We start from the raw sequence: 53,764 nt of genomic DNA on the forward strand, positions 1-53,764 counted from the left end.
TGCCTCTTGAGTGCTGGGATTAAAGGCATATGCCACCACACCCAGACATACTTCTTTAAAAAAAATATTTTGAGTATTTATTATTTACTTGCAAGCAGAGAGAGGAAAAGAAAGAGAGGGGGAGAGAGAATGAGAATGGGTACTCCAGGGCCTCTTGCTACTGTAAATGAACTCTAGATGCATGTGCCATGTTGTGCATCTGGCATTATGTGGGACTCAAACCAAGACTGTCAAGCTTTGCAAGCAAGTACCTTTAAATGCTGAGCCATTTCTCCAGCCCTCCATACTTCTTTTTTAAAAAGTGCATGTGTGTATGCATATTCACTGTGAGTGGAGGTGCACATGTGTTCATGTAGAGGCCAGAGGCGGTATTTGTTTTTTCCTGTCCTTGTCTTTGGGGTATTTCATATATTCAGTTTTTTAAAAAAATCATTAGTGTTTATTTATTTGAGAGAGAGAGAGAGGTAGATAGATGGACAGAGAGAGAGAGAGAGAGAGAGAGAGAGAGAGAGAATGGGTGCGCCAAGGTCTCTATTCACCACCTTGTACATTTTTGTCCTACATGGGTACTGGGGAATTGAACCTGGGCCCTTAGGCTCCACAGGCAAGTATCTTAACTGCTAAGTTATCTCTCCAGCCCCATATATTCACTATTTTTGAGGTAGGGTCTCACTCTAGCCCAGGCTGACCTAGAATTCACTATGTAGTCTCAGGCTGCCCTTGAACTCACAGCAATCCTCCTACCTTGACCTCCCAAGTGCTGAAATTAAATGTGTGTGTCACCACATCAGGTGTATATTCACTTTTTAAAAACATTTTTTATTTAGTTAAGAGAGAGAAAGAAGCATATAGAGAAAGAACGAGTGAGTATGAGCAGGCCAGGGTCTCCTGCCCCTGCAAATGAACTACAGATGCACGGAACACATTACGCATCTGGCTTTGTGTGGGGACTGGAGAACTGAACCTGGGCCATGAGGTTTTGTAAGTGTCTTTACCCACTGAGCCATCTCTCCATCCTTTGAATATTCACTTTTAATAAACTGATTCAGTTAGAGCTATACTGCCATTTTGCTATTTGTGCTTTTAGTTTATCGCTTCTTTTTAAATGCATTTATTTATTCATTGTGTGTGTGTGTGTGTAGTGTTAGCACACTTGGGGAGGTCAGAGGACAGCTTTCGGGTCGGTCTTCACCTTCCACCTCATTGGAGGCAGGATTTCTGGTTGTTTACTGTCCTGTTCATGAGCTTCCAGGAAATTCCCCCTTCTCTGCTCCCTTCTTGTCATAGGCACACTGAGATTACAGACACTTGCCACAGTCTGGCTTTTAGGTGCGGTCTGGGAATCTGAACTCAGGTACTGTGAGCTGTACAGCAAGTGTTTTATCCACTGAGCCATCTCTCCAGCCTGCCATTTGCTTTTTATTCATCTCATGTCTCCTTTCTTCTTTGTTATTGCTTTAGATTATGTTAAATATGTTTTCATGAGCCACTTTGATTTAACTGTTGATTTTTTTTTTTTTTACCATCTTTTGAGTTTTTTCATTAGTGATTGCTCTAGGGATTACCAAGCACATCTTAATTAGCTCAACCAGCTTCCGAATAATGCTGTTAGACTCAGTAAAACACACAAGTGTTCCCTCCATCTATGTCACTTCCTTCCTCGCTCTGTCACTGGCATAAATGCAGGGCTACGGTTACTGCAGTATCTGACGGTATGTCATATCATTGTGATCTATACACTGTGTTGTATGTCTGTGAAAAGGCGAGAGGGCAGAGTCTTCTTACAGACACTTGTACTTGCTGTTTCTTTAGTCCCTTGATTTCTTCCTGTGAACTCAAGCCAGGGTGACTTCCAGTAGAATCTCCTCCAGGATTTCTTGTAGGCAGTTCTTTAGCAACAAGCATGTTCTTTTCATCTTTGCTTTCCTGAGATTGTATTTATTTCTCCTTCACATTTCATACTTGCTGGCTATCATCTTTGGTTGGCAGTGTTGTCTGTTTTTCCCAGCACCTTACATAAGTCACTCTGCTGCTTCTGTCTTCCAGGGTTTCGAATGAGATGTTGTCGCTAATCACAAATTCCCTTACGCTGTCTGGAGCAGGAACTCCCAGGACAGAAATGTCAGAGCCACGCTATTCTCAAACTTCAGTAAGTTTGGTGAAGCCATGCCTCTGGGTGTGTGGGAGCCAGTGTTGTCTCTACCGGTCTGGGATGACTAGCTTCCAAGCTGCTTTGGGGATCAGAAGTCATTGACCCCACTGCTTATTGTCATCAGGCCAGCGGTGAGGGAATGGCTTGACTCTTCCAGGTGCAATAGGAAGCCACTAAGAAGGGGGCTGTGATCTCATTTGTGATTTTTATACTTATTTATTTACATATTTATTCATTTATTTATTTTTTAAATTTTTATTTATTTATTTATTTGAGAGCCACAGACACAGAGAGAAAGACAGATAGAGGGAGAGAGAGAGAATGGGCGCTCCAGGGCTTCCAGCCTCTGCAAACGAACTCCAGACGCGTGCACCCCCTTGTGCATCTGGCTAACGTGGGACCTGGGGAACCGAGCCTCGAACCGGGGTCCTTAGACTTCACAGGCAAGCGCTTAACCGCTAAGCCATCTCTCCAGCCCAACATATTTATTTTTTAATATTTTATTTATTTATCTGAGAGAGAGACAGAGAGGAAGAGGCAGATAGAGAATGGGCTTGCCAGGCCCTAGCCACTGCAAATGAACTCCAGATACATGTGCCACCTTGTGCATCTGGCTTACGTGGGTACTGGGGAATCAAACCTGGGTCCTTAGTCTTCACAGGCAAGTGCCTTAACCTCTAAGCCATCTCTCTAGCCCTGTTGGTATTTTTTTTTTTAATTTTATTTGAGAGAGAAAGAGAGAATGGACCCACCAGGGCCTCTTTCCACTGCCAAACACCAGGCACATGCATTACTTTGTGCATCTGGCTGTATGTAGATACTGGAGAATCAAACCTTGGCTGCCAGGCTTTGCAAGCAAATACCTTCAACCACTAAGCCATCTCCCCAGCCCAGGCCACAGGCGTTGCAAGCAAGTATCTTTAAATGCTGAGCCATCTTCCCAAACCTACTTATGTCTTTTTTAAGCTTATTTATTTTTTTATTAATTAGCTTTGTACTCAGTGAATCCAGTCACGTTGGTACCATTGTTAGGCTTGCTCATGTCCGACCCCTTCCCTACTTATGTCTTTTCTAAGACAGAGTTTTGTTATATGTAGCCCAGTCTTGCCTCAAACTCACGGTGATCCTCCTGCCTCAGCCTCCTAAATGCTGGGATATCAGGTACTCCCCACTGTACTCGGCCTTCATCTATGGGGATTTAAAATGTATTTTTAGGGCTGGAGAGATGGCTTAGCGGTTAAGCGCTTGCCTGTGAAGCCTAAGGACCCCGGTTCCAGGCTCGGTTCCCCAGGTCCCACGTTAGCCAGATGCACAAGGGGGCGCACGCGTCTGGAGTTTGTTTGCAGTGGCTGGAAGCCCTGGCATGCCCATTCTCCACCCCTCTCTCTGTCACTCTAAAATAAATAAATTTTAGAGGGAATTATCATGGGATTTTTTTTATAATCATGGAAAATGCTAATAAAAATTTTTAAAAAATAAAAATATATTCATTACATAAAAAAATAAATAAATTTTAGCCGGGCGTGGTGGCGCACGCCTTTAATCCCAGCACTCGGGAGGCAGAGGTAGGTGGATCGCCATGAGTTCGAGGCCACCCTGAGACTACATAGTGAATTCCAGGTCAGCCTGAGCCAGAGTGAGACCCTACCTCGAAAAACCAAAAAAAAAAAAAACAATAAAATAAATAAATAAATAAATTTTAAAAAATTTAAAAAATGCATTTTTAGGGGGTGGAGGAATGGCTTGGCAGTTAAGGCATTTGTCTGCAAAGCCAAAGGACCCAGGTTCTATTCCCCAGGACCCATGTAAGCCAGATGTACAAAAGGGGTGCATGTACCTGGAGTCCGTTTACAGTGGCTGGAGCCCTGGCTCACCCATTCCCCCCCTTAACTCCTCTTTCTCTCTGTCAAATAAATAAATAAAATACTGAAACTGTATTACTATTGATTTATTTCTAGTGTGTATTGTATTCACATGTGTGTGCAGATGCACATGCCCTATCTGCATGTGTGCAGAAGGCAGAAGAGAGTGTTGTGTTCTCCCCGGTCGTTCACTTACTGTATTTCCCAAGACAGAGTCTCTCACTGAATGTGGAGTTTGCCATTTATCAGCTACCCTGGCTGGCCCGGAAGTCCCAGGGGTTCTCCTGTCTCTGCCCTTCTGGTGCTGAGGTTACAGGCATGTGTGACCATTCCCAGCTGTTTACCCGGGTGTGGGGGATCAAAGTCAGGTCTCATGCTGTGTAGCAAGCACTCTGACCCACTGAGCATCTCCCCAGCCTCTGGCTGGTGTTTTAAACAAACACTTTGGCTATACATATGAATTAGTAATTGATAGCAAGAAATTATCCCAAATCTATCTGCTTAAAGCAACACACATTCTATTATGAGTCGGAAGTTTGGAAACAGCCCAGCTGGATGGTTCTGGTGATAGTCTCCCATGAAGTTACCAGCAAGATGTTGGCTGAGACAAGACTGGGCTGGAGAGCGGCCTCAGACCTGGTCCCTTACCTGCCGCAGGAGGCCTTGCTTTCTCAGTGGAAACTTCTCCATAGTGCTGCTCAGGAGATCATATCTGGCTTCCCCCAAGTGAGTGGGGACCCCAAGATGGAGGCCACATGTCTCTTTTTTTTTAAATTTTTTATTTATTTATTTGAGAACGACAGACACAGAGAGAAAGACAGATAGAGGGAGAGAGAGAATGGGCGCGCCGAGGCTTCCAGCCTCTGCAAACGAACCCCAGACGCGTGCGCCCCCTTGTGCATCTGGCTAACGTGGGACCTGGGGACTTTATGACCTAGTCCTCAAGCCTTCCAAAGTCTCTGCCTTATTCCACTCAGGAGAAGTAAATCGCCCAGTTCAGCCACACCAAGGATGTCTCTCCTTTTATAATAAAGCACTAGGGCCGGGTGTGGTGGCTCATGCCTTTAATCCCAGCACTTGGGAGGCAGAGGTAGGAGGGTCACCATGAGTTCGAGGCCACCCTGAGACTACATAGTGAATTCAAGGTCAGCCGGAATTACAGTGAGACCCGACCTCAAAAAAAATTAAAATAAAAATAAAATAAAGCACTAGGGCTTGTCATCCACCTCCTGCCATTACTTCATTTCTTTCCCATTCATCTCCCTCAGTGGAATGCAGCGTCTACCAGGGCAAGGACCGTGTCTGGTTTGCGCACCACTGAACCAGGGTGGTGAGGGCAGCAGAGTGCCAGGCACTTAGGAGACACTCAGTAAACACTTGTTGAGGTTGAAAGAAGGAATGCATGAGAACATGGTGCCTGATAGCCCCGGGTGAGCAGGGGCTGCTATCCACACCATGGAGCTCTTTTCTGTAGGCTCTTTCCATGCGGACCTGGCCATTACCAGCCCCACCAGCCTAAGCCAATGACATGAACCTCCCTGTACAAAGCTTCCCTTGAATATCATCCAACCATTGTTTTGTGGGTCCCCTGCTACCTGCCAGGAATGTTCAGTTTTCCACAACAGTGACATCACGTGGGTCCTCTTTCCTAGGGCCCACTCATAGCTTTTGGGAGCTCTAGGCCCTCCTTCACTAAAATACATTTCATAAAGCCAAATGTCACATGCTCTGTCTCTATGTGAGTAGGAAGAAAACTCAGTAGCCAGTAAGCTAGAAAGGAGATATAAAGGGAATAGAAAGCGAGTGAAGGCGGACTTAATAGGATGGTATTGTATATATATATATATATATAAGTAGAAAAACAGATTAATGGGGGTAAAAAGACCTAAGTAAGGTTAAGGGAAGAGATTGAGTAAAGAAAGGTGGTGGGAGGGCTAATCAAAATCTAAGAGGATATAAATAAGCCATATGGGAATCTACTTTTTTGGACAATGGAACACCCAGAAGCCATAGATTGTTAGTAGAAAATTTTCAGTGCCAGGGATGGGACACCTTCCAGTGAGTTTTGGCCAGGGAGGTCTCTGATTCCCCCCAAACATTACAGGCCATTGCCAAGGCCCTTTGCTTCCCACCAGGAATAGATGGCAAGACCCTATTGCTGAAGACTCCACATACTTGGGCTGCAAGGTCACTGAGAAATCCTGTTGAAGCTGAGCTGATAACCTCCTCCAAATAGACCAGCTGACAGAAAGCTGGAAAAAGCTATGCTGCATGTAGTTCAATGGGAGAGAGAGAAATCACCAGTGGAGATACTCAACAGTGGACACTGCAAGCCTTAAATTTGGCCAGCCAGGCCAAATGAGCCAATGGGTGCAATAGTGGCATATCTGTTACGGGGGAAACCAACTGTCCTCTAATTGGACTGGAGACCTGCTCCATGGGAGGAAATACATCTCTGATACTGAAAGCATATGACAGGGGCAGTCATGAGCCTTAGGGGTGGAACATCTGCCATTGTCTGGCTAAATGTATATACTATGCTCACCAAACTGCCCAGTAAACACTTCTCTTAATGCTATTCACACTCTCACTTTGGGTTAAAGAACCTTTTCTTTCTAGAGGGCAGTGACCTTGGAATGACTCAGAAGGTACCATGGTGCTGAGAAGTGACAGAGGAGTGCTCAGGACTGAAACATCTCTATCACACCTTCCAAGGCTTAGGGTCCATTATGGAAGAGGTGGCGAAAGAACATAAAAGCCAAAGGAAGGGTAGGACTCCTTACAACGTGCTCCTCCAGACACAAAATGGCCTGGATATCCATGACTTCACAGTGCCTGACACTACCTACACAAGACCATCATAATAGGAGGAAAAGAACATGACATCAAAATAAAAGAGAATGATTGAGAGGGGGAAGGGGTATGATGGAGAGTTGAGTTTCAAAGGGGAAAGTGGCAGAAGGGAGGGAATTACCATGGGTTATTGTCTACAATTATGGAACTTGTAAGTAAAAAATAAATTAAGCCAGGCATGGTGGCACACGCCTTTAATCCCAGCACTCGGGAGGCAGAGGTAGGAGGATCGCCGCCAGTTCGAGGCCACCCTGAGACTCCATATTGAATTCCAGGTCAGCCTGGACCAGAGTGAAACCCTACCTCGGAAAACCTAAAAAAAAAATAATAAATAAATATAAATAAATAAATTTTAAAAAAGAAATTACCATGGTATTTTTTTTATAATCATGGAAAATGCTAATAAAAATTTAAAAAAAAGATTGTGAGCTGGGCATGGTGGTGCATGCCTTTAATCCCAGCCCTCTGGAGACAGAGGTAGGAAGACCAACGTGAGTTCAAGGCCACCCTGAGACTACATAGTGAATTCCACGTTAGCCTGAGCTAGAGTGAGACCCTACTTTGAAAAAAAAAAACAACAACAAAAAATGATTGTGTTTACAATGCATTTAATACCTTTTATTTTCAAGGTAGGGTTTCACTGTAGGTTACGGTGACCTGAAACTCATTCTGTAGTCTCATGCTGGTCTTGAACTCACAGTGATCCTCCTACCTCTGCCTCCCCAAGTGGTGGGATTAAAGGTGTGCGCCACCATGCCTGGCTACAATGCATTTAGTACTTTTTATAAAGGATAAAAGGAGATGGGGGGGGGGGGAGAAGGCTGAAATGGGAGGACTGGTGTGAGTTTTATGCCAGCCTGGGGCTACACAATGTGCTCCAGCTCAGCCTGCCGTGGGAAAAACAACAACAAAGAGAAACAGAAATTAGGGCCTGGTGAGATGGCTTAGCAGTTAAGGCATTTGCCTGCAAAGCCAAAGGACACAGGTTCGATTCCCCAGAACCCATGTAAGCCAGCTGCACAAGGGGGGCGCAAGTTTCTGGAGTTCTTTTGTAGTGGTTGGAAGCCCTGGCACGCACCCCATTCTCTATCTGCCTGCCTCTCTCTCTCTCTCCTTCTTTCACTCTCTCTCAACTAAATAAACAAAAATAAAATAATAAGCCGGGTGTGGTGGCGTACACCTTTAATCCCAGCACTTGGGAGGCAGAGGTAGGAGGATCACCGTGAGTTCGAGGCCACCCTGAGAATACATAGTGAGTTCCAGGTCAGCCTGAGCTAGAGTGAGACCCTACCTCAAAAAAAAAAATAAAATAAAATAAATAAATAAAATAATAAAATAAACCCCAGGAATTAAAAACACCTTAGTGGGCTCTAGACACTGTGATGGATGGGTGGCAAGTTGTCAGTTGAGGGACCAACTACTGGAATCTCTCTAGACTGAGCAGAAGCTCCCTGGACTCCTCCAGGCGGGTCTCCTGGATCTTTTGGCGCCCTGGCACCGTGCACACCTCAGGCCCCGCCCCCCGTCAGGCCCCGCCCCCATCTGGCCCCGCCCCTCTCCAGGACCTAGTCCGCGCGCGGGGCGGGGGGGGGGTGTCTCTGAGCCGCGCGTGCGCGCTTCCGCCTGGCGCGCCCCGCGCACGCGCAGTGGCTTCCGGCAGAGAGTATGGCCGGGCCCGCGGCGCCGGGCTCCATCATGGCGGAGGACTACTTCGGGAACGCGGCGGAGTGGGGCGAGGAGGCGGACGGCGGCCAGGTGAGACGGGCACCGGGCATTTGGTCGCCGCCGCCGGCAGGTCGGCCTGGTCGCCACCGCGCCCGGGCGGGCGAGGCCGGGGCACCGGGGGGGCCGGGTCCGCCGTGCTCCCGTCCGTCCGTCCGTCCGTCGGTCTCCGCTCCCGCCCCGGACCCCGGGCTCCTGCCGCCGAGGCTGCCTCAGTTTCCCCATGCTCTCTGCCCCCTCGTGACTCCCGCCGTGCAAGCCCGAGCGAGACGGAGGAGATGGTCCCGAAAGACGGACGGTTGTGAACACAGTCACGCCCCCACGGACTATCCCGGGGAAAGAGCTCCGCGGGCTTGCAAAGACAAGCTTTTTGGTTTGGCTTGTTTTTTCGAGGTAGGCTCTCACTCTAGCCCAGGCTGATGGAGCTCACTATGTAGTCTCAGACCGGTCTCGAACTCACAGCGCTCCTCCTACCTCTGCCTCCCCCAGTGCTGGGATTAAAGGTGTGCGCCACCACGCCCAAAAAGACAAACTTTTTTTTGTTGTTGTTGCAAAGTTAGGGTCTCGCTCTAGCCCAGGCTGATCTGGAGTTCACTATGTAGTCTCAGGGTGGCCTCGAACTCATGGCAATTCTCCTACCTCTGCCTCTTCCCCCTCCCCCACCCCCCGGGCTAGGATTAAAGGTATGCACCACCACGCTGGGCAAAATAAACTTTCTTCCTGTAGCAATTTTGGGCTGATTTCATCCATCTGTAGACTACATGACAGAAACGATCTTGGGCCCTTTCTCTCCAGCGTTCGGGGTGGCACTTGGGTGGCATCATTCTGTTCTGCCATGAACACCAGGGTTGGGCGGTCAGAGGAGCCCACTTGGAGCTGCGCGATTGACGTGAACTGCTCTGGTCTAGACAGTGTTCAGATAAATGCCTGGGAATCTGCCCTTTTTACAGGAATTAAGATTAGTTGTGAGGGAATGCGGGGCACAGTGGGGCAAGCTGGCAGAGCCAGATCAGTGGTGCCCTGAGCAACCAGGGTTACCAAGAGGTTTCAGGAGCCCAGGAAGTGCTCTGTGGTTGGCTGCTGTGCATGCTTGGCTGCTCATTGGAGCAGCCTCCCAGGGTGTTGGAGAGCTGCTGAGCACTGGGGCTCCTTCAAGAGTGTAACCAAGCCAGGCATGGTGGTGGACACCTTTAATCCCAGCACACAAGAAGCAGAGGTAGCATTGCTGTGAGTTTGAGGCCACCCTGAGACTACATAATGAGTTCCAGGTCAGCCTAGAGAGACATTACCTTGAAAAGCCAATAATAAAAGGCTGTGGCCAGAGCATGCCATGCAGTGACATGCATGTCAGGTCATTTTCAGTGTGGAGGAGGTAAGGACTCAGGTTTAGCCAGCTAAGTGCTTGGGTACATTTTCTCATTCCATAGCTCAAGATTGTGAGTTGAGTATTATTTTTTTTTTAATTTTTATTTATTTATTTATTTGAGAGCGACAGACATAGAGAGAAAAACAGATAGAGGGAGAGAGAAAGAATGGGTGCGCCAGGGCTTCCAGCCTCTGCAAACGAACTCCAGACGCGTGTGCCCCCTTGTGCATCTGGCTAACTTGGGACCTGGGGAAGCGAGCCTTGAACCGGGGTCCTTAGGCTTCACAGGCAAGCACTTAACCGCTAAGCCATCTCTCCTTCCCCGAGTTGAGTATTATTCATTAAAAAAGGAGATGAGCCGGGCGTGGTGGCACACGCCTTTAATCCCAGCACTCAGGAGGCAGAGGTAGGAGGATTGCTGTGAGTTCGAGACCACCCTGAGACTACATAGTGAATTCCAGGTCAGCCTGGGCTAGAGTGAAACCCTACCTTAAAAACCAAAAAAAAAAAAAAAAAAAAAAAGGAGATGAGATATAAAAACCTTATGGGGAGCCTGGTGTGGTGGTGTATGCCTTAAATCCCAGCACTCAGGAGGCAGAGATAGAGTGAGTTTGAGGCCATTCTGAGACTACATAGCGAATTCCAGGTCAGCCTTGGCTAGAGGGAGACCCTACCTCCAAAAACTAAAAAAAAAAAAAAAAAATTATAGGAAAAAACACCTTTTTTTTCTTTGCAACTTCCATAATTGTAATCAATATCCCATGGTAGTTCCCTCCCCTCACTTCCCCCTTTAAAATTCCACTCTCCATCATGTCCCCTGCCCCTCTCATTCAGTTTCTCTTTTATTTTGATGTCATGATCTTTTCCTCCTATTATGATGGTCTTGTGTAGGTAGTGTCAGGCACTGTGAGGTCATGGATATCCAGGCCATATTGTGTCTGGAGGGGCACATTGTAAGGAATCCTACCCTTCCTTTGGCTCTTATGTTCTTTCTGCCACTTCTTCTGCAATGGACTGTAGCCTTGGAAGGTGTGATAGAGATGTTTCAGTGCTGAGCACTCCTCTGTCAATTCTCAGCACCATGGTGCCTTCTGAGTCATCCCAAGGTTGCTGCCCTCTGAAATGAAAAAGTTCCCTAACCCTAAGTGTGTGTAGCATTAATATATGGGTATGAACATTACAAGAAGTACTTACTGGGCAGTGTGGTGAGCATAGTATATACATTTAGCTAGATACCAGCAGACATTCCACCTCTAGGGCTCATGACTACCCCTGTTGTGGGTTTTCAGTATCAGGGATGTATTCCCTCCCATGGAGCAGTCCTCCAGTCAAATTAGAGGGTGGTTGTTTGCCCCCATAACTGACATGCCACTATTGCACCCATTGGCTCATTTGGCCTGGCTGGCCAAATATAAAGCTTGCAGTGTTGACTGTTGAGTATCTTCACTGGTGATTTCTTTCTCTCCCATTAAACTGCATGCAGCGTGGATTTTTCCATCTTTCTGTCAGCTGGTCTACATGGAGGAGGTTTTCAGTTCAGGTCCAGCAGAATTTCTCAATGACCTTGCAGCCCAAGTATGTGGATTCATCAGCAATAGGGTCTTACTATCTATAGCTGGTGGGAAACGAAGGGCCTCGGCAATGGCCTATAATGTTATGAGGGCATCAGGACCTCCTTGGCCAACAACTCACTGGAAGGTATCCCATCCTTGACACTGCAAATTTTCTAGTAATAATCTATAGCTTCTGAGTGTTCCATTGTCCAGGAAGATAGGTTTCCCTATGACTTATTTATATCCTCTTAGATTTTGATTAGCCCTCCCGCCACCTTTTCCTTTACGCAAACCCTTCCTCTGACCTCACTTAGGCTATTTCACCCCCATTAATCTGTTTTTCTACTTATATATATACAATACTATCCTATTACGTCCCCTCTCCCTCCATATCTATTCCCTTTATGTCTCCTTTCTAGCTTACTGGCCTCTGATACTGAGTTTTCTTCCTACTCACATAGAAGTCCAATTACTTATAGCTAGGATCCATATATGAGACAGAACATGTGATGTTTGGCTTTCTGGACCTGGATTACCTCACATAGTATAATCCTTTCCAGATCCATCCATGTTCCTGCAGAATTCATAACTTCATTTCTCTTTACTGCTGAGTAGAACTCCATTGTGTAAATGTGCCACATCTTTTTTATCCACTCATCAGTTGAGGTACATGTAGGCTGTTTCCATTTTTTAGCTATTGTGAATTGAGCAGAAATAAAATTGGTTGAGCAAATATCTCTGAGGTAGTGAGGCAAATCCATAGGATATATGCCTAGGAGTGGTATAGCTGGGTCATATGGTAGATCTATTTTTAGGTGTCTCAGGAACCTCCACACTGATTCCCACAATGGCTAGACCAGATTGCATTCCTACCACCAGTGTAGAAGGGTTCCTCTTTTTTTGCATCCTCTCCAGCATTTATGGTCATTTGTTTTCATGATGATAGCCAGTCCAACAGGAGTGAGATGGAATCTCAATGTAGTTTTAATCTGCATTTCCCTGATGACTAGGGATGTAGACCTTTTTTAAAAATGCTTATATGCCATCTGTATTTCTTTTGAGACCTCTCTATTTGGTTCCATAGCCCATTTTTAATTGGATTGTTTAATTTCTTATTATTTAATTTTTGAGTTCTTTGTATATACTAGCTATTAAACCTCTATCATATGTTTACCTGGAAAAGATTGTCTCCCATTCTGTAGGTTGCCTCTTTGCTCTATTCACAGTGTCCTTTGCTGTACAAAAGCTTTGTAATTTTATGAGGTCCCAGTGGTTGATGTGTGGTTTTATTGCCTGAGCAATTGGGATTATATTCAGAAAATCTAATACCAATATGTTGAAGGGTTTCCCCTACTTTTTCCTCTAGCAGCTTCAGAGTCGCAGATCTGATGTTAAGGTCTTTGATCCATTGTGCATGGAGAGAGATAAGGATCTATTTTCATCCTTCTACAGATACATATCCAGTTTTCCCAGCACCATTAACTGAAGAGACTGTCTTTTCTCCAATGAGTATTTTTGGCATTTTTGTTGAACATCAGGTGGCTGTAGCTACCCAGACTTACATCTGGGTCCTCTGTTCTGTTCCATTGGTCTATATGTCTGTTTTTGTGCCAGTACCATGCTGTTTTTGTTGCTGTGGCTCTGTAATATAGGTTAAAATCAAGTATGGTGACAGCACCAGCCTTACTTTGTTGCTCAAAATTGTTTTAGATATTTGAGGTTTTTTTGTGCTTCCAAATGAATTTTTTGATTATTTTTTCTATTTCCATGAAGAATGCCATTGGAATTTTGATGGGGATTGCATTAAATGTGTAGAATGCTTTTGGTAAGATTACCATTTTCACAATATTGATTCTTTCAATCCAACAACATGGGATGTCTTTCCATTTCCTAGTGTCTTCTGCAATATATCCCTTGAGTGTTTTCAAGTTTTATGTACAGATCTTTCACTTCCTTGGTTAGGTTTATTCCAAGGTATTTTATTGTTATTTTTTTTTTTTGATGCAGTTGTATTGGGAAAGATTCTCTGATTTCATCTTCTGTGTATTTTTTGTTAGCATATAGGAAGGCTACTGATTTTGTGTGTTTATTTTATATCCTGCTTCATGGCTATAGGTGTTTTACCAGCTCTACCAGTTTGCTGGTAGTCTTTAGGGTCCTTTACATATAGAATCATGTCATCTGCAAATAATGTTAATTTGATCTCTTCCTTTCCAATTCATGTCCATTTATGTGTGGCTCTTGCCTTATTGCTATGGCTAAAAAGAACTATATTAAATAAAAGTTGGGACAGTGGACACCCTTGTCTTGTTCCTGATTTTAGTGGAAAAGCTTCAAGTTTGTCTCCACTTAGTATTTTCTTGCCATAGGCTTGTCATAAATAGCCTTTATAGGCTGGGCGTGGTGGTGCACGCCTTTAATCCCAGCACTTGGGAGGCAGAGGTAGGAGGATCGCTGTGAGTTCAAGGTCACCCTGAGACTACAGAGTTAATTCCAGGTCAGCCTGGACCAGAGTGAGACCCTACCTCGAAAAACCAAAAAAATAAAAATAAAAAAATAAATAGCCTTTATTATGTTGAGATATGTTCCTTCAATTCCCAGTATTACATTTATTGATTTGCTTTTGTTGAACCATCCCTACATATATGTGATAAAGCCTATTTGGTCTGGGTAAGTGATCTTTCTGATATATTCTTGTATTTTGTTTGCCAATATTTTGTTGAGATTTTTTCATCTATGTTCATGAGGGAAATTGGTCTGTAATTTTTTTTTTTGTTCTATCTTGTCTGGTTTTGGTGTCAGGGTGATGCTGGCTTCATAGAAGGAGTTTGGTAGGATTCCTTTTTCTTTTTTTTTGGAAAAGTTTAAGAAGCATTGGCGTTAGTTCTTCCATGAAGGTCTGGTAAAAATTCACCAGTGAATCCATCTGGGCCTGGACTTTATTTAGTTGGGAAATTTTAGGTAACTGCTTAGATCTCTGTACTTGTTTTAGGTCTATTTAATTGGTTAATCTCATCTTGATTTAATTTAGGTAGGTTTTATAAATCAAGGAAATCTTCCATTTCTTTCAGATTTTCAGACTTAGTGGAGCATATGTTCTTATACTATGTCCCTTTGATTTTTTAAAAATTTCTCTGGTACCTGTTATGACAGTGCCTTTTTCATCTCTAATTTTATTAATTTGTGTCTCTTCTTTCTCTCTTTTGGTCATATTTGCTAAGGGTTTATCAATCTTATTTATCCTTTCAAAGAACCAACTCTTTGTTTCATTAATTCCTTGGATTTTTTTTTTTTGTATTCTATTTCATTAATTTCTGCCCTAATCTTTACTATTTCTTCCCATCTACTGATTTTTGATTTGCCTTATTCTTTTTCCAAGGCTTTAAGGTGAAGCATTAAGTTGTTTACTTGTGACCTTTCTAATTTCTTAATATAGGCATTTAAAGCTAGAATTTTCCCTCTTAGGAGTGCCTTCATTATGTCCCTTAAGGTTTTGCGATGTTGAGTTTTCATTATCATTTGGCTCTATGAATTTTTTTGATTTCCTTCTTGATTTCTTCTGTTGACCCATTCATGTAGTAGTATATTGTTTAGTTTCCTGTATTTTGTGTATGCTTTTCTTGCTATTGATTTATAGTTTGATCCCATTGTGATCAGATACAGTACAAGGAATGGTTTTAAGTTTTCCTGTATTTAAGATTTGCTTTGTGTCCTAATATGTGGTCTAGTTTAGAGAATGTTCCATGTGCTGCTGAGAAAAATGTGTATTCTGCAGCATTTGGATGAAATGTCCTGTATTAATCTGTTAGGTCCATTTGCTCTATGACCTCATTTAATCTAGATGCATGTCTGTTCATTTTTTGCTGGGATGACTTCTTAAATGATGAGAGTGGGGTGTTGAAGTCACCCATCACAACTGTGTGTGGAATTATCTGTGTCCTTAGTTGTGATAGCATTTGTTCATGAAGTTGGGAGCCCCCATGTTAGGTGCACATATGTTTATCATAGTAATGTCTCCTGTTGGAGTGTGCCTTTTTTTTTTTTTTTTTACATAGCAAAATGTCTGCTATAATTAACAACAAACAAGTTGACTTTGTTACATAAATTAACCCATTTATTGCAGGCCAGGTACGTCTCAAATGACAGGGCTTCTACTGGTCCTTCAGTTCCTCCAGTCTTCTGAGGGCAGACGTGACTGTGACAGCAGAAGTCGGGTTGTAGGTCCAGCCCCGCCGGCCACCGTTTGCATGCAGGAGCCGCAATGCCAGATGCCCACAGCCCGTCGTTTCATCTTGGTTTTGCCACAGAAGGAGCAAGTGTACTTGGCATGCTGGCTGATTTCAGTTTTCTTCACCATTTTCCGGAGGGAGGGTCCTGTACTACCGCCGATGCCGACCTTCTTGGTGCGCTTGGCCATGTCACCGCGAGCTGGGCCGACCACAGAGAGGAGTGGAGTGTGTCTTTAATCAATATAAAATGGCCTTCCTATCTTTCCTAACTAATGTTGGACTGACGTCTACTTTGTCAGAACGGATAGCAAACCCTGCTTGTTTTCTAGGCCCATTTGCTTGAAACACTGTTTTCCAACCTTTTACCCTAAGATAGTGTCCACCATCCTTTGTAGAAAGGTGAGTTTCTTGAAGGCAACAAATTGAAGGATCCTGCATATTTTAAAAATTAATTTATTTTATTTAGCTATTTGAGAATGGCAGACAAAGAGAGAGGGAGGGAGAGAGAGAGAGAGAATGATTGGGTGCACCAGGGCCTCCAGCCACTGAAAACAAACTCCAAATGCATGCACCATCTTGTGCATCTGGCTTCCATGGGTACTGGGGAATCAAGCCTTGAACCGGGGTCCTTAGGCTTCATAGGCAAGTGCTTGACTACTAATCCATCTCTCCAGCTCTGTAGAATTCTGCTTTTTAACCCAGTCTGCAAACTATGTCTTTTGGTTGGGGCATTAAGGTTATTGATGATATTGAGAGTTATTATTGAAAGGTGTGAATTTATTTTTGCCATTTTTCTTCTTTTGAAGTTATTCCAGTTTTAGCTTTGCTCTCTTGTCTTAACTAATATTTGAATTTGGTTTGTTTTTTCCAGGTTCCTTATATGTGTGATTTTCTTTGTCTTCAGCATGGAAGATCCTTCAAGTATTTTCTGTAGAGCTGGCTTTGTCTTCATATATTCCTTTAGCCTGCTTTTGCTGTGGAATGTCCTTATTTCCCCATCTATTTGAATGGATAGCTTCGCAGGGTAAAGTAACCTTGGTTGGCAGTTGTTATCTTCCAGAACTTGGAGTACATCATTCCAAGCCCTTGAAAGTTTGTATTGAGTAATCTGCTGTGATCCTGATAGACTTGCCTTTGTATGTGACTTATTTTTCTCTCTAACTGCTTTCAATATGTTTCCTTTGGTTTGTATATTTGGTAGTTTATTTATAATATGGTGAGGAGAGGTTCTTTCCCGTATTGTCTGTTTGGTGTTCTAAAGGCTTCCTGTATCTGCATTGGCATCTCTTTCCAATTTGGGGGATGTTTTCTTCTCTGATCTTGTTGAAATCTCCTACTATGCCTTTAGAGTGAAATTCTTCTTCTTCTATACCCTGCATTCTTATGTTTGATCTTGTTCATCGTGTCCCGAATATCTTGAAAGTCCCATTTATACATTCCTATTAGTTTGTCTTTCTCTTTGTTGGACTGTATTAGATCTGCCACCTGGTCTTCTAGTTTAGATATTCTGTCCTCTCCATCCATTCTACAGGTGAGATTTTCTACAGAGTTTTTTATTTCACTTGACTGTTCTCTTAATTGTAATAGTAATTCTGACTGGGTATTCTGTATTATTTATATTTCCTTATTTATGTCTTGTATTGACCCCCTTATTTCATTAAATTAGTTTCCTGTGTCTTTGATTCCTTTAATTTCCTTTTCCATTCCTTTGATTTCCTTGAACATATTTATAATCATTCTTTTGAAATCTTTCTCAGGCATTTCCTGTAAATCGGTCTTACTGGAGGTTATTTCTGATGCATTAGTACTTTTTTGGTGAGTTTATATTGATTTTTGGTGTTTCTTGTGTGATGTATATATTTTTGCATCTTGGATTAATTTAATGCTTGCATTTTCTGTTTTTGAAAATATTTTACTTTTATTTATTTACCTATTTGACAGAGAAGGGGGGGAGAGAGAGAATGGGTGTGCCACAGCCTCCAGCCACTGCAAATGAACTCCAGATGTGTGCGCCCCCTTGTGCATCTGGCTTATGTAGGCCCTGGGGAATTAAACCTGGGTCCTTTGGCTTTGCAGGCAAATGCCTTAACTGCCAAGCCATTACTCCAGCAAAATGTTTGCATTTTCTAGTTAGCTGCAGTATTATCAGATGTATCAGTCAATCTGATGTTATATATCTTCCGAGTAGGAGCTTAAGGTGCTAGGTGTGGCTCTCAAGACTCATAGTATCTACAAAAGTGACCCTAGGTGTTGGGTTTGCCTGCTATGAGAGTACTCAGGTAGGCTGAGTGGAACAAAATACAGCTAGATTCTAAAATACAGCTAGTATTTATGCAAGAGTAGGTATTATGACAACCAGATCCTCTAACAAAGTCACAGTCCCTAAGGATGTGTGTTGCCCCTCACCCTTAATCCTGTCAACTAGAGACTAAGATTTCTGGTCTGTATTGGGTTCCAAGTCAGCTTGTGACCAAGCCGTGAGACCCTTCCCCAGTGAAAGACAGAAGAGGAAACAAAAGCACCATTATAAGTCAGGAAGCAACAAATGACAAGCCCAGAACAGCTTATTTAAGAATGGCAAATCTGACCATCCCTCAGATTTAACATTAATTTATCCTGACATGGAAGGTGCAATTAGCACTTCTGATGCAAGCCTATACACCAGGCATATTTGGCGGTACTGACTTGTTGTAATCCCAGTTACCTTTTGGGATGGTTTTGGTCTCAGTTATGCTGCGCTCCTACTTGGGTTCCTCTTTGCTGCGCTGTGGGTTCAGGTAAGCATGGCTAAGTCACTGGATCGCTGCTCTGATTGCTCCTCCCGGGAGCTGTGTAGGTGAGCTCCCTTCTCCAGGTCTCTGGTGCTTACTGGCGCTTGCACTGGTGGTGAGGGAGGGGAGGCTGTGGATGGTGGCTGTAGTTCTCCCGCTGGTCCGTGTGATCCTCTACCTCACAAGCATCTCCTCCCTTGGTCCCTGGCACCCTCCCTTCATGTCTCTTGAGTTTGCAAGCAGGCCAGTGTGAGTAGAGAATCCCCTCACCTGTCTTTTCCTCGGCTCAGGCCGACCCAGTCTTGTGGCTGTGGCCTTGCGGACCTGCTTCTGCAGCCGCTGGAGCCACCTCTGCCTGCTCTTCTGGGCTCTAGATGCTCTGGATCTCTCCTGCTTCTCTGCTGCAGTTGATAATTTCTTATACACCTCGCTTTTTAGTAAAAGTGTATTTTGCTGGGTTTTTTTTTTTTTTTGGCTTTTTCTCCACTAGGCTGCTTTGGCATGGTTCCTCTGTTGCCATCTTAACCAGCAGTCGACGCACACCTTTAACCCAGGCAGAAGTGGGAGGACTGACTGTGACTTCGAGGACAGCCTTGAGACTACGCAGTGAATTCCAGTCGGCTTGGGCTAGAGCGTGATTCTACCCCCAAAATCAAACAACAAAACACAGCAACCTGCCCTGGACCACTCAACAAATGAATTGGGGCTCCAGAATGGTGTTTTCATTGCCACTTGACCAAACTGTTGATAACCGAGCGGGTTCAGATGAGAGAAACACGGCGTGTGAGCTTGGTGATGCCTTGGTGTTTGGTGCCTCTCATTCACATCGAACTTTTGTAACTCCGCGCTGTCTAGTGCTGTGTCTTCACTTTGTAGGCTGAGCACTGGAGCTGTCTGTCCCAGCGTGTGTGGTTAGGAGCGGCAGAGCCAGGCCTGGGCTCCACTGAAGTTGCGCTTGGGAATCTCATGTTGGAACTTCAATTATGAGCCTCATTCGCCCCATTGCCCTCGTGAATGCTCCCTGATGAGAGTTCATGTATGTCATGTTTACTCTGTGCCCGTGCACGGAGGAGGGAGGAAAGGTGCAAGGGCTGAGGGGATTTGGGAAGATGGTTGTGCCTCAAATTCTGTTCATTTGACGCCATCCTATGTGGTCTTTAACGTGGTGCTCTCTGCGTGTCTTGTGGGAGGAGGCTGTGTTTGAGAGAAGCTCAACATCCTCATAGATTAGTCTGGCTGCAGGGAGCACATGGGGAGTGGCAAGAGGCGAGACGAGACAGTAACCGGGCAACGTCATGCCAGAGCTTAGTCATTTTAAATAATATTTTAAGGGGAGATGGGCACTTTAAGCAGGTTAAAATCAGATTCATGGCTTGGCGAGAGCGGCTATAGCATCAGTGAAGGTGACTGCTATAAGCAGACCGAGGCATACGAAAGCCAGGCCGAGTCAGCTATGCAAAGAACACTTCAGGTCCATATATGGGAGATGGAGTTGATGAGCCTTTGCAACATGATGTACGAGTGAAGGGAGAGAGGCGAAATAGAGTGTACCTCCAAGGTTTCTGGGTAACAGATGGATAGTGGTGGTGGTGTGTGGGGGAGGGGTTACTAAAATGGTATATGGGCTGGAGAGATGGCTCAAGAGTTAGTTAAGGTGCTTGCCCGCGAAGCCTAACAACCCTGGTTCAGTTCCCCAGTACCCACGTACAATCCAGATGCACAAAGTGGCATGCATCTGGAGTTTGTTTACAGTGACTAGAGTGCTCACTCACTCTCTCTCTATCGCTACCTCCAAGTAGGTAAACACACCTATGGAGGCTATGGGAAGATCTCTTTCCAGAGAAAGATTTGAGGATTTTGGAATCCTACAGGGGCGTTGAATAGAGAGAATGGACTGCTTTGAACTTTAATCTGGAGTTTGAGAGAGGTTCAAGCAAAACTGTAGCTAACTGGATGGGTAGTTGGCGAGATGCCAGAGATGTGTGGTGTGAGAGGAGAGGCCGTGCCATGCGGGCACATGTGAGGGGCCAGAGTGAAGCATGGTCTTCCTTAAGACTCCCTTTGCAAACTCGGTGGTACGGGGTGAGGGAAAACTACTTAATCTTCAGAGTGAAGTCGCCAGGCTGTTTGCTTCAAGAACACTGTCTTCACAGTATGGGTTCATGCCAGTGAGGGGCAGGCTTTCTGCAAAGGGCCAGATAATAAATATCTTGGGCTGTGTGGGCTGGGTAACAGTAACGTAACTGCAAGTGTAGGAGGAAAGTAGTCATAGTCAATACATGATAGAATGAGTATGGATGTTTCAATAAAACTTTATTTATAAAAACAGGGCAAGAGCTGGGCTCAGCCATGGCTTTCTCATCCCAGGCCTGGTTTTAACCTCCCCTTCATGTTAGTTGCCTGGAGGTGGGTCTCCTTGTTTATGAAATGCTTCCATGGAAAAGACATGTCTTATGTTTGCTTAGGTTCCCTGGGTGATAGGCCCCGGCTCAGCGCAAGTAAGTGGCCCAAAGCTTCTCCTGTTGTAAGGACAGCTTCAAAGGGCCAGACCTGGGCTGCTTGGTCCCCGTCACCACGTGCTTGTCAGCAGGGGAACCAGCCTGCTGTGCTCTTGGGTTCTGTGACACGCCCAAGGCTGGCTCGAGGCGAGTACTGGCGCCGGGGCAACGCCGCGCTGGCTGGTGCTGTGTCTTCGTTCTGTAGACTGAGCCCTGGAGCTGTCTGCCCAGCGTGTGTGGATAGGAGCCGCAGAGCCAGGCCTGGCTCCACTGAAGTTGCGCTTGGGACTCTCATGTTGGACTTTATTATGACCCTCACTTGACCCTATCAGTGAGCTAATGGCTCATGCATTGGAATCACTGTGTTGCCTTAGCTAGATAGCATAGTGATAAACCTAGCTAATACGAGGTGTTATGCTTGGTTCTTCCAAAAGTTAGCCCTTAGGAACCTCACAATAGCTGACTGGCACTGGCATTGCTGGTGTCTTTATTTCCCAAAGGAGGACTGTGTTGTGATGGGGCATGTGGTTCGCCATTGTGGACCAACCATACATCCTACTTTTGATTGTTTTCTTTTTTCAAAATAGGGCCTCACTGTAGCTCAGGTTGACCCGGAATTTACTATGTAATCTCAGGGTGGCCTCAGATTTATAGTAGTCTTCCTACCTCTGCCTCCCTAGCGCTGGGATTAAAGGTGTGTGCCACCATGTCCAGCCTGGAACTCATTCTGTAGTCCTAGGCTAACCTTAAACTCATGGCTATCCTCCTGCCTCTGCCTCCCGAGTGCTGGGACTAAAGGTGTGTGCCCCACGCCCGGCTACATCTTAATTGTGAAGCCGCTGCTTGTCCTGCCACGTCATGATATGCCATGAAAGTCAAACGAAATGGTATGTGTGGTACTGAAAGCGTCTCACATTGTCCACATCGGGTGAGATTATAAGGCATCATGTTAATGAAAACCTGTCCTGCCGCTGCCTTCCCAGCAACAGGAGGAGGACTCTGGAGAAGGGGAAGATGACGCCGAGGTCCAGCAGGAATGCCTGCACAAGTTTTCCACCCGGGACTATATCATGGAGCCCTCCATCTTCAACACTCTGAAGAGGTGTGTGAGCAGCATGCACTCAGGAGGGTGTGTCCGTCCCAGATGTGCACAGCCTGAAGAGTGGACCTAGCAGCAGGAGGCTCCTAGAAGCCCTCACCATAAAGAATGTAGTAGAGGCGCAGAGAGAGCACGCGGTGGAGACGTGGGGAGTGGGGAGAATGGGGTCTTGCAGGGGAAGGCTCCTAGAAGCCCCTCGCTGTTTTAAAGACCGAGAAACCCTAGCTATCTCCTGCCCTGCATACCTGCCTGTCCACCCCGGCTCCTCTGAGTCCACTGAAGTGTGATAGCTGCGTTTTTTGTTTTTCCCAGGTATTTTCAGGCAGGTGGGTCTCCAGAAAATGTTATCCAGCTCTTATCCGAGAATTACACCGCTGTGGCCCAGACTGTGAACCTGCTGGCTGAGTGGCTCATTCAGACAGGTACCTGGGGGGCAGTTCTTGTCCTGGCCACCTGAGAGACCTTTGGGTCACTATTATGCCGAGTTGACATTGCCTTCTTTGTGTTCCTGGTTTCTGAGACTTGAAGAAGTAAGAACTAAACTTCTTGCTCATTTTCGTGTGTTCAGCTCTGGCCTGTGACTGAGTCACGAGGCCCTCAGGTGGCCTGCAGGGTTCTCACATTACACGTTCTGCAGTGCGCACCCTGCGTGTCACTTCAAGAGCCCTGTTAGAGCAAGTGACCTGGACTGGCTCTGATGAGGGCTTTTAGCTGATACGCTCAGGATGGAGCCTTCCTGTAAACCCTTCCACTGTGCTGGGTGCAGTGATGTCATGCAAGTAAGCAGTGCCCAGAAACCAGCCAGCGCTCTGCTGTCACTGGGTGGACCCGAGAGTGGCTCTTGACTGCACCTGCTCCCTCAGTGGGACAGTTTGCTCTCCTACCTGGACACTGTGGCCCTTGGCTGAGCAAGTTTGAAGGTGTTGTTCCTTGCCGTGTGGCAGGGTAGATCGTCCCAGGGACTCTGCACTGGGCTCCTGAATAGAACTAACAACTATTCTAAGGGGTCTAGGCTCTCCTCCACTTAAAAATGACTAACTCCCCCCCCAAATAACTGACCTACAACCCATAAAAACCACAACCCCTTGGGGAATCCCTGCAACCCCACTGAGGAGTGTCCCCAATGGAATGGGGACAGGGACAAGGGAAAAGAGGGTACCAACACATGATGTATCTGGAAGAAATATGTTGCTAATAATAGTAATAATGAACATTAAAAAATATTTTTATTTTAGAGGGTTAGGGAGGATGGGTGCACCAGGGTCTCTTGCCTCCACAAACAGACTCCAGGCAAATGTACCACTTTGTGTATCTGGTTTTACCTGGGTGCTGGAGAATCATACCTGGGCTTTCCGTGGGCCAGCAGGCTTCGTAAGCAAGTGTCAGTGGAGCCGTCTCCCCGGCCCTCCCTTCTGAAAATGGCCAAAAGTCGCCCTGTGCGCTCGCACTCGTGGCCCTGGTGCTGCGTGTGGGATGTGGGTCAGAGGCGAAGCGTCTGTTTCTTCCAGGTGTGGAGCCAGTGCAGGTGCAGGAGACTGTGGAGAATCACCTGAAGAGTTTATTGATTAAGCACTTTGACCCCCGCAAAGCAGATTCAATTTTCACTGAAGAAGGAGAGGTGAGCCTTTTGATAGTCCTGTGTCTGGTGACATGTGTCATGTCGCGCAGTCTGAGCCCGCACACCGCCTCCCCCCGCCCCCAGCAGGCTTAGACAGTGAGATGTGTGCATGGGAGGCTTCAGCACTTGAGGCCAGGAGGACTGCTGTCAGTTCTTGGGTGCCGCTTTGTGGTTAGGGCTGAGGCTGGATAGGAACATAAAAGAAAAGGTGTGGAGAGCCTGGCGTGGTGGCGCACACCTTTAATCCCAGCACGGGGAGGCAGAGGTAGGAACATTGCTGAGAGTTCAAGGCCACCCTGAGACTCCATAGTGAATTCCAGTCAGCCTGGGCTAGAGTGAGACCCTACCTCAAAAAACAAAAACAAAAAAAAGAAGAAAGAAAGAGTGTGGAGACAGGGTTAGACACAGACGTGCTCCCTGAGCAGGAAGGTGGGCAGATGCCGGAGGAAGCTCAGGACCTAGTGCAGGCCAGACCCCAGAGGTCCTCAGGCAGGAAGCATCTCAGGTCACAGTGCACCAGTGAGGGCTCTCAAGCCGTGCTTGTCTCTGAGGACAGGCCTGCCTGGGGAGCCTTGGCACAGGTGGGATGGCAGGGTTAGGCCGGAGTCTGTCAGTCACACAGAGGACCAAGAGACACACGTTGTACCACTGCACACAGTGATGGGCCCAACACCTAGGTGTCCACCGGGCCTGTTCTCTAAGGACCTGCGCTGGGCAAGCACGTTAGCTTTGTGTGCTGTAGCCGGACACCCTTGCGCTGGACTCTCGGGCATCTCCCAGGAAGTATTACGCACCCTTTGCTGCTGAGTGCAGCTTCGGAAAGCTGTGAGTGGGCATCCAGGAGCCTTTGTTCATGCCACTCAGCTAGCTGGGGCCCAGCTGGCCCTGGTCTACTTCTTCCTAAGCCAGTGCCACACACGCGGCTCCTCTGGTGGACTGTCCTGTGCTGTACAGCGTCATCTCTGCCCAGCTAAGGGAGCCTCACCTCTCGCCTTTTTCCTCTTGGCAGACTCCAGCTTGGCTTGAGCAGATGATCGCACACACCACATGGCGAGATCTGTTCTACAAACTGGCCGAAGCCCATCCAGACTGTCTGATGCTCAACTTTACTGTGAAGGTAGGAAGCCATCTGAGTTGGGGCTAAGATGGCAGTGTGTGTGTGTGCGTGTGTGCAGTGTGACATGGTGACTTGGTAGTCTTTTCCTTTGAAGGGTTATACTTGTTTTCGGTAGTGGTCTATGTAATTTCACTTCCACAGCAGGAAGGCAAGCGTAGAATTGTATCTGAGTTGGTCTCGGCAGGTAGCAGGTAGCTGTGTTAGGTTGTGTGTGTGCTGAGGAGCCTTTCTGCAGGTGTGGCTGCCCGGGCTGCTTCCTCACACACCCAGGCTCAGGAAAGCTGAGGAGCTCAGGTGAAGAAAGGTTGAAGATAGAGCCCAGTGCTTGCTCGGTTCACTTGGCATGGATGCTAGACTGACCAGGTGCCAACCGTCAACTTTGTATTGTGTGGCAGCTGATTTCTGATGCGGGCTACCAAGGGGAGATCACCAGCGTGTCCACAGCGTGCCAACAGTTAGAAGTGTTCTCCAGAGTGCTTCGCACCTCACTGGCCACAATTTTGGATGGAGGAGAGGAAAACCTGGAGAAGAACCTTCCTGAGTTTGCAGTAAGCCCTTTCCTCTGAATTGCCAGTGGAAGGAGGCTGTCCAGGGTCTGGCTTTGGAGCACGAGAAGTCCCTGGCCAGGAACTCTCATCTGTGCTTGTCTGTGTGACCCAAAGCCTTTCTTTCTGCAATCTTCCAGAAGATGGTTTGCCATGGGGAGCACACCTACCTGTTTGCACAAGCCATGATGTCGGTGCTGGCCCAGGAGGAGCAGGGCGGCTCTGCCGTGCGCAGAGTCGCTCAGGAGGTGCAGCGCTTCGCCCAGGAGAAGTGAGGCCGCCTTGTGCTTGTCCCGCCCGCCCCCTTCCTCTCAAAGTCTTGGGTCCACAGCCCAGCCTCTCACCTCCTCTATCCCATGTAGCTGAGGTCAGGGCAGATTTTACTCCCTGGGTTTCACCTGCCTGCTGGGAGGTTCATATGGCTGCCTTAATGCTCTCCAGTTCAGTGGTACCTTGCTCTCCCGTGCTGGGGTTTGTCAGTACTGAAGGCGGAGGTCCTAACCTGGGCATTCGGGCCCTGTTGTTCACAGAGCCCTGGGCACACGGAAGTGCTGCCTCCTCCTAGCTTCATTTTTTTTCTGCTGGGCACACTTAGATAATAAGTTTAAGAAGTGTGTGCTTCCCTTTATCTTGTCTGCAGCTGCATTGGAATCTTTCTTTCCAAGATTGTTCTAGCCACCATTTATTTCCATGGGTCAGCTAGTCAAACTAGTGACAGAAATATGGAAAAAAAAAAAAAAAAAGGATCCCCACAAAGTCAGAGTGTTAAATACAGGAAAGAAAGAGAGAGAGAGAGAGAGAGAGAGAGAGAGAGAGAGAGGACTGCCACGTTAGTGACGGGTTGTATGGTTTTTCCATCCAGAGGCCACGATGCCAGTCAGATCACACTGGCTTTGGGCACAGCCGCCTCCTACCCCCGGGCCTGCCAGGCCCTTGGGGCCATGCTCTCCAGAGGAGCCCTGAACCCTGCGGACATCACCGTCCTCTTCAAGATGTTCACCAGCATGGACCCTCCTCCTGTGGAACTCGTGAGTGAGGCCGGCTGCCCCCAGGACAGGCCTGGGGCACTCTGGGAAATCTGAAAGTCCTCAGTTCTCTTAGGGCCGCAAGTACTGATCCTATAGTAATGGTTGTTTTGTGTGTGGGCTTTTGTTTTGTTTTGTTTTGTTTTGTTTGAACTAGGGTCTCGCTCTAGCCCAGGCTGACCTAGAATTCACTATGTAGTCTCAGGGTGACCTCAAACTCACAGTGATCCTCCTGCCTCTGTCTCCCGAGTGCTGGGATTAAAGGTGTGTGTCACCACGCCTGGCCTGTGTGCTTTTTCTGAGACCAGCTCTTAAAGTGTAGCCCAGATTGGCTTTGTGGCCATACCTCCCGCTTCAGCCTCCCTGAGTACCAGGGTATCCCTGGCTTGGCCACGTCAGACTTAGCCTTGTACGCCCCCCCCCCCCCATTTTACTGCTTTACTGGCGTAGTGTGTGCACTGTGCACATGTAGAGCTACCTCTGCAGGCACTGAATCATTTCTGTCACTTTCCATTCCTTATCACACGTAGCTTTCATGTCCACTACAGCTCTGCAGGGCAGGTGAGCTGGTGCTTCCCTCCTGCCAGCCCACTGCCAAGTATGCCTCTCCCTAGATCCGGGTGCCGGCCTTCCTCGACCTGTTCATGCAGTCGCTTTTCAAGCCAGGGGCCAGGATCAACCAGGACCACAAGCACAAATACATCCACATCTTGGCTTATGCTGCGAGTGTGGTTGAGACCTGGAAGAAGGTACTGTTGGCTCTCAGGACACAAGTGTCCTCCTCTGCTCTAGTTCTCTTTAGGAATTTTTGCTGCAAGAAATCTGGAGCCTTACTTAGTAGGTTGGTATTGTATATATGTAACTACAATGATTGAGATGGGGAGGTAATATGATGGAGAATGGAATTTCAAAGGGGAAAGTGGGGGGGGAGCTAGGGTATTACCATGGGATATTTTTTATAGTCATGGAAAATGTTAATAAAAATTTTTTAAAAAAAGAAAATTAAAAAAAAAAAAAGAAATCTGGAGCCTGCCCAGTACTGGGAATATCTTCACTGTCAATGTGTAAGACCACGAAAGAGTGAAGTGGCTGCAGGAGGTGTGGCCATCAAGAGAAGCCACTTCCCTGAGCGGGGCCCATATCCCAGTCTCACCCACTGGGTCTCCAGTTCTGTACACTGAAATGGACTTCTGACTTCCGATTGGGACTGGGACTTGGGGAGAGAGGTGGCCGTGCTGGGTGGCCCTGACAGCAAGGCCACGGACGCCACTCAGGGTTGTGTGCTTTCAGAACAAGCGGGTGAGCATCGGTAAGGACGAGCTGAAGTCAACGTCGAAGGCTGTGGAAACGGTTCACAATCTGTGTTGCAACGAGAACAAAGGGGCCTCTGAGCTTGTGGCTGAGCTGAGCACACTTTATCAGTGCATTAGGTGAGCGGTGACGCTGCCCACAGCCTGCACCCTGGCCTTGTGGGGAGAGAAACGCACTCTTCCTCCCTCCTGATGAGTGTGGAGAACTTGAAACAGGCTCAACAGCATGAGTGCCGGCTCAGCCTGCAGTGAATCCTCACAAAGTAACAAAGAAAGAGAGAGAGCTCCCCCAGACTAGTTGGAAGGAAGTTCAGTGGAAAGGGCATGGGGACAAAAGGAGGAAGAAATTTAATCAAAATACTGTATGTTCACTTTATGAAAATTGTAGGTTAAAAGATTAAAAATAAGTTTGAGGCCACCCTGAAACTACATAGTGTATTCTAGGTCAGCCTGGGCTACAATGAAACCCTACCTCAAAAAACAAATAAAAGTTTAAAACAAATAAGGAGGGGCTGGAGAAATGGCTTAGCAGTTAAGGTGCTTGTTTACAAAGCCTAGGGACCTAGGTTCAACTCCCCAGAACCCACGTAAGCCAGATGCACAAGGTGACACACACATCTGTCATCCAATTACAGTGATTAGAGGCCCTGGCACACCAATTCTCGCCCTCCCCCCCCCATAAAAACAAATAAGGAAAGAAAGAAAGAGCAAACCCAGAGTTACAAAACTGTATTTGAAGGGAAAGGTGCATTTGCAGAAGTTAAACTAACAAGCTATTGTGTAGACAGTCATGGACAAGAAAGTTTTTGTATTTTCCTGGGGGCCAGGAAAGGCCTAGAACACGAAGGGATGCTTGGGCTCCACCTCAAGGCTCAGAGTCTTGCATTTGTGACCTTCGCAGTTAGTGAAGTGTTCAGTTTGAAGGGGGTGAGAATCAAACCCCGCTTTTTGCTCTGCGCCTCGAGGCTGCTCAGTGGCTCTAGCTGTGGGTGGCAGCACAGTGCAGGCGAGGCGGGCCCTGGACGCCCTTTGCGCTCCCCGCGTGTTCAGCACACTGCAGGCGAGGCGGGCCCTGGACGCCCTTTGCGCTCCCCGCGTGTTCAGCACACTGCAGGCGAGGCGGGCCCTGGACGCCCTTTGCGCTCCCCGCGTGTTCAGCACACACTGCAGGCGAGGCGGGCCCTGGACGCCCTTTGCGCTCCCCGCGTGTTCAGCACACGCTGCAGGCGAGGCGGGCCCTGGACGCCCTTTGCGCTCCCCGCGTGTTCAGCACACAGTGCAGGCGAGGCGGGCCCTGGACGCCCTTTGCGCTCCCCGCGTGTTCAGCACACGCTGCAGGCGAGGCGGGCCCTGGACGCCCTTTGCGCTCCCCGCGTGTTCAGCACACGCTGCAGGCGAGGCGGGCCCTGGACGCCCTTTGCGCTCCCCGCGTGTTCAGCACACGCTGCAGGCGAGGCGGGCCCTGGACGCCCTTTGCGCTCCCCGCGTGTTCAGCACACGCTGCAGGCGAGGCGGGCCCTGGACGTCCTTTGCAGTCCCCGCGTGTTCAGCACACGCTGCAGGCGAGGCGGGCCCTGGACGCCCTTTGCGCTCCCCGCGTGTTTTCCTGTCTCTCTTCCCACTCTTGCTAAAGAGACCTGTTCTCCATGTTTGCCTGCAGATTTCCAGTGGTGGCAATGGGTGTGCTGAAATGGGTGGATTGGACTGTGTCCGAACCAAGGTACTTCCAACTGCAGACTGATCACACACCAGTACACCTGGCCTTGCTGGACGAGGTAAGAGGGCAGAAGGCCACTTGTGATGCATACAGTGTGTCTGAGATGCCCACTACCTGTCTCAGTGAGTTCCATAGATATTATCAAAGTTGGTGGTCTGTCTTCAGTGAGAATTTTCCTTGAAGGATCTAGTTCATTGATTGATGATGTCTCAGGTTTGATCAAGTATTGTGGGAGCGATGAGGAGTGGCCTAGAAGCTGACCAGCCCTGTGTCCAGCAGTCAGCCTGTCTGTCACTGATGAGCTCCTACTGGTGGCTCTGACTATGACATTGGATCTTTTGTGTGGAGAGTGAGTGTGGAGACCCAGCCACACTAAGTGAAGCTTCCTTTGGCCCATTCATAGATCAGCACCTGCCACCAGCTCCTGCACCCCCAGGTCCTGCAGCTGCTGGTGAAGCTTTTTGAGACTGAGCACTCCCAGTTGGATGTGATGGAACAGGTGAGCAGCACCCCAGGGCCTGCCAGGCACGGGGGACAACCCGCTCTCACAGCTCCTCTGTGAGCAGCACCCCAGGGCCTGCCGGGGACGGGGAAGTGCCCGCTCTCACGGCTCCTCTGTCCACAGCTCGAGCTCAAGAAGACCCTGCTAGACAGGATGGTCCACCTGCTGAGCCGAGGTTACGTACTTCCTGTGGTCAGTTACATCCGGAAGTGTCTGGAGAAGCTGGACACTGACATTTCACTCATTCGCTATTTTGTCACTGAGGTCAGCAGCACCGTCGGCTCCCTGTTTCATCTCGCTAAGATAACTGTGCCTGTGCCCGCTTACCCAGCTCAGACCTGAGCTTTCTGTAGTCGTGGGGATGACAGAAACAGATAGTGTGCCGAGTACGTCCTGCCTGCGGAACGCCGCTATCTTCCCTGGATTATCACCCGGTGCCTTAGCATTGGACACTGGAGGTGTCACCAGGGAAGCCACGGGAGGGAGGGTGATTTCCGCAGACTGCCATCTCACCTTGTGCAGATCCTGGGGCCATGCCCCAGGCTGGCAGCACAGGCCCAGTAACGGCGAGCTCTCGCTAGGTTCTGGATGTCATCGCCCCGCCGTACACGTCTGACTTCGTGCAGCTGTTCCTCCCCATCCTGGAGAACGGCAGCATCGCAGGCACCATCAAGGCCGAAGGCGAGCACGACCCTGTGGCGGAGTTCGTCGGTGAGCCCTGCCTGCGCGGCCCTTTGCCCTGCGGGGCCTGCTTCAGTCTCGCTGTCTCTAACCTGCGTGTCTTGTCACAGCTCACTGCAAGTCTAACTTCATCATGGTGAACTGAGTGGGGCGAGCGTCCAGAGCAGCCAAGCTGAAGCAGGGCCTTGTGGTTCCCATCTGAGGCCTTGAGAACCTTCTGGAAAGCTGCAGCTGGAAGAGGCTCCGCCAGCCTCTGGACATGGGATCTACTGGGCGGGCAGGCAGCTTGCTTTAAAAGGAAATCAACATCTGCTCCGTGCCTCACACATTCCCCTCGGAGCCAGAGCTGAGCTTGCCCACCTCCCAGGAGGAGCCCAGTGGACCCTGGGGCGGGGGAATCCCAAAGTTGAGACACTTCTGTGAACTACTTTCAAGATAGGTGAGTTTTTCTCCCAAGAACCTGTTGGTTAGTTGATGTTTACTGTAGTTGTTTAAATTTGCCAAGAGAAATAAATAAAATTTTTAATAAGCCTTTCTGCAGAGTACATGTTCTGGGATAAGTAAAGCACACGGTTCAGTCCTTGTATAAAGCCAGGTGGGTACTTTATTTGTCACTTGGACAGTTTGAAATGGCCACCTCCCTCCTTAATGACTCCAAGGTGACATCAGAACTGGTGGTGGGGCCTTTTAGGTGCCCTAGTCTAGACACATCTGCTAAATGTGAAATACCAAGACTCTGCCCTCTTCCTGGGCTACAGGCCACCCTCCCCGGTGGCTGAAGGCAGCGTCAGCTTGGGGACTGCTGTACAGGTGCCTGTCCTTCGTCAGCCCTTCTCGTGTCCCACGCTGCTCCTCACATCGACATGTCCAGTGCTGTCTCCAGTCACCCAGTCCCACACCCAGCCCGGCGTCCTCTGCTCATGGTTCATGACACTGCTTCAGAGCCATCCACTAAACAATGGGGTCCCCGAACGAGCAAGACTCCTCAATGGCAAGGTTGTAGCTGGCACCCTGTCCTTCCTTATAGGTGCTGGTCACAATCCTCATCCAGCCTCTCTCGCCCTGCGGGGTGAGAGCAGAGAGTCAGCTCCTCGCACGCCAGACCCAGGCCCTGCTTTGACCTCTATCCTCGACCCAGCTCTGCAAGAGCTAAGGGTCTTGATGGGTTCCCGGCCACCCTCGCTCTTCCCCTTGACCACAGGAAGAACGATCTGTAAGATGTTGCACTTAGTTAATATTTAGCCCCAAGGCATTCTGTGCTGGCAGCCAACTGATGTAAGAAAACATGTTGACTCTTCCAACCAGGTGACTTGTCTACCTATTAATCCTCCATTTGTGGTCATTTAATAAACATGGCTGACATTGCATCACTTCTGTGTCTACCACTTTCCCTAGTTCATAATTATGCATTTCTGTGTCTTGAATGATGCACACTTAACCCTGTGCTCCAAAAGTCAAAACTGGCAGTTTTCTCCCCTGGATTTTTTGACCCAACTAAAAACCCGTGAAGTGTTTCTTAGGAGTCCGAAATACCACAGGACCAAGAATGGAAAAGAAAAAGAAAAGTGGCTGGGCGTGGTGGCTCACACCTTTAATCCCAGCTCTTGGGAGGCAGAGGTAGGATTGCTGTGATTTCGGGGCCACCCTGAGACTACATAGTGAATTCTAGGTCAGCCTGGGCTAGAGCAAGACCCTGTGGGACTGGCTGTGAAAAAGGCCACTGACACCAGCTGTAGTCTCTGTCCTGTCCTGGCCACTTGGCCTTTGAGTCTACGGGAGAAACTCCTAAACACCCTAAGATGCACAGGCCACAGACAACCCTACATAACAGAGGGATCTGTCCCCAGAAATCACCCATGTGCCCACACAGTGACTTTAAGAAAGGGAAGTCTAGCAGGGTGTGGTGGCACATGCTTTTAATTCCAGTACTTGGGAGGCAGAGGTAAGAGGATCACTGTGAGTTTTAGGCCACTCTGAAACTACATGGTGAATTCCAGATCAGCCTGGGCTTGAGTGAGACCCCCACCTCAAAAAAAAAAAAAAAACAAGAAAAAAAAAGGGACTTGAAGGATGGCTTAGTGGTTAAGGCATTTGCCTGCAAAGCCAAAAGACCCAGGTTTGATTCCCCAGGACACACATTAGCCAGATGTACAAGGTGGCGCATGTGTCTTGAGTTCATTTGCAGTGGCTGGAGGCCCTGGTACACCCATTCTCCCTCCGTTTTTCTCTTTCCAATAAATAAAAATACTTAAAAACAGAAAAAAAGAAAGGGAAGTCTTACCCATGGTTCGCCCCAGGAATTCCGGACAATCCAGTACTCGAGGCCATCGTTGCTGACACCCCACCCGGCCACAGAGACAATGTGATTGATGTAGGGCTGGGCCTGGTACTCAGCATAGATGCCTCCAGTGTATTTGTCCATCTTCTCTGTTGCCATTATCCCACAGCTGTGAGCAAGCAGCCACCAGTCAGGAAGGAGGAGTCGGGACACGGGAGTCTGACTCCAGACATGCTGGCACGTGGCGCTTCAGGGTGCACTTGCGCTGGAGCCCTCCATGTCGTACGAGGGCCCCCACCTGTCTTACACGACAGTCCCTTGGGGGTAGAGCCATTTTGTGTAAAGTCCTTACAGGTGAAGAAGAAGGTGGCGGCTTTGGCTCAAGACAGAGACTGGGCCGGTGGGATGGAAGTGACCCAGGTGCCCAGCCTGTCCTGACGCGGCCCTCTGACGGGTGCCCCGTGCACGAGGGGACCTGCCCTCTGCCGGGCTCCACTCACCTGATGGGACCATTGGCGTAGATCTCTGCCATCATCTTCGCCCTGCCTGAGAGGGAGCCGTAGTCACCCACGCGCCACAGGGTGTAGTTCTGGATAGTGTGACACTCCTTGAATTCTGTACAGGTCCCACACTGGTTAAACTTGTTACACTCTGGAGGGGGGGGCACAAGAAGTCAGTGTGAGACTATCTCATTAACCCACTAACAAAGCCTCCCCATCCCCCCCTTTCCTAAGCTAGCCCACCCACCGCTCATTAGCTGAGAGCGGAAATCATCCTGCTCGGAGGTGCAACTTCATTACGCTCTGAGCTGCTAAGGAGCTTCGAGACGCCTCCCCCAGGCCGCGCAGAACAGAAGGGACAAACTTTAATTAATACGTAGTAGGCATGCTGAAGTTGGCCTTGTTCTTTTCCTTTAACCCTCGCAGTATTTTATAGCTGAAAATTGAGTGTAATCAACTTATTACAACTTAGTAAGATGACGCCATTGCTGGCAAGTGACTTAGTGGGGCTGGGAGACGGCTCCGTGGGTAGACTGCTCGTCTCATGCGCACAAGGTTCTGATTTCAATCCCCACCGAGCACGCAGAAGTGCTGGAAGTGGGCGTGTGGGTAACCCCAGCACTGGGGAGGCAGAGGGGTGGAGCTCTAGGCTAACCGGCTAACCTAACCAAATGGGTTGGCTTTTAGAGTCAGTGAGATCCTGTCTTGAGGAATAAGGTGGAGAAGAACCTTTCACTTACACATCCGTGCGTACACACATGCACAAGCACCCACACACTCACAAACGTGTCCACACACGCCTCGGCACACCACATATACACCTGCAAAAACGGAACAAACCAGCGTGGCGGCACACTTGGGAAGCAGAAGTAGGAGGATTATCATGAGTTTGAGGCCAGCCTGAGAGTATAGAGTGAATTCTAGGTTAGTTGGGGCTACGGTGAGACCCCTCTTGGAGGAGGGCAGGGGAACAAAACAAAACAAAATCCCCTCAGGTTTAAAGAAGTTAGCCAGGAGGAGATGGCTCAGCTGTTAAAAGCGCTCAATCCAAAGCGTACAGGCCTGGGTTCAATTCCCTTGGCGTGCCCACTCTCTCTCTCTCTCTCTCTCTCTCCCTCCGTCCCTCCCTCCCTCTCTGTCTCTAATAAATGAATAAAAATAAATAAAATTTAAAAAATAAATTGAGGGCTGGAGAGATGGCTCAGTGGTCCAAGGTGCCTGCTAGCAAAGCCTGATGGCCTGAGTTTGATTCCTCACATAAAGCCAGATACACAAAGGGGTACATATGTCTGGCATGAGGCCCTAACAAACCCATTCTCTTTCTCGATTTCTCTCAAATAAGTAAATAAAAGCATTTTAAAAAATAATTTGAGACAGGTGTGAAGGTGTACGCCTTTAATCCCAGCATTCAGGAGGTAGAGGTAGGAGTATCACCATGAGTTTGAGGCCACCCTGAGACTACATAGTGAATTCCAGGTCAGCCTGGGCTAGAGAGAGACCCTACCTCGAAAAACCAAAAAAAAATTAAAAAATAAAATAAAATAAATGCTGGGATTACAGGTGTGAGATACCCTCCTAGATCAAAGCTTTTTTTTTTTAATTTTTTTTAATTTTTTTTAAATTTATTTATTTGAGAGCGACAGACATAGAGAGAAAGACAGATAGAGGGAGAGAGAGAGAATGGGCGCGCCAGGGCTTCCAGCCTCTGCAAATGAACTCCAGATGCGTGCGCCCCCTTGTGCATCTGGCTAACGTGGGACCTGGAGAACTGAGCCTCGAACCGGGGTCCTTAGGCTTCACAGGCAAGCGCTTAACCGCTAAGCCATCTCTCCAGCCCCAAAGCTTATTTTTTAAAGCTTATTTCAAGCTGTGGTAAAAATTCAGGCATAAGCCATAAAACAGATTCATGCAGAAGGGGGAAGGAAGAAAGAAAGGAAGGAAGGAAGGAGGAAGAAGGAAGGGGGAGGGGCTTAGTTTGGAGGCTGCTGCCCACCGTCATGTCCTCACGTCTGCCCGGCCCTCTTCTTCCTTTCTACTGATTCCCTGACACTCATTTCAGTTGTAACTGCCCGCTGGCCTTATCTTCCCCCAGGACAGTAAACTGTTTAAAATTATAGTGTTGGTTTAATTTGTCCCTTGAACTCCAAATGATGAGCGCCTGGCTTAACTAGAAAAATGGTGGCTCTACAGACATTTGCCAATACGAAGGCAAGACTGTTTGATGGAGACATTTGGGTTTTTGATGAGCGCCATCACCAGTCAGGCTGGGCAGGATTAGAGGGACCTGGCTGGCCTCCACTGGACACCACCAGTTAGGAGATGCAGGAGGGTAACCAAAACCTCAAGGGTACTGTGCAGGGCAGCCTACCTACTTCCCTCCATCCTCTGCTGGGTTTACCCAATCAGGACCAAGGACTCACCCGACCAGTCTGGAGAGTTCTTTCAATTCTTTGTGGCTGGGCAATGAGGCCCAGGGGCTTCTGAGACCCGTGGAACTATCTGCTCCGAGAGAGCTTAAAGCTGCCATGCCGGGTTTGGGCTTGGGCATGAGCATTTTCCTTCCCTTTCATTTCCAAGGAGGAATGTGCTAATGATGGGTTTCCCAGTCAGCCTGCTCCGTCTGTCCATGCTTGGCCCCGAGCGTCAGGTCAGAAGCCAGGCTGGCGCTGCCTTCCAGCCGGGCCCTCTAACCTGCAGCTCAAGACCGCAGCCCTGCCACCTGCCCTCCGGCCCCGCTCCAGAACAGACACTGCCTTCCAGCAGCTGCGTACCCGGAGCTCTCCGTTATAAAAGCTCATGAACTCACCCGGCTGCCCGGTGTCAGACCCACATCTCACACCCAAGTATGGCTGCAGGGGTGCCTGGTGGCCCTTCCCATCTGGGCATAGGCACCGGGGTTACTCTTCTGACCCCATCCCACACCAAACTCTCTGTGGTCTCAAGGTTCATGGGTGGCACTGGGTGAAGCTGATGCCAGCTTTGGTGACCAGCTCTCCCTGGGGGCTGCAGCCTCCATACCCACGCTCTTCTGGACTCCAGGCACAGTGTGACAGATTCAGGGTCAGCCTGGGCTCCCAGCTCCTCTCCCCTGGAAGAAGAAGGGCAAGCGTGGAGGGCGACACGGGCACAGGATTACCTTGGTCCTTGGCCTGATAGTTGTTGCAGGTCTCATCGGGGATGCCGTGCCGGTGGGCGTACTCCCACACGGGCAAGTCGTTGCCCCCCTCGCAGGAGCCGGCGCTGCCGCAGTCAAGGACGTGCTGCACCGACAGCAGGGTGGAGGGCCACGCGCCCTTCCTCTTGATGTTGATGCGATCTGCAAGTCACCATCACCCCGGTCAGCACCCTCCCCAGACGGCACGGACACCTACAGCAGGCCACGGGCACCGACCACTGTCCCTCCTGGTGACCACTGCCTCTTTGCGGGCGCCTCAGCCCAGCCTGTCCTCCCCCTCCTCCGGCACTGTGGGGTCTGCAAACACCACGTGGCTGCAAGTGCCATGAGGCAGGACCTGATCTGGAGGTCCCCAACAAGCACCTGCTGGGGTGCCGTGGGATGGCTATTCAACTACCCACGTGACAAGGCTGGGGACCAGACACAGCCCCTAAGGAGGGCAGATGACGCCAGTGAAGGGCCAGACATCGGCACTTGCTATTTATGTGCCTGGGCCCACATACTAAGGCAGTCAGGAATGGTCAGGGATGCCACAGCACCCGCCAGGGTCCCGTCCTATAAAGAAGACCCAGGCCTGTCGGCCAATCCTACTCAGTCTAGTCACCTCGCTGTCCACTCTCTAGGACGCCAAGCCCACAACAAATGCCCCTCACGCATCCCAGGCCTTGTCTCCTGCTGCCTCGCCTACTTTTCCCATGAAGCAGCCCTTCCCCCGGACCATGTCTCTTCCCTTCCTGTGCCATCTCTCAGCCCCTTACCCATCCTGGTACTGCTCCACAAAAGCTACCCATCTGATCAGCCCTGGGCCTCCGAGAACGACACCTCCGCCACACTACCTACTTAATGACCTCAAGGGGCACATCAATAGAAATTCAAAAGCAGACCTCTTGCCACCACCGAGCCCAGTTTCTGTGCCCATTAAATGCACTGCCTGTACCACTGGTGGGCAGACCCCTAACTGCCAAGGGATATGGGCTCAGGTCTCTCCTATTTTCTTCTCTGGGGCTCCCTCCTTGCCACTGTGAGCAGTTCACCTCACCTCAGCGATGGGCATCTGCACACAGGCTTCCCTCCTGAAAGGGAGCCACAGCCCCTGCAACTGCGCCCACCCCTCGACTGTGACAGAGGAGTCCCCACTGTTGGCGTGTCTTTCTTAACAAGGACCCCATCTCAGCTTCTAATCCCAACCACTTCTCCATTCTCATTCTCAAGAGCCTTATGGAAATACCTGGGCTGTTTCAGATGTTCAACCCCAGTAAAGTGGCCTTCCTGTACCTTGCCCAAGGTGATCCTGCTTAAGGACTGGCAGCAATGGCTGGCTGGACAGTAAGGCCCAGCTGGTGCATCCCTCCACAGTGACTTAGCTGTCCAGGCCCGACCTGACCGAGTACCAGAAGAGCCAGTGGGCTTCTTGCCATGGCCCCTCCTCCACCTCTCCTGTCCTCCCTCGTCACGGGATTTCCCTCCCACCTGCTGTGTGCAGAGCACCCCATCATGCAGCAGGAACAAACGCTGCCTCGTGGGGCTCACACCACAGCATAGGAACAAGACAGTTGCGAAAAAGAACTGGGCCAAGTAGATGGTGCTGCAAGACGTGAGTGCGCCCAGGAAGTGAGGTGTCATTACATCGTGAATCCTAGGGGATGCCCATATAAAGAGGGTGCTATGAGGGCTGGAGAGATGACTTAGTGGTTAGGTGTTTGTCTGCGAAGCCTAGAGACTCAGGTTCGATCCCCCGGTAGTTATGGAGGCCATCTGGACCGGGGGGGGGGGGGGGGGCACATGTACGTGCAGTTTGTCTGCAGTGGCTGGAAGCCCTAGTGTGCCCATTCTCTCTCTCTCTCTCAAAATAGATAATTAAAATAAAATGACTGAAACTGCTAGAGGAAAAAGTAGGGGAAACCCTTCAACATATTGGTCTTGGCAAAGACTTTCTGAATACAACCCCAATTCTCAGGCAATAAAAACACAGATTAATCACTGGGACCTCATGAAATTACAAAGATTTTGCACTGCAAAGGACACAGTGAAAAAAGCAAAGAGGCAACCTACAGAATGGGAAAAAAATCTTCGCCAGCTATATATCTGATAGAGGATTTATATCTAGGATATGCAAAGAACTCAAAAAGTTAAATAATAAGGAATCAAACAAGCCAATCAAAAAATCAGCTATGGAGCTAAATAGAGCATTCTCAAAGGAAGAAATACGAATGGCATATAAACATCTAAAAAAATGTTCTACGTCACTAGTCATCAGGGAAATGCAGATTAAAACTACATTGAGATTCCATCTCACTCCTGTCAGATTGGCCACCATCATGAAAACAAATGATCATAAATGTTGGTGGGGATGTGGAAAAAGAGGAACCTTTCTACACTGCTGGTGGGAATGCAATCTGGTCCAGCCATTGTGGAAATCAGTGTGGAGATTCCTAAAACAGCTAAAGATTGATCTACCATATGACCCAGCTATAGCACTCCTAGGCATATATCCAAAGGACTCATCTCATTTCCTTAGAAGTACGTGCTCAACCATGTTTATTGCTGCTCAATTTATAATAGCTGGGAAATGGAACCAGCCTCGATGTCCCTCAACTGATGAGTGGATAATGAAGATGTGGCACATTTATACAATGGAGTTCTACTCAGTGGTAAAGAAAAATGAAGTTATGAAATTTGCAGAAAAATGGATGGACCTGGAAAGGATTATACTAAGTGAGGTAACCCAGGCCCAGAAAGCCAAGCGCCATATGTTCTCTCTCATATGTGGATCCTAGCTACAGATGATTGGGCTTCTGCGTGAGAATGAAAATACTTAGTAGCAGAGGCCAGTAAGTTAAAAAGGAGACATAAAGGGAAGAGAAAGGAAGGGAGGAGGATACTTAATAGGTTGATATTGTATATATGTAATTACAATGATTGTAATGGGGAGGTAATATGATGGAGAATGGAATTTCAAATGGGAAAGTGTGGGGGTGGGGTGGGAGGGAATTACCATGGGATATATTTTATAATCATGGAAAATGTTAATAAAAATTTAAAAATTCAAAAAAATTAAAAAAATTAAAAAATAAATAAAATGAAAAGAGGGTGTGTGAGGATATAAGAACAGGAGGCACCTGGCAAATGAAGATAACCCCGGGTGCTACCTATGCTCCCCCCATGTGAGGAGGCTGGATGGACAAGACAGACTGCAGCTCATGAAGTATTTTGTCTTTCATCTAAGCAGAACCATGAGAGGGCTTCAAGTCAACGGCTGTGATGAGACTTGGCTTTAACAGGCGGGAAGGACGGCACCCAGCTTCAGCAGCATGGCCTGCTGAGGGCGGTGGGGTTTGGGCCTGGTGTTGGGCTGTTTCTCCATCTGATCTGATGGTAGATCCAAAAGAGCTGAGGTCTGACTGGAAGTCTGGCAGCCTCTAGGCTTTTACCTGCGGATCCTGGGAAAAGGATGGCCTTGTAGGCGGACGTGGTGGGAAGGAAGAACCCTTTCAGCCATCCTGATCCGAATATCTAGAACTGTAGATGACAGGAATCCAGGCCAGAGGGCAGGGACAGGTGGATATCAAGGTGAATCCAGGCAAAGGGTCACACCTGGACACTCAGAGCTCAGAAGTCAGTGGATGTGGAGGAAGCACAGGAGACCGGGGGGAGGGGGGGCGCTGGAGGAGAGGTGGATGCAGGCTGGTTTGGGGTGGTAAAGGCAGTTTTGGGGACTCGATGGAGCACAGCAGGATGCCTGGCGGTGACAACTAAGTGGCAGGAACGGCAGCATAGTGCAGGAGGAAGCGAGGCTGATGTGGAGAAGAGGGAGGGGGACTCCAGAGCCTTCATGGAGGCAGAGTGGGGCAGTGAGGGGTGAGGGGTACGAGAAGGCTCTAGGTCACCTGTTGGAGGTAAAGGCTTCCCTGAGGAGATGAAAGTGGCCTCTTGTACAGGGAGGATGGGTGCACTGAGTGAGGGGCCTTGGGTACTTGACTGTCCAAGGATAGGGAGAAGACAAACTGGCCCCCTTGGCAGATGGCCAAGGCATTGTGGAAGTCCCCTCTGGTGGCTTCTGTCTGCTCAGTAAAAGAGGAAGCAAGGGTTCTTGGGCACTGATGGAGAAGATTCTAGAGGTGTCAGGCGACAGGGGTGAAGCAAATGAGGCAGTTTAGGGTTACTGGGTCCTGAAAGGAAAAAGCAGGAATGTCCTTGGGTCTGCCCTTGCAATCTCCACTTTACTAGGGATCAGAGAAGGATCTCTCCTCCTTATCTCTTGACTGAAGGAGTTACCTACATCTGTTTGTCTATAAACAACCTGATCCCCTCCCTGGGATGGAGTTCCCCTTTCCTAGAATTAAGCTTTAAATCTGATCCTGGCTGGTGCGGTGGTGCCGCCTTTAATCCCAGCACTCAGGAGGCAGCGGTAGGAGGATCGCCGTGAGTTCAAGTCCATCCTGAGACTACAGAGTGAATTCCAGGTCAGCCTGGGCTACAGTGAGATCCTACCTCAAAAAAAAAAAACAAACCAAAAAAACAACAACAAAAATAATCTGATCCTGGCAATGTGGTTGGTTATGTCGAGCTCCAAAACTTGCTGTCATGGCTGGCCTCTTCCAGTGCCAACCAGCTCTCTCAGAGTCACCTGAGCCTGAGGGTCGTGTCCACCGCGATAAGATTATAATTAGAACCTTACCAGGTGGGCAGGGCTGTTTATCTTCTACTGAACTTCCAGGTCCCTGCTCTGGACTGAGATGGGGGAGAGGACCCCTCCTTCCACATGGGCTGTACCCCTCTCGCTTCCCTTATGGTGGGAGCCCTCTATATGCACTTCTCTTAATCTGACAGTCTCTCTGAGTCTTACACCTCTGCTCCTTGGATTTTAGTTCTTTAAATTCATAAGGACACAGGGTACTTAAATTTATGGGTGCATATTGGTGGATTGGCAAGGAGCCCCAAACTTCCTGTTTCACAGCCATGTGCTTGGAGACTGTCCACAGGAGTCGTGGGAAAGATGCAGCCCCAGCAGAGGACCCATCTCCAGTACCCATCTAGGAAGGGACAGGCCCATCAGCCTCCAGCCAGCTCCCCTGCCCTGCAGTTTTCTGCAGATACCATCACATGATTCCCTCCACAGCCCTGCCTACCTTCCAGTTCCTCATCACTGTCACCACACCCTGAGCTCTGCTGAGAAGCCTCTTTCACTTCCCCAACTCCAGCTCTGCTGCACCCACCCCCTGGACTTTGCTCGAGTCCTCTGCTCTGGGCAGCCCCTCCCCCCCACACCCTACCTGCCTAAACACCAACTCCAGACCTTCCAGAGCTGCTCACGAGCCTCTGCCAGGCGTCACAGCTTCACCTGGTCAGCTAAGGGGTGCAGATTGCATCCCCCAGAAAGGAACCCTTCACTCTAAAATGAGAGCTCAGACTTCTGGGTAGAATCTCAGCTGTCACTCACACGGCGGCCCAGTCTCCCTGCCTCCCCCTAGGGGCTTGCCCAGCTAGGAACCGGGATCCACCTTGGCAGTCAGGAAGCTTACACAAGCTCCCAAACCACCACTGCTGCCCCCACACCGTTGCTAATCCTCAACCCAGGCCTCACCTACAATGGCCTGGCCAGAGAGATAACATGCCCAGGGGCGGGAACGTGGCCCACGGCCCTGGCCCCACTCCCAGTGGTCTCCTGGAGATGGCAAGGCCCCTCCCCAAAGCTATGGGCTGCCTAGGAATTTCTGGCTCTTGCCTCCTGTAGTCCTTCGAGGGTTGTAGGCCTCAGTGACTCTCTCTCTCATCCTTGAGCCTTCCTCCTGCCCTTGTGGCCACATCCAGATGGCAAGGTTGCCATTTTGAGCCCAGGGCCGTATTCATCACAAGCACTAACCAACCCTGTCCCCAGAGATGAGCTGGGGCTCCTTCCCTCCCAAAGGCTCAAGTCACAAGCTCTGGGAAAGAGAGGGTACCAGGAGCTTCATTCCCACCCCCCACCCCACCTTCCCCCCAGGGGATGTAGTGGGCCCACAGGGAGGCCTTCAGAATGACTCCGCCTTCTGTTCAGCACAGAGGAAGGCTCAGGCAGAATTCTGGGAGGGAAACACGGGCCCTGGGATTGTGAGCCTTCACGAGTCCGCCTGCGTGGCGGCGTGGCAGCCACCCACCTGCCATGGCACTCGTGCTGCCGTGGGCCCAGCAGGACCCACAGTACTGCGGGATGTGTTGGTTCCTGGTAACGCTGGCATAGTTGACTCCATTCACATTACGCCAGTCCCAGCTCTTGGGGAGATCCGATGGGGACAGGTACTCATGTGGCCGGGGGTAAGTCCTAGGAAGAGATAATACCACCAAAGTCAGCAACTGGAGTCCCTGGAGCCGCCCAGGCTGTCCTGCGGCCTTCCCCAGATCTGAGAGGCTAAGTGCTGGGGCCTCCATCATCAGGGGAGCCCACCTCACACCAGCAGACCCCAGCACTGTTCGAATGGGATGGCAGCAGGGCACCCCAGTGTTTCCAGCCAGTGTCATAGGATTGGAGCTGGTCCCATCTGGCAAACACTGGGGCTCCCCCCACGTGAGTGTGTCACCCCCGGGAGGAAGGGGCAGTCTGGGCTTGCCAGCACCAGGGAGGCAGGATGGACCCCGGCCTGGCACGGTCCTCCTTCCCAAGGCCCCTCGCCCACCTGCGCCCCAGCTGCGCCCGCTGGTCCCCGCGCAGGGGCCGGTAGCAGGTCTGGCCCGGGCGGAAGTGCAGGCCGGCCCGCGCCGCGCCCAGCAGCACCAGCAGCAGCAGCAGCAGCGGCGGCGGCGGCCGCGACCCCGCCGGCCCCGACGACGCCATGCTCTCGCTCGGCCGCTCCGGATCCGCCACCCGCGCCGGCCCCGCCGCGCCCTCGACCCCGCGCCGCGACCCGCAGGCCCACGCGCCCGGCCGCCCTTTTTGGGAGTCCTGGCCCGGACACACCCCTAGGGCGGGGCCGTCCCGAGCCGATCCCACCCCGCCCTGCCGCCGGCTGGGTGACCCGGCCGGCCCGACTGCCCCGCAGGCCAAGCCTGCCTTCCTGGTTCCTGGGCATCCAAACGCGGGGTCATGCACGAGGCCAAGGAACCAGCCCCAACCTGACCACGCCGCCAGCCACCGCTGTGGTTGAGTGACTTGGCTGAGCTCACCTTCGGGGAGACCCTGGTTTTCAAGAGCAGAGTCGGGGCAAAGCGGCTGCAGGCTTTGATGGCCCATCAAAGGGTCCTTAGACCTGGAAAGATGGTGTAGGGCTCCAACTGGGCCAGACTTCCTCTTAGGAATGCGCAGACACCCCCCTCCACCCTAGACCTGAGAGGGGGTTGGGGTACCCCAGAATTGAGCCCAGGCTTTCTGAACCGCCCTTTCCCCCTCATTTTTGTTTTTGTTTTTTTGAGGTAGGGTCTCACTTTAGTCCAGGCTGACCTGGAATTCACTATGTAGTCTCAAAGTGGCCTTGAACTCATGGCAATCCTCCTACCTCTGCCTCTCAAGTGCTGGGATTTAAAGGAAAACATCACCACGCCTGGCTGAACCTCCCCCACCTCTTTTCAAAGGCCCTCCTTGGAAAGATGGTTATCGTTTACAGAGAAAGAAGGCAGAAGGCAAAAATTTTCTAAGAAAATGCCTCAAGGTTAGTTAGAGAGATGGCTCAGATGAATGCCTGCAAAACCTAATGATCCTGGTTCTATTACCTACGTAAAGCCAGCTGCACAAAGTGGTGCATGCATCTGCAGTTGGTTTGCAGCAGCCGGAGGCCCTGGCAATCCCATTCTCTCTCTACCCCTTCTATCTCTCTCTCTGCTTGCAAATAAAAAAGAAGCCAGGCCTGGTGGCACATGCCTTTAATCCCAGCACTGGGGAGGCAGAGATAGGAAGACTGCCGTCAGTTCCAGGCCACAATGAAACTACATAGTGAATTCCAGGCCAGCCTGGGCTAGAGTGAGACCATACCTCGAAAAGGAAAAAAAAAATAAAATAAATAAAATAAAATAAAATGAAAAAGAAGCCCTCAAAAGGCAAGTCTTACTTGGCACTTAAATCACGAGATCCAGGCCTGCCTGGAAAGGTTTCCTGCTAATCAAGCCCTTCAGAGATGAGGAAGCAAAAGCGGAAGTGGGGCCTGGCCTTCTTCCCTCCTTCCTGCGCCCCGTGAGTGATCATCACCTTCAGCAGGCCACGGAAATGGTTTCCTTCATGTTGTAAGGAAAGGGCCGAGGCCTTTGTGTCCAAGGGTCTCTGTAGGCAGGGATGTGGGGTTCTGGGTGTAAGTCCCCAGAGCAGCTTAACTCTCCTTTCCGTATCCACTCCATACTCCATTTCCACTTGAGGTACTCGCCCCTCCTTTGGCCTAGGGCAGAAATAACAATGACAGCCTCTAGGCCTTGGAGCTCCTTCCAAGACCATCCCTGAATCTTAGCAGGACTTGGCAGCCTCTTGTCGGAGCAGAGTGAGGCCTCAAAGGCACAATCTGAGCTGGAATTAATAGCGCAGAAATTTCTGTCCTTTTCCCAGAAAGTGGTCACTGAAGGAATGTGTCTTCTTAGGAAGTCATTCACCATAAACCTTTGGCCTCAGCTAGGAATGAGGAGCCAGGATGGTGTGGGTGAGGCCCCTGCAGCTCCTAGGAGAAACACTCCTGTTGGAGCTATAGGGTAAGGTGGACACTCAATTCTCAAAGCCGGCCATGCCCAGCAGAGGCCTTGCAATGAGCTCATCGCTTTACTCCGTGGTGCAGAGATGGGGAAGGAAATGCTAGACTCCATGCGAGCTTTCTCCTGCCTCCATGGCAGAAGGGAACTGGGTCATTCATAGGAGGGAGGAAGCTGCGCTGGGTGATGCCTGGGGCGCCATCCAAGCAGGGTCTGCTGCAGAATGGGTGCTTTCATGTCTTTCAAAAGAAACAGCTGGTAGAGTATGTACTTGGCATGATCCAGGCTCTGAGCTCAATCCCTGGTATAAGTAATTATTTTTTATATTTTTTTTAAAAAAAGGAGAAAGAAAAAGAAAAAAGCTGAAAACATTACCTTTGAGGTATCAAAGGTTTTGTTTGTTTTGGAGGTAGGGTCTCACTATAGCCCGGGCTGACCTGAATTCACTCTGTAGTCTCAGAACTCTCAGTGATCCTCCTACCCCTGCCTCCAAGTGCTGGGATCAACTCCCAGACTAAACTCTTATCTCACTATGATGCCCTGACTCTCTAATGCTGGGTACAAATACCTTCAAGTCACAGGTGTTGGCAGACCTGGGGTGCTGTGTGGATGCCCTGGCATTCTCAGAGAAGGTTCACTGTATCTGGAAAGTATCAAGTCAGATAGGGCTTGCTACATGGACATGTGACTGCACTAGTCACATGGGCCCTTAGGTCAGGAGGCCCCACACTAAGGGGAATGGGGGATGAACAAGGGTCACTTTACTTTGGGCTTTACACATTGCACAACAAGAATGATGATTGTCATCTTCCTACCCTGGAGGGGGTCACTGAGGCTAACCCACACCCATTGTCTTGCTCCTAAGCCATCATCACAAGGGACAGACGACTCTCATTGAATGCAGGCTAAAGGATGGGGGAGGGGAGCGGGCAGGCTGGTAAGGAACAGGACTTCCAAAACTGACACCCTGGGGCCTATTGGAGTGTCTCTAGCAGAGAACTCAGTAGTGAGGGAAAGACGGGGCAGAGGAGTTCGTATTTTTGAGCCGTTGGGTTGATTTTCAAGCCAAGAAGGAGGAAGACAGCAGTGAGGCCCTCTCTGAGTGTTTGCATCCCCCTGTGAAGGGTCCGATGCATCGAGGGCTCTTCACCTGAGAGCGCCACTTGTCTTGGGAGGTGTGTGTCCACTTGGCTGGCTGCTGTGGGAAGCCAGCGAACCGCATCACAGGTTTCTAAAATTGTGCTGAAGGAGCCCCTTCTTCTTCTTCCTCCTCTTCTTCTTCTTCTTCTTCTTCTTCTTCTTCTTCTTCTTCTTCTTCTTCTTCTTCTTCTTCTTCCTCCTCCTCCTCCTCCTCCTCCTCCTCCTCCTCTTCTTCTTCTTCTTTTTAATATTTTTACTTATTTTATTTATTTATTTATTTATTTATTTATTTATTTGTGAAGTGAGAGAGAGGAAAGGGGAGTTGAAGAGATGAAAAGAGGAAGAAAGGGGGTGCTGGGGCCTCTTGCCATTGCAAATAAGCTCAGGTGCATTTGCCACATTGTGTAGGTGGCTCCGTGTGGGTCCTGGAAGAATCGAACCTGGGCTGACAGGCTTTGCAGGCAAGCGCCTTTAACCACGCAGGCTGAAGGGAGCCTTTCCGCCGTGCGGTCTGTCCTAGGACGGATGGACGCCACCAACAAGCTCAGACCTACCACTGCCGCCCGCGGAGAAGCTCAGGCTCACGAGTTCACTGCAAGGCACACGGATGAAGGAAGAGGGTTTCTGGGACCGTGGTGGCGCCTCACACCCCAGGGGGTGGAGGTTGAGTTCATCCCTGAAGCTGACTCACTGGACCGGCAGCATGGGGACCCAACCTGAAAGGTGTATTCCCTCTTGGCCGCCCCGTGGTGTCAGGGAGGTCACTTTGGACATGGAGCCTCATCTTCTCATGCGGGCCAGAAGGGAGGAGGCGCAGGGCAGGGCAGGATCCGTCCTACCCGAGGCTCTGCTTCCCACACCCTGCTTCTAGTAGCCGTTTTACAAGCAGCCATGTGTCTGCCACCCAGCTCAGGGCAGGTGTCTGAGGCACAGTTCTTCCCCCGAGAGACTGGCCATGTGCCCGGGCTTGTACTTCTTAGAGGTAAGTGAGTCATCCCTGTGCCTGGTGGTGCCTAAAAGCTGAGTCCTTCCTTGATCCTTGGCAGGACCCCAAGTGGGAGGGCATAGATGAAACTTCATAGGTAGGAGAACCCGGCTTCCTGCGGGGTCAGGAGACCTGTTCTTGGTGTGAGGCTCCCGAGTGCAGATCTAAACCTGGTATTTCTTTATTTTTTAATTTTAATATTCCATAAAGTCTCCTGGCAAACACATGATCCAAGGCCACAGACACAAAAGACTATTCATTTCTAAAAATAAGGTTGATTCTCCTCCCCCGTCCAGCCTTATGAAGAACAACACCTACGTTTTCAAGTTAGGCCAGGGCCAGCCCACCTTCCCAGGCTGGCCGGAGGGTGCACACGGGCTCGTCCCCGCGGCGGCCCGCGCCTCCGGCTCCTCGCTCTCCGCCTTCCTTCAGGCTGCCTTGTCTGCCTCCCGCCCTGGCGAGCCACAGACATTTCCTATTATTCGCATTCCTGAGCACAGCCACATCCTGGATACCACGTTTGTTTGCATGGCGCTGACAGTGCTGGAGAGGATGGCTTGTTTTGCAGGGCACACGACTCTCTCGTCAGCCGCCAGACTCTTCATGCCTCTCTCAGTGGTCAGATCCCGATGACAACCCACAGACGCACAGACGGCTAAGGCCTCCTGAGCCCGGGCTCCGCCGCCGTCCCAGACGCGCCGAGCAGCACACACGGGCCCGCCGCACGCACGTGCCTGCCGTCAAAGGAGCTCCCTAGGGTCACATTCATGAAGCTGCTCTCAAGGCCATGAGCTCCAGCCTGCGTGCAGGCACACCTTGTATGTACCTGACTGAATCCCCCCCCAGGTCTTTCAAAGGGGCCCCTCATCTTTCCCCGGTGGAGTTCTTTCACTTGGCCTTTAAAGCCAGAAGGCCAGTGTGTACTTGCACGTACCTGACTTGTTTGCAGCCTATGGGACGGAGGGGGAATGGAAGAGAGAAGGTGTTTACATTTTGCTGAGGGATTGTGGAAATGGAGAGAATGGTTAGTCCCAGTCCAGTGACCGGGACCTGGAGCCATTCTTGTAGGCATCAGACAAGCTGGGGTTTTATGAGGAGCCGCTGCCCTCCAATGTCCTAGAAGGAGGCACCGTATGCACAAGCAAGACCGTAGGGTGGAGAGACAGCTTAGCAGTTAAGGCATTTGCCTGCAAAACCAGAGGATCCCAGTTCAATTCTCCAGGACCCACATAAGCCAGATGCACAAGGAGGTGCATGTATCTGGAGTTCATTTGCAGTCAGCTATCACTTCCTACTGCCGCACCTGGGGCTCCTTCCACTCACCTCTCCTTCTTGGCTCCTGTCTGGCCATTCCTGTCCCTCTCGGCACTCCTGTCACCATCTCCTGTCAGTGTTGGCCTTTACCTGGATTGTCACTAGTTTCAGGAACATAGTGGGAGAGACCTGGTGGCTCTAGGAAAGACGGCATAGAAAAAGACAGTCATGGTGGTCCACTATGAACTAGGTTGAATGCCATGGAGAGGAAAGCTATTGGCAGATGGCAAAAGAGCTTGTGTGTGTGGCAAGGGGGTGGAGATGGTAGGGTGCAGCTGCACAGCTGAGGGCAGGGATGGGCATCACATCCCAGGACGCCTGGCTAGAAGTCCTCTCTCCAGCCTACCTTCTGACCCTTAAGCTGAACCCCCGGCTGCTGAGTTTGAAGACCTGACATCTGTTTTGACTCTACCAACTTATCCTGAAACTTGGGTGAACCAATTCCCTGGTCAAGTCTCTGCTTCTGCTCAGAGGTGGTGGTGACAGCAACATCAGGGGAGGAGAGGGACGGCTGGCAAGGCAGGTGGCCGGTGCTCCTGTGGGTCCTCCTGACCAGGATTCCGCTAATGTGTTTTGGGCCAATGGATGCATCTCTGAGATTCACATACCACATTTCTCAGACAAGCCCAGGGCTTGAAGAAGTCTATAATTTCATTTGGTTTTTTTTTTTTTTAAATTTGTTCATTTTTATTTATTTACTTGAGAGTAACAGAGAGAGAAAGAGGCAGAGAGAGAAAGAGAGAGAGAGAATGGGGGCGCCAGGGCCTCCAGCCACTGCAAACGAACTCCAGACGCGTGCGCCCGCTTGTGCATCTGGCCAACGTGGGTCCTGGAGAATCGAGCCTTGAACTGGGGTCCTTAGACTTCACAGGCAAGCCTTAATTAACCGCTAAGCCATCTCTCCAGCCCTTCATTTGGTTTTGATTCCAAGTGCTCACAATGGGACCGAGTTTATCTCTGCTCACGCCACAGAGCTCTGCTTATCAGTTAGTAGCTGCCCACCTGGGGAGGTGGGGCGATGCAGTCACAAGGGCTCGAGCGTCTGTCCCTTTCAGAGTTGCAATGTGTGCGCGTGTGTGTGACAAGCTATAGCTCAGGAGGTTGGTGTCAAGGTGCTGAGAGACAGCCAGGCATTTCCGTGGTCTGAGGCTGTCTGCTTAGAGAAGCCAGGGTGGTGTGGGCGCCACAATCACTTATGTAAGAAGGCAGAATGCTCTTCCAGAGAGCAAGGTGACTTGGCTTAGTGAGAACTACCCATGTCTTACAGACCCTCTCCTCTTGACGTGAATTATTCATTCTTCTAGAACTTTCTTTTCCAGTTTGAGACACACAAGGAAGCAGGGTGCAGGAAAGTGAAGCTCAGCTCGTCAGAGGGGTCGCCCACACCCGCCAAGTCATTCACGACTCTTCAGATGTCATTTTCTTGCTAAAACATTAGGAAGTTTTTCCTGCTCGTGAATCATAAGTAGACACTGTGCTCAGCAGTCTTCCCTGAGTTCCTGAAGGAACTTCAGCGCGTCCCAAAGTGGAAGATTGGGGCACATGAAATCAATGACCGCTCTGAGTGTTTTCTCTTGGTTATGTTTCATTTGCCAAGTGGAGGGTGGGGGGTGCCATCTTTTCCCTGGGGGCAGCTCTTGGGGGAAGTCTGGAAATGGTCGATTGGGAGCTTCTGGGTGACACTGGTTTTTCTTATCTTCTTGGTTCTATTCCCATAATAGATCCCAGTGTCATCCAGGAAAAGACTTGCTACCACTGACTTCTTGTGGCCTGCTGATTGTGCTACCCTGCGGGAGAAGGCATCATGGACTCAGGGCTGACTGGCCCTGGTTAATAATCTCAGTGTGTCTGCACATGTTAAGAGGTGCCCTCACCCCTGCTCCCTTCTGCCCCTTGGGGAAGAGGACTAATGAAGCTCTTTCCTAGAGCTCAGCCTTCCCGAGGGTCAGACAATGTCCTTTGCCATTCATCACAGGTGGCCACCTCTTACCACTTGCCACAGTTTGGGGCTGAAAGGTCACCCTCAGCGTTGCAGGGGAGCAGACCTGAGGGGGACACTGGCCTTTCCAGTGGCACTGTTCACCTGTGTGTTGCAAAGAATCACTTCTGTTGGTCTCGGGGGAAGGTACTATCTAGGTACCGCTTCACTGGCAGGTACCAAATTGGCGATCAGAGGAGAGCTCTCTAGGGGGAACAGGTACCTTCACAGATAACAACAAAAGAGCTGAGACAGGACAAGTGGATTGTCAGAAGCACTGTGTTTCCTACACTCCACGGTGTGACTGCCTGTGTGAGTGACTGTACCTGGAATGACCAGGAGGCTGTGTCCAGAGATGGCAAGAGCACGTGCGTACACACACACACACACACACACACACACACACACACACACACACGAGCCACATCAGCAAAACTGCTTTGAGGCACCTGCGAGGCGTCGCCAGCCGCAGTGTGCACAGTCCTCCCAGTGGATTTGTGACTTGGGGACCATTGGGGACTGTTCCTGTGTTTGCTGATGGAGAAATTCTCAGCCAGGGAGGTGATGGGCCCCACTTGGTGGCCCTCAGCTTTGACCCCAGGGACCTGCCAGCTCTTTTCTGCCTGTCATCTGCCCCTACTCTGGCCACCCCACAGCCCAGCATCCAAAGCTGCGCACTGGGCCGAGACTGAATAAACATGGCTGGTGATACAAGAATCAAAGCAAACAGGCTTCTCCCTTCACCCCCCCCCCCCAACTACTGCTTTTGCCAACTGCACCATTAACAGAAAAGCCTTTTAAGGGCCCATTTGGAAGCCAGGTTTCCCCTCCCTAAGCAAACTGAGATGACTGGCCGGAATGTGCAGTAGGGAGGGTGGCTGAGAAGGGGGTGGCCCAGCACACTGGGTCCTGCTCATAGGGCCAAGAATGGACACAGGGAGATCAAAAAGGTCTTCGGAGCCGGCCTCGTGGTCCACACAGCAAGACAGTGTCCAGCCACACGGGCCCCTTTCAGTGGCTCTGCGCAGACGCCCGGCCACCGCAGCCATGGCTTCCCATAATAGCTCACTGCGGCCGCGCCCTCCACAGCATGCCTGGCAGCCAGCTTTCCTGGCACACTTTCTGCCTTCATCTTAGACCACCTCTTCGGGAGTGGAGGAAAAGGGCCTTGTACACCATGTCTCTGTCCACCATTAGAAGGCCATACTCTAAATAAATACATTATTGGTTTGAAGAAAACCTGCTGCTCTGAGCATCTCCACTGTTAGCGAGCACTCGACAAACATTTGCTAAGGCCCCGTTGTCTATCCTGCACTTTGGGGACCAGCAGCCCCTGGGCTCCAGCAAGAGATAAGGCATGAGTCTAAGCAATTAGCAACAGGGCTGCCCATGTCCACTACACAGTTCGGTGCACTGATCCTGAGGGTATGAGGGGGCCTGAGCATCAAAGTGGCCACGAGGCCATCTCAGAGTTGCGGAGTTGCCTCCCAGCTGTGGAGTGTCTGTCTCATAGGCAGGGCGCTCCCAGACAGCTAAGCAGGAGGGAGGGTAGAGAGCAGACAGGCACCGGAAAATGAAAGATCTGATCTCTCTGTGTGTACTTTTGTTGTGCTTTTATTGAAACAGGGTCTCACTACATAGTTCCAACTGGCCTTGAACTTGCTTATGCAATCCTGCCTCAGTTTTCCAAATGCTGGGATGATAGGTTTATAAATACTTTTTTAATGTGTATGTGCTTGTGCATGTGTGTGTGTGGCATATGCATGTATGTACAAACGTATGAGCATATGTGTTGAGAGCAAAGGTGGACGTCAGGCTGTCATTCTTCTGCCTTTGTTTCCTTGAGACAGTGTCTTATGACATCTAAAACTTTCGTTTTTGTTTTGTTTGTTTGTTTCTGTTAGCTTGGCTGCCCAGGGTCCCAGCAGTCCTCCAGTCTCTGCCCCTCTGTGCTGGGGTCACAGGCGCACACAGCCATGCCTGGCTTCCTATGCAGGTGCTGGGGATTGAACTGAGGGCCTCACCGTCGGGCAGCAACGCTCTCGTCCACTCAGTCGTCCCAGCCCCATGTCGACGTCTGATTTTCTCTCTTTCTCTCTTCCTTCCTTCCTTCCTTTCTTTCTTTCTTTCTTTCTTTCTTTCTTTCTTTCTTTCTTTCTTTCTTTCTTTCTTTCTTTCTTTCTCTATTTGACACAGAAAGAGGGAGAGAGAAAGAGGGGGAGGGGAGAATGGGTGCGCCAGGGCCTCCAGCCACTGCAAATGAATGCCAGACACATGCGCCCCCTTGTGCATCTGACTAACGTGGGTCCTGGGGAATCGAACCTGGGTCCTTTGGCTTTGCAGGCAAAGGCCTTAACCATTAAACCATTCCTCTAACCCCCTATGTCTACTTCTTGATGTGTGAAAAAAATGCTGAGGAGCCCATCTGTGTTTCTACCTATTCTCTTTCTCTTGGGGTTTTTGGACCAGAAGCTTTGGAGAATCACGTGGCCATTCAGATGGGGGGGGGGGGCAAAATTCCTAGCCTGCAGAAACCCCTCAGAGGTCAAAAGCCGCCTCTGGTGAGACCTTGCTGACTTTGCCCTGCGTCCTCTCTGCATGGATCACACTCGGTGCTGCTCAGCAAGCGGCTGGACACATAAGTGCTCCCCAGTGAAGCGTCTCCTGAAAACACTTAGGGGACCACTGAGCCATGGTCAAAGTCAAGATACAGGCATTGATATGGCACCTGAAGCTCACAGCGTGTGTGTGAGGTTTGTCAGATGTCCCAGTGCTGCTGACGGCGGCTCTACTGCTACGGGATCCTGCCGGGCTCAGGGTTCCGGAGCGGGCTCCCTTCAGACAGTTTGGAGAGCTTCATACTTGTCCTGGTCTTCTACTGGCAAGATCTTCTCCAGGTCTGGAGTCCAGGCCCTTGCTTCACTGGCTTAACTCGTGTGCAGAGAGACCATAACCCTGATAGGCTGTCATGAGTCAGTCATCTCTGCACACGGTGGGCTCCATGGCCAGAGCAGAGCTCCTCGTGGACAAGGCTTTCACCCAGGACCTGCCTTGGCTCCTGAGTCAGGAGAGCAGCAGGGCTTGGCACCCATGCGTTTGTCAAGTTGCTGGTCTAGTTGAAGCAGGCAGGCAGA

General features: G+C 49.8%; 2 protein-coding genes and 1 pseudogene across 3 annotated transcripts; 1 reads left to right on the forward strand and 2 right to left on the reverse strand.

The window, feature by feature from the left end:
• Nucleotides 1-8,503: 8,503 nt before the first annotated feature.
• Nucleotides 8,504-31,154, forward strand: Nelfcd (negative elongation factor complex member C/D). 2 transcript variants are annotated; one of them, XM_045156149.1, is made up of 15 exons: nt 8,504-8,622; nt 21,990-22,108; nt 22,418-22,527; nt 23,614-23,723; nt 24,733-24,840; nt 25,236-25,388; nt 25,526-25,656; nt 26,248-26,413; nt 27,025-27,159; nt 27,701-27,840; nt 29,381-29,495; nt 29,841-29,936; nt 30,063-30,203; nt 30,521-30,650; nt 30,731-31,154. In XM_045156149.1, exons 1-15 carry the CDS (start codon nt 8,533-8,535, stop codon nt 30,763-30,765), a joined length of 1,779 nt encoding a protein of 592 aa, XP_045012084.1. In that variant the 5' UTR covers nt 8,504-8,532; the 3' UTR covers nt 30,766-31,154. The 2 variants fall into 2 exon arrangements, with proteins under 2 accessions (XP_045012084.1, XP_045012086.1); XM_045156151.1 differs by having other exon boundaries at nt 8,529-8,622; nt 21,996-22,108.
• On the reverse strand, nt 15,596-15,925 carry LOC123462780 (annotated as a pseudogene).
• A 52-nt stretch (nt 31,155-31,206) lies between the features above and the next one.
• Ctsz (cathepsin Z) lies at nt 31,207-43,399 on the reverse strand. Its single transcript, XM_004669439.3, has 6 exons — nt 43,227-43,399; nt 42,711-42,874; nt 36,535-36,714; nt 33,399-33,549; nt 32,902-33,067; nt 31,207-31,682 (listed from the first exon to the last, which is right to left on the reverse strand). The coding sequence occupies exons 1-6, from the start codon at nt 43,382-43,384 to the stop codon at nt 31,572-31,574; spliced, it is 930 nt and encodes a 309-aa protein (XP_004669496.3). The 5' UTR covers nt 43,385-43,399; the 3' UTR covers nt 31,207-31,571.
• Nucleotides 43,400-53,764: the final 10,365 nt, after the last annotated feature.

This window comes from Jaculus jaculus, chromosome 8 (assembly GCF_020740685.1).
Source record: "Jaculus jaculus isolate mJacJac1 chromosome 8, mJacJac1.mat.Y.cur, whole genome shotgun sequence".
NCBI lineage: Eukaryota > Metazoa > Chordata > Mammalia > Rodentia > Dipodidae > Jaculus > Jaculus jaculus.

Coding starts and splice junctions, on each gene's coding strand:
- Ctsz (XM_004669439.3), bottom strand. CDS start 43,384: ATGGCGTCGTCGGGGCCGGCGGGGTCGCGGCCGCCGCCGCCGCTGCTG. Junction 42,875..43,226: donor CGGGCGCAGCTGGGGCGCAG/GTGGGCGAGGGG, acceptor ATCTCTTCCTAG/GACTTACCCCCGGCCACATG. Junction 31,683..32,901: donor ATTCCTGGGGCGAACCATGG/GTAAGACTTCCC, acceptor CTCACCCCGCAG/GGCGAGAGAGGCTGGATGAG.
- Nelfcd (XM_045156149.1), top strand. CDS start 8,533: ATGGCCGGGCCCGCGGCGCCGGGCTCCATCATGGCGGAGGACTACTTC. Junction 22,528..23,613: donor TGAGTGGCTCATTCAGACAG/GTACCTGGGGGG, acceptor TGTTTCTTCCAG/GTGTGGAGCCAGTGCAGGTG. Junction 29,496..29,840: donor ACCTGGCCTTGCTGGACGAG/GTAAGAGGGCAG, acceptor GCCCATTCATAG/ATCAGCACCTGCCACCAGCT.